We start from the raw sequence: 72,089 nt of genomic DNA, 5'->3' as shown, positions 1-72,089 counted from the left end.
TTCGGTTCGGTTCGTCGAACACCCGTGTGTTCGCCGAACTGTTCGTCGAACTGTTCGTCGAACACCTTCGAACACCGTTAAAACCAATGGCAGGCAAACAAAAACACATAGAAACACATAGAAAACACCTTCAAAGGTGTCCAAAAGCTGACAAACTGCTCAGAAGACACAACTAACACATGGAAAAGTGACAAGTACATATAGTCATGCGAAAAGAAAAGAGGTGGAGGAGTAAAAGGAGGGGGAGACACAGATATAGGCATGTCATGCCCTTCTAAAATCCAAAAAGTGAGAAGCCGAGACGGCCAGTCCGCTCCTGCCCGTGCCACCTCCGTGTCGCCGGGTTTGTGCCAGAGCCGCGGTGAACCCTGACGGCCAGCCCCCCTCTCCCAATACTGGTGCCTGTCCGCTGGTGGGTCGAGAGAGCCCCCCTGTGGTGGAGGCAGCTCTAAGCTTTTTAATTTAAATTGTCCCTCTAATTTGAATGAATACACTTTAAATCCATTTACAAGGATCTATTGGAGGGCAAGTCTCATGCCAGCAGCCGCGTAATTCCAGCTCCAGTAGCGTCCACTAAAGCTGCTGCAGTTAAAAAGCTTTTATAAGGATCGAGCTCGGCTGTCCACCGCAAGGCATCCTAGTGCCAGTCCCAGCCCCTATGCCTTGGGGTGCCTCCTGATGCTCTTCACTAAGTATCCCGTGGTCCCGAAGCATTTCCTTTGAAAAAATTAAGTGTCCAAACTACAGGTGGTGTAGCTTGCTTAACAGCCGGGATAATCCGCTGACTAGCAGACACTGCTACTAGGCACAAAGTATTTCCTGGGCTAGATGCAGTTAAAAATTTGTAAGTAGATACTCTCGTTGGATGCTGAGAAAGCATTCCATAGAGTCTCCTGGCACGCCATATATGATTCTCTTAAAAAGCTTGGGGTAGGGGTCTAGGGGACCCTTTTATAGCCAAAATCACGGACCTGTATCACAATACGTCACCTAGGCTGAAGATAAATGGAACTGTAGCACCGAGGGCTCGGTTGCTACAGACGTATTGCACCTCACCCAGAGTTGTGATATCTCACTCTCAGATAAGGATGGAGTGTGGATCAGGACCCGACACCTGCATGCATTACACCACATTGCCGTGGGGCAGGGCGACCAATATGCCCCTGAGATGGGCACGACAGTCCCTGTCCCTGGCTGGAGTGGGGGGAGGGAACACTGAGGAAGGGGAACCCTGCAGTGCAGGAGCAGGGAGGAAGCAGTTCCTGGGTGCATTGAGAAGGGAGTATAAAAGGTGGGCACCATCTTAGTTCAGTGCAGAGAAGTCTGAGCAGAAGTGGCAGGGAGCAGGGGCTCTGCATGAGCTCTGCTCCGGAGGCGGGCCTAGTAACAGAGGCCCAGGCCTGCAAGAGGGAGAAGGAAGGAAGAGGAGCGGAGAAGGCTCCAGGAACGAGGAATGAAGGGATCCCAGGGGTGCGGACGGGCGAGTCGCCACCGCACGCCCGAATCCACCTGCGTGGAGGGGTCAGGCCAAAGGGGGAGACCGGTCCCCGAACTAGTGGAGGCAGGAAACGACCCTCAGCTAGAAACCGGAGGCTCTGACATTTTATGTGGCGCAGCCCCTTGCTCCACCCGCTAGGAAGGCACCACATAGGGTCAGGGAAACTGGCGCCAAGTTTACCAAGAGGAGGCCCGAGGCAGCCGGACAGAAGTGTTGGTAAGAAAGGCCAGACAAAGGACACACAAAGGGGGTCCTGTGAAGCGCTCCAAAGTTATCTGGGAGTTGTCTGAGCCCCTCACCTGGTGAGCACAGTACGACGTGGGCAGCCGTTACCTGCAGACGTGGTCTGGATAATAAGAACTGTGAGTAAAGGCCCTGAACTGCATCACTGACTCCGTGTCGTTACTGCTGCTGCCCTGCACCATCACCCCCATCCTCCGCATACACTGCCCTGAGGCTAGACTCCTCCCGTGGGGAGTTATGCTACGCTCTGCTGCACCCACAACACCAGCCTTAGCAGTCTGCCCTGTAGCGGCGGTTCACTCTGACCGCAATCCACGGGTGGCGTAGTCGGACATTTAAACATCAAAACCACATAAATAGTTCCGCCACTGGTTTGACCGCCCTGAGCCACGGAACCGGATCGCCGCCACGAAGACTACAACCACCAGCATCCACCAAAAAGGGTCCGGCTCCGGGTGTCCCAAGGCCCAGGGGGTGCGTCAGAACATTTTCATCACCTTTCACAATCACCAATGGGACAAGGCAGGGATGTCCTCTGTCCCCTCTCTTATACATCCTAGTGACGGAGCACCTGCTCTCATCAATTCGCCATAACCCCAATATTAGGTGGATTGAGGTGGGAGGCACCGAGTACAAGTGCTCTCTATTTGCTGATGATGTCCTAGTATATATCACTCAATCACATATATCCATCCCTGCTGTTATGGCTGAAATAGATCACTTTGTTACATGGTAAAAATTTTAAAATCAATGCAGCGAAGTCTGAGGCCCTCGATGTCTTCCTCCCTAAATCCATATAGGATTCCATCCAGTCCAACTTTCCCTTTGCCTGGCCCTCACAGGGTATCAAATACTTAGGAATTCCTATTCATAGAGACCTCTCCCATCTATGTTATCTTAATTTTGGGCCCTTTATTGAACAATTCCATACAGACCACGGTTGGCAAGTTGGAACTGTGAGATTCACTACGTGCACCACTGGTATTTTGTGGAAAAGCACATGTAAGATTCTGCAACAGTCTCTGCTGATACTCCTGCATGCGTGCATCCCTTTCTATGGCAGGAATAATTTCTGCAAATTTACTTTTGTACCGGGGATCTAACAGTGTGGCAACCCAGTAGTCAGGATTATTTCTAATTCTCACAATTCGAGGGTCATGTTGCAGGTAGTGCAGCAAGAAGGCACTCATGTGTGTTGCGCATCCAGGAGCACCAAGTCCCTGTTGTGTTGCTGGCGAGGTAACAATCATGCTTCCTTCCTCTGTCCTCTCCCCCCAACCTCGCACAACAGAAATGTGATCAAGGTCTCCCTCATCTGATGAGTCTTCCATCAGTTCGTCCTCCACTTCTTCCTGGGCTCCTGCACCTTCCTCACTAGTTTGGCTGCTACCATGCGCCCTGGTAAAATCATCTCCCCCACCCTCACATGCCTGCCGCCCTGGTGCTGCCGACCGTCTGGACCTTGCAGATGTTAGCCCTTCCGCATACAACTCCTCCTCCTCTACTTCCTCCACCTCCTCTTGTGCCACCACCTGACTCCGAATTCTGTTTAACATGTGCTCCAGCATGTAAATCACCGGAATAGTCATGCTGATAATGGCATCGTCAGCACTAAACATCTTCGTCGCCATTTCAAAACTGTGCAGAAGGGTGCATAGGTCCCTGATCTGAGACCACTCCTCCAGCGTGATTTGCCCCACCTCTGAATCTCGTTGGCCCAGGCTATACGTCAGAACGTATTGCACCAGGGCTTGTCGGTGCTGCCACAGTCGCTGCAACATGTGCAGAGTTGAATTCCACCGGGTAGGCACATCGCATTTCAGCCGGTGAAGTGGCAGGCCCAACGACTTCTGTAGAGATGTAAGTCGCTGAGCTGCGGGATGCGAACGGCGGAAGTGAGCACACAGCGACCGTGCCCTCTGCAGAAGGCCATCTAGTCTGGGATAGTGGGCTAAAAATTGCTGGACAACCAGGTTCAACACGTGAGCCATGCAAGGCACGTGTGTGACATTGCCCCGGCGATGGGCCGCACCCAGGTTTGCAGCATTGTCGCACACGGCCTTCCCTGGTTTCAGGTCCAGTGGAGACAACCATTCATGAAATTGGTTCTCCAGAGCTGACCACAACTCCTCAGCTGTGTGACTCACATTTCCCAGACATTTCAATGTAAAAACCGCCTGATGACGTTGAGCCCTACTGCTAGCATAGTAAGGAGGTGTGCAGGATCCCTTCTGCGCAGTTAGAAAGCTTGTGGCATGACCAGACAGGCTTTGGGTGCAGGTGGAAGACCGAGAGGAGGTTGAGGAGGCAGAAGCAGTGGAGGAAAAATGACATAAAGAGGATTGACGCACAACTCGTGGGGACGGCAAGACTTGGACAGCAGCCCCTTGTCCTGCTGTCACCATAGTTACCCAGTGCCCAGTCAGCGACATGTAACGCCCCTGTCCATGCCTACTCGTCCAAGTGTCTGTGGTGAAATGCACCCTGTCACACACAGAGTTTCTCAAAGAAGCGGTGATGTTGTGTGCGACATGCTGGTGGAGCGCAGGCACACCTTTCTTTGAGAAGTAGTGCCGACTGGGCATCTGGTACTGGGGCACTGCGACGGACATAAGGTCTCGAAAATCCTCTGTGTCCACCAGGCGGAAAGGCAGCATTTCTGTAGCCAAGAGCTTGCAGATGGTGAAATTCAACCTCTTAGCTTTCTCATGGCTAGGAGGAAATGGTCTTTTACTTGTCCACATCTGAGGGACCGAGGGCTGGCTATTGTGCTTAGACGGGGTTGATAAGGGTGTCCCCGGCAAACTGCCGGTCTGTGAGGAAGATGCAGGCGGACATGTTAGGTTGCCTTGATCCAAAGGTGGTGCTATCGATGTCGGACAGCGCTCAAGACCAGCTGGTGTTACCACCTCCAAAGAAAATGATGACCTGCCAATCACGCTGGCTGTTGCGGGTAAAGAGGTGGCAGGTCTGCGCCCCAAAACAGGTGTGACTGCTGTCCCCCCAGTCACAGAGGATGAAGAGGCCGCGGATGCACAAGATATGGCAGACGGTGGTTGGCCCGGCCGGCTAGACCGCATTGTAGCACACTGAGCTTCCCACTGCAACTTATGCTTCATGTCCATGTGCCGGTTCATGCATGAAGTACTCAAACTATGTATTTTTTGGCCTCTACTTAGCTTTTGCTGACAAATGTTACAGATAACACGAGTTGGGTCATCTTTATCGATCTGAAAAAATGCCCAGGCTATGCAAGGCTTAGCACCCATGCGACCTGAAGAGCCACCACGACTTGTGGTGAGAGGCAGAGTTGTGTTTGAGGATGCAGTTGTTGACGTGCTTCCAGTACTACGTCTCTGTCCAGGAAGGCGCAACCTGACCTCGTCGTCACTAGCATCTTCCTCCACCTCCTCTGCTGACCTCATCTCTTGGCTGACTGTGGGTTGACAGTAAGTGGGATCTCCGACCTCATCATCATCACCCTGTGCGTTATCACACCCGTCGTCCTCAGAGCCAACCTGTTCCTGCCCTGACAAAAAACTAAAGTTGTCGCTCCAATCAGGTATTTGAGTCTTATCATCGTCTTCCTCATTGTCTCCACCAACAGGAGTTACAGTTTGGGAATGAGGGTCTACATTATGGTCAGAACCTTCTGCGTCTGGTCCTGGATCCGACTCATAAAGATTCTGGGCATCAGTGCAGATCATTTCCTCGTCTGGATTCACAGAAGCGCTGGAGTCGACCTCTGATTCCCAGGCTATAGTATGAGTAAACAGCTCTGCAGACTCAACCATCTGTTCTACCTCATACTCAGACGGGCAGCTGGAGATTTGGGAGCTGTGAGGAAGCAAGTGCGATTTGGGTGACACCTTTGAGGACTGGAGTATTTGTGATGTTGAAGTTGATGTGGAGGAGAGCCCACTTAAAGGAGCACTTGATATCCGTTGAAGCACCTGCTGTTTTTGTGCCTCATCTGGAATTTGTAGCGATTGGCGTGGCCGTAAGAAAGGGATCTTATCACATTGTCCGCTAAAAGAAGTAGACATTTTAGTTTGGCTGGAAGATGGTCTTTCTTCTGCACCTACCCCACGGACACAACCTTTTTTCCCCTTCCCAACACGCCTATTCCCCTTTCCACCAGCAGCAGGCCTTTTTCCACTCATTTTGGTGGTTAACTAATTCACAACTCTGGAGTTGTTTGCACAAAAAAACAATGGATGGTAACCGAGCAGAGCTGAGTGGCCAAACTGTGGTATTAGGCCAAAACTATTGGCTGGGTTAGATGCAGAAAAAAATTATTTTTAATTTGCAACCTGATGGAGGTCAGTATAGATGGACTAATAGACCAAGTCCCACACACCGCTAGAAGCCCAAATATTTTTTCAGAGCTAGATGCAGAAATTTTTTTTATTCAATTTGCAACCTGATGGAGGTCAGTATAGATGGACTAATAGACCAAGTCCCACACACTGCTAGAAGCCCAAATATTTTTTCAGAGCTAGATGCAGAAAAAAATTATTTTTAATTTGCAACCTGATGGAGGTCAGTATAGATGGACTAATAGACCAAGTCCCACACACCGCTAGAAGCCCAAATATTTTTTCAGATCTAGATGCAGAAAAAAATTATATTCAATTTGCAACCTGCTGGACGTCAGTATAGAAGGACTAATAGAACAAGTCCCACACACTGCTAGAAGCCCAAATATTTTTTCAGAGCTAAATGAAGAAAAAAATTATTTTTAATTTGCAACCTGATGGAGGTCAGTATAGATGGACTAATAGACCAAGTCCCACACACTGCTAGAAGCCCAAATATATTTTCAGAGCTAGATGCAGAAAAAAATTATTTTTAATTTGCAACCTGATGGAGGTCAGTATAGATGGACTAATAGAACAAGTCCCACACGCTGCTAGAAGCCCAAATATTTTTTCAGAGATAAATGAAGAAAAAAATTATTTTTAATTTGCAACCTGATGGAGGTCAGTATAGATGGACTAATAGACCAATTCCCACACACTGCTAGAAGCTCAAATATTTTTTCAGAGCTAGATGCAGAAAAAAATTATTTTTAATTTGCAACCTGATGGAGGTCAGTATAGATGGACTAATAGACCAAGTCCCACACACCGCTAGAAGCCCAAATATTTTTTCAGAGCTAGATGCAGAAAAAAATTATATTCAATTTGCAACCTGCTGGAGGTCAGTATAGAAGGACTAATAGAACAAGTCCCACACACTGCTAGAAGCCCAAATATTTTTTCAGAGCTAAATGAAGAAAAAAATTATTTTTAATTTGCAACCTGATGGAGGTCAGTATAGATGGACTAATAGACCAAGTCCCACACACTGCTCGAAGCCCAAATATTTTTTCAGAGCTAGATGCAGAAAAAAATTATATTCAGTTTGCAACCTGATGGAGGTCAGTATAGATGGACTAATAGAATGATGCTATGCCCAAAAGATTTTACTTCACTAGGTGCAGTAAAAAAATTGGTATTCTATACACAGGTGGTATATCTTGCAACACAGATAGGCTACTCCACTGACTAACACACTCTGCAATAGGCCAAAAAGGATTAGCTTTGCTAGATTCAGCCAAATGCTGTGAAAAAAACTTGCACAGCACTGGCACAGACCTGCCTGGCAAAAACTGATAGGAACTGATGTAACCTAGTCCTGAAAAGGACTCCAATTACAATTAGTCTTTACTCCCACAATCTATCTATTTAAGAGCACAGACCTGCCTGATAAAAGTCGTAGGAAATGCTGTAACCTAGTCCTTAAAAGGACTGCAATCACAACTATTCCCTACTCCCAAGCTATCTGTATATTTGTGCGAAAATTGGCTTGAAATTAACAAGGTATAGCGCACACAGCAACAGCGGTGCCGTCTAACACGCAGCTGCAGCAGTGAGAAAATGGTGGCGACGGGGAAAATGGCTTGGTCTTATAGGGCAAGGACATGTGACATACACTGCCAATCACACATGCCCTTGCTTGTGTGAAAAAAAGCACTTCGCTCCGTGTGTGCGCTGCTGATAGGCTGACAGATTGCACCTCCCCACTGCAAATGCGGGAAAGAGAAAAAAAAATGGAGATCTTCATTGTTCCTGCAGAGATCCATCCCCTGCCCCTCCCCCCGCCCCGCTGTACACTCAAACTGCGTATTAACATTAATTTTCATCATTACTGAGAAAAAATCCAGTTATGATTTTGGTGCACGAACAGTTATCGAACATAACCTCGAACAGCCGAATTTTTCTCAAATTGTTCGTGTTCGCCGACCGGCTCGAACACCGCCCAAAACAGCTCGAATTTGAGATTGGCGAACAGTTCGAGTAGAACAACGCTCATCTCTAATGGTTAGCCACTGTGCACCCTAAATATATATCATTAGCCACTGTGACCCTTTTACATATATCATAAATAAATATAATTAAGCCATTGTGCACCTTGAATATAAATAATTAGCCAATGTACCCTCCTAAATATATATCATTAGCTACTGTACCCCCTAAAATATAAATCACTAGTCACTGTGCTCTCTAAACATATATAATTAACCCATTGCGTCCCCCTAAATATATGACAGCTTTCTGTACTCCATTAAATATATATCAGCCCCCTTTGCCCCCTAAATATATGCTATTAGCCACATTGCCCCATAACATATATTATTAGCCCTTTGTGCCCCCTAAATACATATCATTAGCCACTCTGCCCCCCTAAATATGTATCATTAGTCACAGTACCCCCCTAAAATATGACATTAGACCACTGAACCTCCATAAATATTTATCCTTAGCTCACTGTGCCCCACTATATATATATATATCTTCTGCCATTATGCACCCGAAATATTTACTATTAGACACTGTGCACCTCTAAAGACATTGATATACTGGGCCCCTAAACTTGTATTATTATTAGCCTTTTTTGACCCTCTAAGTATATAGTAATAGTCCACTGTACCTCCATAAATATTTATCTTTAGCTAACCGTGCCCCCCTAAATATATTTCATTAGCCATTATGCCCCCTAAATATATACCATTAGACACTGTGGCCCCTTACACACATTTCATTAGACACTGTGCACCCTAAATATATATCATTACTCACTGAGCCCCTGTTTAAATATGGATAATTAGTCACTGTGCCACCGAAATTTCTCATTAGCCTTTGTGCCCCAAAATTGATATAATTAGCCACCATTCCCCTCACTGTGCCATCATGTATCCCAACACTTGCATCATACATGATGCAGAGCACAGAGGCAGGGAGCAGCAGGAAACCACTTCTTACAGCTCTACTTATATTGTGTACTAGCTATTGAACCCGTTCTACGCCCAGGTGGCGAGCATTTTTATTGGTATATGGTCTCCCATGCTGGTATGGTCTGCCCCCTCCTGCAATTTATGCTGCCCCCATCCTGGTATTTGTGCTGCCACCATCCTGTCCCCACCATCCTATCCTGGTATGCATGGAACCCCTCACTCCTGTTCTGGTATGCATGGCATCCCTCATCCCTATCCTGGTATGCATGCCACCCCTCATCCCCGTCCTAGAATGAATGCCACCCCTCATCCCCATCCTGGTATGCATGGCACCCCTCATCCCTATCCTGGTATGCATGGAACCCTTCACCCCCAATCCTGGTATGCATGGCACCCCTCACCCTCAATTGTGGTATGCATGGCACCCATCACCCCCAATCCTGGTATGCATGGCACCCCTCACCCCCAATATTGCTATGCATGGAACACCTCATCCCCAATCCTGCTATGCATGGCACCCATCATCCCCAATCCTGGTATGCATGACACCCCTCATCCCCAATCCTGGTATGCATGGCACCCCTCATCCCTAATCCTGGTATGCATGGCATTCCTCATCCCCAATCATGGTATGCATGGCACTCCTCATTCCCTATTCTGGTATGCATGGCACCCCTCATCCCCAATCCTGGTATGCATGGCACTCCTCATCCCCAACCCTGGTATGCATGGCATTCCTCATCCCCAATCATGGTATGCATGGCACTCCTCATTCCCTATTCTGGTATGCATGGCACCCCTCTCCCCAATCCTGGTATGCATGGCACTCCTCATCCCCAATCCTGGTATGCATGACACTCCTCATCCCCAAACCTGGTATGCATGACATTCCTCATCCCCAATCCTGGTATGCAGGGCACCCCTCATTCCCAATCCTGGTAGGCATGGCACCTATCATTTCCAATGCTGGTATGCATGGCACCCCTTATCCTGGTATGCATGGTATCCAGCATCCCTATTCTGGTATGTAGAGTACCCCTCATCCTGGTATATATGGCACCCCTCATCCCAATTCTGGTTTGTATGGCACGCCTCATCCCCCAATCCTGGTATGTATGGCCTCCTCATCCCCCAATCCTGGTATGCATGGCACCCCATCTCTCATCCTGGTATGCATAGTACTCCTCATCCCTATCCTGGTATGCATGGTACCCCTCATCTCTATTCTGGTATGTATGGTACCCCTCATCCCTATCCTGGTATGTATGATACCCCTCATACTGGTATGCATGGCACCCCATCCCTCATTCTGGTATCCATGGTACCCCGCATCCCTATTCTGCTATGTATGGTACCCCTTATCCTGGTATACATGGCACCCCTCATCCCAATTCTGCTATGTATGGCCTCCTCATCCCCCAATTCTGGTATGCATGGCACCCAATCCCTCATCCTGGTATGCATGGCTTCCTCATCCCCAACCCTGGTATGTATGGAACCCTCATCCCTATCCTGGTATGCATGGCACTAGTGTTGAGCGAGTATGTTCTATGAACCCTTTCGCCGAGTATGCTCGGGCCGAGCTCCGAGTATTTATAGCTGCTCGGTGATAAGGTTAAATCGCTCCCATGTGCATGATTTGCGACTGTTTGACAGTTTTATTACATGGGAGGAATGTCTATTTTTTACACATTCCTCCCATGTAATAAAGCGTGGGCCCGTCAACCCCCAATGCTGGTATGCATGGTCCCCTCACCCCCCCAATCCTGGTATGCATGGTCACGTCACCCCCCAATCCTGGTATGCAAGGTCCCCTCACCCCCCAATCATGGTATGCATGGTCCCCTCAACCCCTAATCCTGGTATGCATGGTCCCTTCATCCCCCCAATCCTGGTATGCATGGTCCCCCCCTCATCCCCCAATCCTGGTATGCATGGTCCCCTCACCCCCCAATCCTTGTATGCATGGTACCCCTCATCCCCCAATCCTGGTATGCATGGTACCCCTCATCCCCCAATTCTGGTATGCTTGGTACCCCTCATCCCCCAATCCTGGTATGCATGGCACCCCTCATCCCCCAATCCTGGTATGCTTGGTGCCTCTCACCCCCCCAAACCTGGTATGCATGGCACCCCTCATCCCCCAATCCTGGTACGTATGGTACCCCTCATCCTTCAATCCTGGTATGCATGGCACCCCTCATCCCCCAATCCTGGTATGCATGGTACCCCTCTTCCCCCAATTCTGGTATGCTTGGTACCCCTCATCCCCCAATCCTGGTATGCATGGCACCCCTCATCCCCCAATCCTGGTATGCTTGGTACCTCTCACCCCCCCAAACCTGGTATGCATGGCACCCCTCATCCCCCAATCCTGGTATGTATGGTACCCCTCATCCTTCAATCCTGGTATGCATGGCACCCCTCATCCAACAATCCTGGCATGTGTGGCCCCCTCAACCACCAATCCTGGTATGTATGGTACCCCTCATCCCTTTCACTCTGCACACATGCAAAAAAAACAAACATTTATACTCACTTTCTTCCCTGTGCTCCAGTGCTGCTGTGTCCTGTTGTGCCGGAGGCCAGGGGAGGAGTGGGGCGCCGGAGTACGTGCGTGTCCATACCGTGCTGACCGGCGCCATTTTTCTCAAGACACACTGAAAATGTGCCTTCAGTAAAATGGTGCTGGATAGCACTATGCACATGCTCTGATTCCGACGCCTCACTCCTGCCCTGGTCTCCGGAGAGAAGAGAGGTGCCGCGGCAACGCTCCTCCCGATCAGGTATGTATATAAGTATGGCACCGGAGATCGCGGTATGCGTTCAGTGTCTACGCATACAGCGATCTCCGGTGCCATACACACTCCTCTTACCTCTAACGGCTCCATGCGTTCTTCTGTCTGGAGTCAGACTGTGCAGGGGTGTCGCGCTTGTGCAGTCTATAAAGGCTTTAGACAGAGGGACGCATCTCTGGTTATAATATAGATATTCAACAGCGTCCATGTAAGAATGTGGATACAAAGCCATAGTCATAGCCCTGCCTCACCGCCCCACAGTCAAGAAAAATGGCCACTGATTGTCACTGTCACTGCTCACCTGCCTACGCTACAGTCGTCACTGTGCTGTGTGCACAGAGATGTAGTAGGGGTATAAGCGGCGTCAGTGATGCAACACTAATAAATATTTTGTTTTTAAATTGCAGTACACACTCACACAGGGTGGTATGAGCTAGTGCCCCAGGCGGTCCACTACTTCTGCCTAATCTTATACTGTGTTCCAAATTATTATGCAAATAATATTTTCTCAGATTTTCCCAAATTACCTATAAGATTTGCAGTCATTGTAATTTTCCAGTCAAATAACTATTAGAGTACAATTGAAAGGTTTTTGTACAAACTGCCTATGATAACAGTATATTTAAAAAAAAATAAAAAACTCAAACTGCACACAAAATGCATGTTCCAAATTATTATGCACAGCAGAGTTTTCAACCTTTTCATTTTAATAAAGAACAAAAAAATGGTCATTTTTGAAATTATAAGCATTAGCAGGTTATTACAAACTGAAATCAAACAGTTTTCAACTCAAAACTTTATTCTAGGTGATGTTACATTTGAATAGGACCCCTTGTTCGAAAGGAGCTTCTGAACTCTCTCATCCATTGAATTTGTCAGGTTTTGGATGGTTTCTGCTTTAATTGTTTTGCATGAGGACAGAATAACCTCCCAGAGATGTTGCTTAGATGTGAACTGCCTTCCGCCATCATAGACACTCCTTTTGATGATGCTCCAAAGGTTCTCAATGGGATTGAGGTCAGGGGAGCATGGGCGCCACACCATAAGTTTGTCCCCTTTTATGCCCATAGCAGCCAGAGATGCAGATGTGTTATGTGCAGCATGAGACGGTGCATTATCATGCATGAAAATGATCTTGCTGCGGAATGCACTGTTCTTCTTCTTGAACCATGGAAGAAAGTGCTGTTTGAGAAACTCAACATACATTATGGAGTTCATCTTTACCCCTTCAGGGATCCTAAAAGGGCCGACAATCTCTCTCCCCATGATTCCAGCCCAAAACATTACTCCACCTCCTCCTTGTTAGCGCCGTAGCTGTGTTTGCATGGGGTGTCCATCAACCAGCCATCCTCCACTCCATCCATCTGGACCATCGAGATCATTTCATGCATTTTAATGCCCCGTTTCATGCTGCACATAACACATCTGCATCCCTGGCTGCTATGGGCATAAAAGGGGACAAACTTATGGTGTGGCACCCATGCTCCCCTGACCTCAACCCCATTGAGAACCTCTGGAGCATCATCAAAAGGAGTGTCTGTGATGGCGGGAGGCAGTTCACATCTAAGCAACAGCTCTGGGAGGGTATTCTGTCCTCATGCAAAACAATTAAAGCAGAAACCATCCAAAACCTGACAAATTCAATGAATGAGAGAGTTCAGAAGCTCCTTTCGAACAAGGGGTCCTATGTGCAAATATAACATCACCTAGAATAAAGTTTTGAGTTGAAAACTGTTTGATTTCAGTTTGTAATAACCTGCTAATGCTTATAATTTCAAAAATGACCATTTTTTTGTGCTTTATTAAATTGAAAAGGTTGAAAACTCTGCTGTGCATAATAATTTGGAACATGCATTTTGAGTGCAGTTTGAGTTTTTTATTTTTTTAAAAATATACTGTTATCATAGGCAGTTTGTACAAAAACCTTTCAATTGTACTCTAATAGTTATTTGACTGGAAAATTACAATGACTGCAATTCATATAAGTAATTTGGGAAAATCTGAGAAAATATTATTTGCATAATAATTTGGAACACAGTGTAGTCCTGACCTAATTCTACACCATACAAAGAATACAGCTATCCAATGGAGTTTACAAGACTAGAACAAGAAGACACTTTAAACTCTTAGTATGTTTCCGTTCTTCTTTTTTTGTAGCTAAAGGGAAATGATAATTGCGCTTGTGCTGAATAGGTTAACCAGGAAAGGGAAATGTTTTATTCTGTAGACTGGCTTTGCATTTTATTTTTCATGATGCATTTCTTGGGAAAGTATTTGAGATCTTTTTCCATTTCCAGGCATCCTGATATAAAAATAAAATCCTGGAAGCTTGCCATAATGAATTTCTAAGAATCTATTTTTTATAATGAATCGCTGATGAGTGGGATGACTACAATGAGTTCTACATACTTTTTAAACCATTGTAAAATGCTGTATATGTATCAGTTGCCTGGTGATATTGCTGAAGCAGAGCCAAATTCCCATTTGTGTAGGGCCTGCAAAACCAATGAGTGTAGGCTACAAATTCTAGGATCAGTATTCCAGAGTCAGGAATCATATTGCTGCTCACATATTATCTCTCTTATTATAAATTATTAAATTTAGATGGAGCGACTGCTACTCATCATAAATGGTGAAAAATACAACAAGGGGCAGTGCAGTGAGGAGAAAGAGTATTACAATTATACTCATCCACGGCAAGTATGTGCCCTGTGAGGGACCACAAATTCTTTATGTCTAAGGTTTGGAACTACAGGAATCTTAAGGGTGTGTGCACATGACTTCATTTTCAGGCATATTCCTCCTGAAGCCGTCCTGAAAAAGAACTAAAAAAAGACGCCCATAAAGAATGAACATATTCAATGTAATGTCAAAAAGACAAGCTGTGCATATTGTAAGGAGGCAACTTTCATGTGCGGTAACGAGGCAGTGACCCAGGTTAGTCCAACTTAAATTTCTTTATTTTTGGCAGCTTACAAAAATAACAAACTTTATCCTATGGTTCGCAGCCGGATCATCAGTATCAAATCCATTGCCATGGGCGACTGCACTACCGTATCACTGGTACTCTCTCTGGCACTGACCAGTGTTCAGCCTCACACAGACCTGTCCTACACAAAGCCTCCTGTTCTGATGTGTGCAAACCAAAACTGACACACCCAAACGTTAACTGAAAGTTTAATTGGGAATTGTGGACATGAGCCATTCCCAAGACCCGGAGTGGAGGGAAAGATCCGCCCCACTACCGATCCTATAGATCTCTCCAAAAAAAAAGCCCATTTCAGGTTTTCCTAAATCTGACCTGGTCAAATAGCTTGACCAAGTCCACACTCTCTTTTACTTTGCATTGTGTAATGTAGCACCCTGAGGATTCGGCTGCTACAGGGGTATTGCACCTCAACCCAGAGGTGTGGTATTCCACTCCCGGGTAAGGATGGAGTGTGGAACTGAGCTCGGTAGGCTGCATGCACTACATACATCCCATTTCAGAGGAGCAGGCCGACGGTACTCCCACTTAGAAATGTGCAGGTACAACCGAGCCTGTTCCTGGCTGGAGTGGGAGGGGGGTGGTACATCCCATGTAGTGTAGGGGCAGATAGGGGGAGCAGCCTGGGTAAAGATAGGAGCTCATTGGGTGCTGGTCACCTGAGCTCACACATAGAGGGTGTATATAAGGTGGGCACCAACTAAGATCAGGGTCAGACGCAGAGAGTCAGTCAGCTGCAGAGGACAAGTTCAGACGCAGAAAGTGAGTTGGAGAGGAGAGAGAAGGAAACAGCAGCCCTGGAGAGAGAGAGTGGAGCAGAGAAAGACCCAGAGGGGGAAGACTGAAGGGACCCAAGAACCCAAATTAGAGCACCGGGTGAGGAGTCAGCATCAGGGTACCGGAACCCAAGCTGGTGGGGGCAAAAACAATCCCTAGCCAGAGACCGGAGATCGTGGGCAGCGTTTGCCACGGTCACCCACCACATTCACCCCGAAGGCACACCACATGAAGGGTCAGGGAACCCAGGGCCAAGGGTGTCCCAACAGAAGGCCCGAGGGAGCTGGACCTAGGTGAATCACTGGTGGGGGACGGCTGAAGAAAGGACAGAGGGAGAGCTCAGGGCCACGCTCCGGACTTGTTTGGGGGTTGGCTGGATCCAGGACCTGGTGGACGCAGCACGGCTCAGGTGGTCACTAGCAGCTGGAGTGACCAGTACAACATCTGCAGTAAGTAAACACCCTTAACTGCACAACCCGAGTCTGTCTTCATTGCCGGCTGCACCGCACCATCACAACCCCCATCCTCTGCGCCTGTCCCCTCTGAGGCTATACCCCTCCCGTTGGGGGTTATCCCACCAAGCTGCGCACCCACCATCAGCCTCAGCGGACCCTGCTGCAGCGGCGGCCACAGTGACCGCATTACAACGGGTGGCGTAGTCGACACAAAAGAACTTTAGTAACATCTGTAAAGCTGCCACATAACACTGAGCTTGACGCCCTGGGCACGGGACCGGGTCACAGCCGCTCGGAGACTACAACCCCCCCCCATCTGATCCGGTGCCGGGTATTCCCCTCAAAAAGGAATATGTCCCAGGGGGCGCGTCAACTTTGGCGTAGTCGGCAGGATTACGTGCCCACAACAACCGGGTACTGCGTGCCTGAAGAAAAGTGCAAGTTTACCTCAGAAAGAAGTCTCCCGCCGGTTCCGGAGGGTCCACGCCATCGGACTCCATCACCAGTCGTTTCCCGCCGATTGTCCGCCATTTCCAGCTTGTTCCCGCCATCTGCAGAGTTTCCCGCCACTGGGCGACGCTTCCCGCCAAAACCGCAGATTTCCCGCCTTGGAAGAGCAGCGGACGCCATTATGGGCGTGCCAAAGGAGGGCAAGAGGCCACCTCCCATCGTGGGCCAGGACAGAAAATGGCGCCAAAAGTGGAAACCGCCCCCACCAACAGAGACTGTGATGCTGGAGGTGTCGGTCAGCGTGAAAGAACTACCCATGGAGCTGACAGTCACCGAGTTGCCCCGGGACCGCCCTCTAAGTGGGAGGAGACGAAAGAGAAGAGAAAAGATGGGTGTCGCTTGGAGCAGTCTAGAGCGAGCGCACCCGGAGGCAAGAGGTCTAACGAGGAGTAGCGGAGGAGCTTACCCGGAGATGGAGGGAAAGCAGAACAGCACCGGCCCGCTGGCCAGGAGTCTGCTAGAGACCGAGGAAGGAGGGCAGAGCAGCACCGGCCCGCTGGCCAGGAGCCTGCCGGAAGGAGAGCAGAGCAGCACCGACCCGATGGTCAGGAGCCTGCTAGAGTCTACAACCCCGCTAGGTCTAGCGGAGATATTAGCGCAGCTCCCCCGAGACCGGGAGTGTGCACAAACTGCCCTGGAGGGCCTCGCACGGAGGATGGCCCGGGTACAGCGTGAGATACTGGCGGAGTGGAGCCGGGAGATGGCCCAGCAAGCAGAGACCAGTCAACGGAGCACGCTACCCTGGAAGAGGAAGCAGACCGCCTCTGAGGATGGCGCGGGAGGACCCAAGGCCGGAGACGGCGCCGAGGAGGGAGCCGAACGCATGGAGGCAGGTAAAGGGGACGCCTATACCCCAAGCCGTGACACCGCTCACCTGCCCCAGCTCCCCGTCGCAGAGCCCGAAAGTCCCCCTGCTGTGCCCGTAGCCGCCATGTCACCGCTATGGACTAGGCCCCGACCGGAAGCCGCCGCAGCGACCCCTGTGACGTCACGCGCCTCGACCCGGAGCGTGACAAAGCAGGAAATACCACCAGCCTGGTCGCAAGGCCTAGTACCCCCGGGCGCCGCATCACCAACAGCGCCCCCTACCTCCGCGGAGCCTCCGGCCTGGCCGCAAGGCCAGGTAGCCCAGGGCGCCGCCGTCCTAACGGTGCCCTTCACCTTCCAGGTGCCCCAGGCCTGGCCGCAAGGCCTGGGCAACCCGGGCGCCACCACCACCGCGCCCGCAATACCAAGGGTGCCACACCTGGGGGAGGACTTGTTCAGCCAGCTCACATGGCCGGACGGGCGGCCCTTCATCTGGCCCGAAGGATACCATGAGCTGGAACGGCAGCAGAGACTAAGACCCCTGGATGAACCCCTGATTCCGGCTCCGAAGCCCGTGGCACGGATCTCGCCCCCGCTAGCGGAAGCGCAGTTTGAGTGGGACCCCACTGGAGAAGATCTAATGGGGTTCACTCAGGAAACTAGGGCAGCTGCAGCAGACCGCGCCGAGTGTTGCCGACAGCAGCTCGAGGAGTTCGCGAGGGAGCGGAGAGAGAGGCGGGTCCGGGAACAACAGGCCCAAATAAGGAGCGCCGAGCAAAAGAGCCGGACCAGGAGGGACCCCCGTGCAGCGCACAGTCCCCGTACCACCGGGACTGTAATAAAGTTCAACCAGCAGCACGGGTGGGGCTTCATTCGAGACAACAACACCCACGGCGACGTCTTTGTCACGCGCAGAGACGTGGAGTCCCATCTGCCGGAGGGGCACAGAGGTCGTGACCTCTACATCGGAGATGAGGTCACCTTTACCCGGCACAAGTGTGCCAAAGGACCTTACGCCCTCCACGTACACCGCCTGACGGAGGAGGAGTTGCGGTGCGAGGAGGAGGAGCAAGAGGACCCGGACGGGTCTGAAGTTCAAAGAGCAGGAGGAAGACGCCGTTGAGTGCGGCAGAGCAGGTGCTGTAAATAAGTTACCCAATGGGGGGTATAAAGAAACTGAAACTGTTGCTGCTAAAATAGTCCCCGTTGGGACCAGTGAACTGTTACCCGTTAACCCCTTCATCCTACAGGCTGAGGACTGTGAGCAGCCATTCCCATCCCTCTACCTGGCCGAGGACTGAGAGCGGCCAACTTCCCCTGTATATAGTTGCGCTTCCTAAAGCGCCCCCTACCGGTTTTATAGGAAAACCAGTTTTCCAGTTTTACTAAGAAACTGTCGCACTTTTCCCGGACACACGTTGCACAGTGTCCGGAGGAGGAACCTGAAACAAGAAACGACTACGAGAATGTTTATATAAAAAAGTTTTATATATATAATGTTTTATATGTTTATATGAAAAAAAAAAAAAAATTTTTTGTATGTTTTGGTGTTTTATGTCTTTACAGCCCGAGGACGTGCTGTGGTTTACCAGGGGGGAATGTAGCACCCTGAGGATTCGGCTGCTACAGGGGTATTGCACCTCAACCCAGAGGTGTGGTATTCCACTCCCGGGTAAGGATGGAGTGTGGAACTGAGCTCGGTAGGCTGCATGCACTACATACATCCCATTTCAGAGGAGCAGGCCGACGGTACTCCCACTTAGAAATGTGCAGGTACAACCGAGCCTGTTCCTGGCTGGAGTGGGAGGGGGGTGGTACATCCCATGTAGTGTAGGGGCAGATAGGGGGAGCAGCCTGGGTAAAGATAGGAGCTCATTGGGTGCTGGTCACCTGAGCTCACACATAGAGGGTGTATATAAGGTGGGCACCAACTAAGATCAGGGTCAGACGCAGAGAGTCAGTCAGCTGCAGAGGACAAGTTCAGACGCAGAAAGTGAGTTGGAGAGGAGAGAGAAGGAAACAGCAGCCCTGGAGAGAGAGAGTGGAGCAGAGAAAGACCCAGAGGGGGAAGACTGAAGGGACCCAAGAACCCAAATTAGAGCACCGGGTGAGGAGTCAGCATCAGGGTACCGGAACCCAAGCTGGTGGGGGCAAAAACAATCCCTAGCCAGAGACCGGAGATCGTGGGCAGCGTTTGCCATGGTCACCCACCACATTCACCCCGAAGGCACACCACATGAAGGGTCAGGGAACCCAGGGCCAAGGGTGTCCCAACAGAAGGCCCGAGGGAGCTGGACCTAGGTGAATCACTGGTGGGGGACGGCTGAAGAAAGGACAGAGGGAGAGCTCAGGGCCACGCTCCGGACTTGTTTGGGGGTTGGCTGGATCCAGGACCTGGTGGACGCAGCACGGCTCGGGTGGTCACTAGCAGCTGGAGTGACCAGTACAACATCTGCAGTAAGTAAACACCCTTAACTGCACAACCCGAGTCTGTCTTCATTGCCGGCTGCACCGCACCATCACAACCCCCATCCTCTGCGCCTGTCCCCTCTGAGGCTATACCCCTCCCGTTGGGGGTTATCCCACCAAGCTGCGCACCCACCATCAGCCTCAGCGGACCCTGCTGCAGCGGCGGCCACAGTGACCGCATTACAACGGGTGGCGTAGTCGACACAAAAGAACTTTAGTAACATCTGTAAAGCTGCCACATAACACTGAGCTTGACGCCCTGGGCACGGGACCGGGTCACAGCCGCTCGGAGACTACAACCCCCCCCCATCTGATCCGGTGCCGGGTATTCCCCTCAAAAAGGAATATGTCCCAGGGGGCGCGTCATGTAACATACCTGGTGGTGGGCTTGCATGGTGCACCATCTCTCACCATGCAAGATCGCAAACTTGATCTTCAGTCCAGTCTGCTAGCCTGGCTTCTATTCATGCTGTCTGTTTGTCTCTGTTCTGACTGCTTAGGGCGGCGGCCCGGTTACTTCCTGTTTCTTGCAGCTGCTGTGGGCACACCCCTAATGCGTCCTCAGCCTATTGCTGTCTGTCACTGGATATTTAAACCAGCTTTACCTGGAAGCTGATGCCTGAGCAACGCTATCATTCAGTGTACTCTTTGACTCTGAATGTGCCAGGTCCTGTTCTGTTCTTGTCTGTTTCTGCCACTCTGGGGACTGTATTCCCAGACTGGCTCCTGTATCTCTTTCAGTAGCAGTTCCTGTCTGAACTGTACCCTAGCCTGTTCGTCCCGCCTTCTAGGGGCTGCATACCTAGATCTGTTATCTGTGTTTTCTTGCCTGTCTGCCCGCCTTCCTGGAGGCTGTATTTCCAGGCCAGTCTGAACATGCTCCTAGCCTGTTCGTTCCGCCTTTTCTGGGGGCCGCATACCCAGACACGCTCCTGTATCTTGCTGCAGTGTCAGTTCCTCTCTGAACACTCAGTTCCTGTCTGAACACTCTCCTAGCCTGTTACCTGTCTTTCTCTATGTCCGTACCTTCCTTTTTTCTGCAGAGTCTGAACCTGCACCTAACTCCTACTCGTTGTCGCTGTACTTCCGTTTGTGAGTTTAGAGTCCTCTCGCTACTACATTGCAAGTATCTTGTGTGTATCTGGTTCTGCTTTTCCCTTCCAGTCTGTTCCGTGTGAACAGAGCCCTGTCCCCTCTGCTCTTCCTTTGCTCACCGCTCCGGTGGTTTCTGCCCGCTCTGCCTTGCTCACCGCTCCAGGCGGTCTCGCTCTGCTCTGCCTTTGCTCACTGCTCCAGGCGGTCTCCCTCTGCTCTGCCTTGGCTTGCCGCTCCAGGCGGTCTTGCTCTGCTCTGCCTTTGCTCACCGCTCCAAGCGGTCTCGCTCTGCTCTGCCTTTGCTCACCGCTCCAGGTGGTCTCCCTCCGCTCTGCCTTTTCTCACCGCTCCAGGCGGTCTCGTTCTGCCCTGCCTTTGCTCACTGCTCCAGGCGGTCTCCCTCTGCTCTGCCTTGGCTTGCCGCTCCAGGCGGTCTTGCTCTGCTCTGCCCTTGCTCGCCGCTCCAGGCGGTCTCGCTCTGCTCTGCCTTTGCTCACCGCTCTAGGCGGCCTCACTCTGCCTTTGCTCTCCGCTCCAGGCAGCCTCGCTGTGCCCTGCCTTTGCTCACCGCTCCAAGCGATCTCGCTCTGCTCTGCCTTTTCTCACCGCTCCAGGCGGTCTCGTTCTGCCCTGCCTTTGCTCACCGCTCCAGGCGGTCTCGCTCTGCTCTGCCTTTGCTCACCGCTCCAGGCGGTCTCGCTCTGCTCTGCCTTTGCTCACTGCTCCAGGTGGTCTCCCTCTGCTCTGCCTTGGCTCGCCGCTCCAGGCGGTCTTGCTCTGCTCTGCCTTTGCTCACCGCTCAAAGCGGTCTCGCTCTGCCCTGCCTTTGCTCACCGCTCCAAGCGATCTCGCTCTGCCCTGCCTTTGCTCACCGCTCCGGCGGTCTCGCCCTGCTCTGCTCTTGCTCACCACTCCGGCGGGCTCGCCCTGCTCTGCTCTTGCTCACCGCTCCGGCGGTCTCGCTCTGCTCTGCTTGTCTACCGCATCTGCGGTTCTGTTCCTGAGTCCCAGTCTGTACTGGACCTTATCCAGTCTGTGCTCCAACCTGCTAGTGCCTCCCTGTCGGCACTCCAGCCATGCTTGCCAGTACTCTCTGTCTGCATACCAGTCGTGCTTACCAGTGCCCGCCTGTCTGCATACCTGCCGTGCCTGCCTAAACCCACCAGTCAGTGTGCCAGCCTAACCTGCCTGTTCCTGTATTCTCCGGTGTGGGTCAACAGCCGTGTCCGGGGTCTGACTTGGAGTAGCACCTGGTCCCTCTGCTCGGTTGCTCCCTGGTGCACTGGCGTCGTTAGCCGTCGTGCAACCTTGGTCGGATCGGGTAGATACTTAGTTACGCCCCTCCAGGCACTCTCCGGTTCATGGTCCAGTGGAATCACTAAATCACGCACATGCCAGTCAGCCCGGGCATGTGCATAACACATTGTAACTACAGCTGTGGCTGTAATTACAATGCTCTCCAGTGGGTTCAGTATTTTTCTATGCACTACCTGGGGGACACATAACGACCTTCGATGTGATTCCCCTAACTGCCTCACAATATGTTCCACATTTTTTAACTTCTAAAAGTGACCACTTGATTCTTCAGGCAGCTTCAACTATCTTATATGTAAAATAAATAAAAACAAAAAAAGAGAGGTGATAGCAAAGTCACAAAAGACGTGAAAGAAAGTCCTTCAGGAAAAGCACAGATGGTGTTTCCTGATGTGTCTTCTGCTTCAGAAACAATTTAAGTACATCCGGAGCACATACCCTAAAAGAGTTTTCTGGGCTCAGGAAAAAAGTTTGCAGTCACTTGTGACTGTCAAATGCAGGCGATCTGTGCAGTGTGTCAAATCCCCTGAATTTCCCATGCGAGTGGGCGGTTTTAATAATTGCGATTTTCACAGTTGCAGATTATCTTCCACTTCTCTGAAAGGGATAAATGAAAACTAATGGAATATGGAGAGATGTACAGGAGAATCTAGCCATCTTGTGTCCAGAAGATAATATTAAAAAAATAGCCCAATTTATAATAAAATAAATGATCAACTATACTTTTGCCTTTTTATCCCAATGAAAGTCTTTGTTTTAAAGTGGCTAGCATGTTACCTCTGCAGGTATCAGAGGCCTCAGTAGTCACATGCCATACTACTGGTCGCATGGTTCCCATTGCTATGCACTAATTGCTGTAGTGGTTAGATCCCAGACTGCTGCTGGAGCTTCTGCACTGAATTGCCAAAGGAAAGATAATATAGGGCTATGTACACACTTCCTTGGAATTCAGTATATGTCACAAGCTTTTCCAGATGTGTACTGTAAATTGCTATCACCGACCATTCACCAACAGGAGGACAAAAATGTGTTCTTTTGCCCACTGTCTGGTCAGTATGCACCTGCATAGCATTTGTTAACTGTATAGGTGCAACATACCTGGCGGCGTCCTTGCATAGTGGTCCATCTCCCACTGTGCAAGAGCGCGCACTTGAACTCCAATCAAGAATGTCTCTCTGGCTTCCCTCCATGCTGTCTGTTTGCTTCTGTTTCTGCTGCTTAAGGGCGGCGCCCGATCACTTCCTGCTTTTTGTACCTGCTGCAGGCACACCCCTTGTGTGTCCTCAGCCTATTGCTGTCTGTCACCTGGTATTTAACCCAGCTGCTCCAATGAATCCCTGCCTGAGCATTGTGTTTCATTCATTGTGCTCTTTCACTCTGAATGTGCCAGGTCCCCTTCTGTGTTTGCTTGCCTGCCCTTCCTGGAGGCTGTATTTCCAGGCCTGTCTGAACTCGCTCCTAGCCTGTTCCTCCCGCCTTCTAGGGGCTGCATACCTAGACCCGCTCCTGTCTCTTGCTACTGTGTCTGTTCTTGTCTGTATACTCTTCTAGCCTGTTTCCTGTGTTTCTCTATGTTCGTACCTTTCCTTTTTCTGCAGAGTCTGAATTCGTACCTAACTCCTGCTCGTTGTCACTGTACTTCCGTTTGTGAGTTTGTGGTCCACTCGCTACTTCACTGTAAGTACCCTGTGGGTATCTGGTTCTGCCTTTCCCTTCCTGCCTGTTCCGTGTGTACAGAGCCCTGTCCCCCCTGTTCTGCCTTGCTCACCGCTCCGGCGGTTCTAGCCTGCTCTGCCTTGCTCACCGCTCTGGCGGTTCTAGTCTGCTCTGCTTTGCTCACCGCTCCAGCGGTTCTAGCCTGCTCTGCCTTTGCTGACCGCTCCGGCGGTTCTGGCCTGCTCTGACCCTTTGCTCACTGCTCTGGCAGTCTTGCTCCGCTCTGACCCTTTGCTCACTGCTCCGGCAGTCTTGCTCCGCTCTGACCCTTTGCTCACTGCTCCGGCAGTCTTGCTCCGCTCTGATCCTTTGCTCACTGCTCCTGCAGTCTTGCTCCGCTCTGATCCTTTGCTCACTGCTCCGGCAGTCTTGCTCCGCTCTGACCCTTAGCTCACTGCTTCGGCAGTCTCGCTCCGCTCTGACCCTTTGCTCACTGCTCCGGCAGTCTCGCTCCGCTCTAACCCTTTGCTCACTGCTCCAGCAGTCTCGCTCCGCTCTGACCCTTTGCTCACTGCTCCGGCAGTCTCGCTCCGCTCTGAATCTTTGCTCACTGCTCCGGCAGTCTCGCTCCGCTCTGACCCTTTGCTCACTGCTCCGGCAGTCTCGCTCTGCTCTGACTACTCTTGCTCACGGCTCCAGGCGGCCTCGTCCTGCTCTACTCTTGCTCACCGCTCCAGGCAGCCTCGTCTTGCCCTGCTCTCCCTCACCACTCTGGGCAGCCTTACTCTGCTGTGTTTGTCCGCCACATCTGTGGTTCTGTTCCCGAGTCCCAGTGTGTACTGGGTCCTATCCCGCCTGTGTTCCTACCTGCTAGTGCCTCCCTGTCTGCACTCTAGTCGTGCTTGCCTGTACCCCCCTGCCTGCATACCTGCCTGCCTACATACCAGTCGTGCCTGCCTATACCCACCAGTCTGTGTGCCAGCCTAACCAGTCTGTTCCTGTATTCCTCTGTGTGGGTCAACAGCCATGTCCGGGGTCTGTCCTGGAGTAGCACCTGGTCCCTCTGCTCGGTTCCTCCTTGGTGCACTGGCGTCGTATGCCGTCGTGCGACCCTGGTCGGATCGGGTGAATACCTAGTTACGCCCCTCCAGGCATTCACTCTCCGGCACGGTCCAGTGGAATCACACGCACACGCCGCTCAGCCCGGGCGTGCGCATTACAATAGGAAGGCTATGTGCACACGGTGCGTGTTTGAAGCAGAAATTTCCTGAGTGTTTCTGCATCTCCTTGGCAGAAAAAACGCATGCGTTTTTTGGTGTGGTTTTTTTACGCGTTTTGACACGTGTTTGACGCGTTTTTGATGCGTTTTTTACATGCATTTTTTGAAGCTTTTTTTTAAAGCTTTTTGTACATAAATGAATGCTTTTTGGAGCTAAATAAGGTTATTTGGTGGGGCATTGCTTAAACCTTAGATTACCATCAGAACTTGGGTGAGTATATTGATTAATTTGAATGATTAAAGAAAGTGTTTGTTGTATTTCAAATAAAGTGTTTACTCTGTGTCTGTGTGTTTATTTAACTCTTTACTTTACTTTAATTAGGTTTGGTCATGAAAAGGTCTGATTGACACATGTCATCACCAAGCAAAAGAGCTGGGTGTCAGTTAGTCCCATTCTCCCAATCTTCATTAGCATTTATATTCATGTAATTTATGCGGCTGCTGTGAGCTGGTATTTTTAGCCTGGGAAGGTGCCAAATGCAAACATTTTTCCCTGGCCATAATTAACATCTCATAGCTGGTTCGTTAGCCGCTATGTCCCCACGAATAGCAACAAGCAGCTCTTTGTACGCAGAATATTTTTGTTGCGTCCAAAACGCTGTGTTCTAATAACTTTTGTTGTCAGTACATGTGAATCCACAGCATATAATGACACTTCAATCAGTCAAAATCTGCAGCGGAGACTAGCGTGTCCGCTATGGAAATTGACATGCTGTGAGTGAGTTTGGGTATGTGACCACAGTCATGAGCCGCTGCAGGTTTGACTCTGCGTGTTTATACAGCATCAAACCCCTAGCATCTAGGTGTTACAGCATAGTGGATGGGATCTCTATAAATCCCATGTCCTCTATGCATGCATCAGAGGCTACGAATCACCCGCGGACACTGACATGCAGCGTGTCTTTCAGGACCGCTGCAAGTCAAATTCTCTTGCGGAGTCGCTAGTTGCTAGAAATTTGACCACTAGAATGTATTGAATGTGATAAATCAGCATGGTTCAGTGAACACATGTGAATTTACCTGCATTCAATAGAATTCAACGTTTTGGACGCAGCAAAAATTATGCGTCCAAAGCGCTGCTACGTCAGGATCGTGGGCACAGAGCCTAAAAAAAAATGGCGTGGGCTCCCGCGTCATTTTTATAACCAGCAGAGGGAAAGCCGACCTCTGGGGGCTGATATTAGTAGCCGGGGAAAGGGTCATTAGCTAACAATGTTCTCTGGCTATTAATATCAGCCCACAGCTGTTTGTTTAGCCTTTACTGGCTAGATTACAGGGAGGCCCCAGAAAAAAAGCATGTCTGGTCCCCCTATAAAATCTAACCAGCAAAGGCTAAACTAAACAGCTGCGGGCTGATATTAATAGCCTGGGAAGGGGCCATGTATACTAGCCCCCTCTGCGGCTATTAATATCACCCCTCAGCAGTCCTAGAAATGGTGCATCCATAAGATGTGCCAAATCTAGCGCTTAGCCTCCGCTCTTCTCACTGCCCTGTAGCGGTGGCGAGTGGGGTAATGGGGTTGGGGTTCTTGTCAGCCTTTTATTGGCGGCTGACGTGAATCCCAGGTTAGTAATGGAGGGCGTCTATAAGACACCCCCATTACTAACCGCGTAGTAAAATGGTCGCCGATTTTTCAATAAAAGACACGGCCAGAATAAAGTATTTTAATGAAAGAAAAAGCACACACGGTTCTACAATTTTTTTTATTACCTCCCACGACGATCAGTGTCACTTCTACAGCAGTGACATCAGCCATCACTGATGTCACTGCTGTAGAAGACAGAATTGTATACTGACAGGGGTGTAAAATCAACCCTCTCTGAATGCATGTTGCAGGAGGTCACTGGGGTTGATGGGCTGAAGATCAGCTGATCAGCCCCGGTGAGCTTACGATCAGCTGATGGTCACGTGACCGTTCAGCTGATTGGTCACGTCAGTGATCAGCAGATGTTAAAGGGACCATCAGCTGATCGGTGATGTCAGCGATCATCTGAGCGGTCTCGTGACCATCAGCTGATCGCTGACATCACCGATCAGCTAAGCGGTCACGTGACCATCAGCTGATCGCTGACGTAACCGATCAGCTGATGGCCAAGAGTTCGCTCAGATGATCTGTGATGCCAGCGCAGGTCCTGGAAGAACAGTATACTGCGGGGAGTGAGCCCGCACCCCGCAGTATACCGCCGGCTGCCGGGAGGAGAAGATCGCTGCCGGGGGCCACCGGACAGGTGAGTAAAGAGGTTTATTTTCTAATTTATACTTTTTTTTTCTTTTTTTACAGTGTGTAGTAGCCGGCTTGGCTGGAAAGACTACTGCTCCTCCCATCCACGCCGCTCCCACTGTTATCAGAAGGAGTGGTGGTCGGGATGAGAGGAGCAGTAGTCCTCCCCTCCAACCTGGGTACCACCCGCACCACGTTTCTGCTGCGAATTCGCGGCCATTGACTTTAATTGAAACACAGCAAATCCACTTATACATGCGGGTTTGCTGAGTTTCAATGGACCTCAATGGGTACGAATTAACTGCGGGATCGCGGTAGAAATTGTTTTTTAACGCAATGCGAATCCGGAGCGGAAATTTCCGCATCATGTGCACAGCACATCCAGATTAGCATTGCTATGCATGGCAGACCTATTAACAAGCATTTTCGCAGTGTTTCCACAGCGGGAAAACCGCCGAGAAAATGCATCGTGTGAACTTAACCGAAATTTCAATAACTCAACTTGACTATACAGGGGGCCAAGCTGTGTACCCTTCTTTCAATGCATCCCTATAGTGAATAGATGCCTTAGCATTAGTGTTGATTGAGTACTAAAATGCTCGGGTGCTCGAAGCTCGGGCCTTGCTCGCCGTGATACTCGGGTGCTCGACCAGAGCAACGAGCCCAATGTTAGTCTATGGGAGACCCGAGCATTTTTGCGGTGGCACCCCCGGCAATCTTTTAAAAGACTAACAAGTGCCCAAAACGATAGTGACAGTGCTCAAATGACATGGGGACAGCATGTGGATCGCCCCAGGAAGCATTTCTGACCCCCAGGTCACTGCTGTCAACAACGTGGTCAGAGGTATTAAGCCACTTTTACGGGCTCACAATAAATCGTTCAAAAACGAAACTGAAACTTTTTTCCCGTGAAATATGTTAAGGAATTTCTTTTCCAGGGTAAAGACTTGTGTATAAGGTAAAATAAATAACCAAAAACAAAAATATGCCTCCACACCTTGGGCTATGTTCACAAGTAGCATTTTTTATGCGTTTTTGCACTTTTGTATTGCTTTCAACCGTGACAAATGCATTCACTGAGAAATGTCATTTTAACATTTTACAACCTTATCTGGCCATGTGCTGTGTGACACATGCTTAAAATGCTGAAAAGACATGGGAACAGCATGGGGAAGACCCCTGGAAATATCTCTGACACCCAGGTCACTGTCTAAAAGTGTGCCCATCATAAGTGATCCTTGCCGCATCAGAAGATGCAGACTTGCAACTATCCCCGTGCAAGTTCTAGTCCCAGGGCAGTGTTCAATTGTACCTCCCCCATTCCTTAAAATACAAGCGCAAGTATGCAGCCTGCCACCCACCCACCCCCAGGCTGCAATACTATACTGCTTGCTTGCACTTGAAATTGGGCCTTTTAGGCATGTGGAGGCGGAATCTGGCCACCACGTCATGGCTGCTTTGGCGGCCTGGAATCCATACTCAGTCCACAGCCGCCCGGCGGCCGGGTGTCCATGCTCGGTCCCCAGCCACCCCGCGGCTGGGTGTCCACACACGGTATAGCAACTGGGTCTCCTGTGCGCTGTTGGCCTAAGCAGTCAATGGAAGGCTTTCCAAAAATTATGAGGAACTGCAATGCCCCTTACAAGAGCCATGCAGTACAGCATATTACAAACATAAGTCCCATTATTGGGGAGTGGGTCTCCCATAGGATTTGCTTATGCCTTCCAAGCAAAAGCTTCCAAAAATTAGGACAGAGCAACTTGCAATGCCCCTTACAAGAGCCATGCAGTACAGCATATTACAAACATAAGTCCCATTATTGGGGAGTGGGTCTCCCATAGGATTTGCTTATGCCTTCCAAGCAAAAGCTTCCAAAAATTAGGATGGAGCAGCTTGCAATGCCCCTTACAAGAATCATGCAGTACAGCATATTACAAACATAAGTCCCATTATTGGGGAGTGGGTCTCCCATAGGATTTGCTTATGCCTTCCAAGCAAAAGCTTCCAAAAATTAGGACGGAGCAACTTGCAATGCCCCTTACAAGAGCCATGCAGTACAGCATATTACAAACATAAGTCCCATTATTGGGGAGTGGGTCTCCCATAGGATTTGCTTATGCCTTCCAAGCAAAAGCTGACAAAAAATAGGACGGAGCAACTTGCAATGCCCCTTACAAGAGCCATGCAGTACAGCATATTACAAACATAAGTCCCATTATTGGGGAGTGGGTCTCCCATAGGATTTGCTTATGCCTTCCAAGCAAAAGCTTCCAAAAATTAGGATGGAGCAACTTGCAATGCCCCTTTCAAGAGCCATGCAGTACAGCATATTACAAACATAAGTCCCATTATTGGGGAGTGGGTCTTTCATATGATTTGCTTATGCCTTCCAAGCAAAAGCTTCCAAAAATTAGGACGGAGCAACTTGCAATGCCCCTTACAAGAGCCATGCAGTACAGCATATTACAAACATAAGTCCCATTATTAGGGAGTGGGTTTCCCATAGGATTTGCTTCTGCCTTCCAAGCAAAAGCTTCCAAAAATTAGGACGGAGCAACTTGCAATGCCCCTTACAAGAGCCATGCAGTACAGCATATTACAAACATAAGTCCCATTATTGGGGAGTGGGTCTCCCATAGGATTTGCTTATGCCTTCCAAGCAAAAGCTTCCAAAAATTAGGACAGAGCAACTTGCAATGCCCCTTACAAGAGCCATGCAGTACAGCATATTACAAACATAAGTCGCATTATTGGGGAGTGGGTCTCCCATAGGATTTGCTTATGCCTTCCAAGCAAAAGCTTCCAAAAATTAGGATGGAGCAGCTTGCAATGCCCCTTACAAGAGCCATGCAGTACAGCATATTACAAACATAAGTCCCATTATTGGGGAGTGGGTCTCCCATAGGATTTGCTTATGCCTTCCAAGCAAAAGCTGACAAAAAATAGGACGGAGCAACTTGCAATGCCCCTTACAAGAGCCATGCAGTACAGCATATTACAAACATTATTCCCATTATTGGGGAGTGGGTCTCCCATAGGATTTGCTTATGCCTTCCAAGCAAAAGCTTCCAAAAATTAGGATGGAGCAACTTGCAATGCCCCTTTCAAGAGCCATGCAGTACAGCATATTACAAACATAAGTCCCATTATTGGGGAGTGGGTCTTTCATATGATTTGCTTATGCCTTCCAAGCAAAAGCTTCCAAAAATTAGGACGGAGCAACTTGCAATGCCCCTTACAAGAGCCATGCAGTACAGCATATTACAAACATAAGTCCCATTATTGGGGAGTGGGTCTCCCATAGGATTTGCTTCTGCCTTCCAAGCAAAAGCTTCCAAAAATTAGGACGGAGCAACTTGCAATGCCCCTTACAAGAGCCATGGTCCTAATGGTCCTAATGGTCCAAGAATGATTTGCACATGAGCAGTTAGTTCATTACTTCTAAGGTTTCTAAGTACCTGCCCAAACTACTGTTCCAAAAGGAAAGTATTTAATTCATACCAGCTGTGAAACATTATATCTCTGCTCTTTTATTGTTCAATGTGGTCAACATGTCATTTGGCAGCCATTTTATTACAAGAAGAAAAAAATAAATATTTTTTAAAAGTTAGAGTTAAATATTTAGAACAAAAAACAAAGACCACATATAGTATAACAATGCTAATATAATGAGGATGTAACATAGGGCCAAGTATGACACCCTATAAAATGGTGGTTGCCTAAATGATGAGCCTATTGCAGTCAGTGCTGTCTTTTGTAATAACCACTCTGTAACTATTGTTGTTGCTACAAAATGCGCCTGAGCAGTCAATTAGCCCCAAGGGTTGAAACTTAAAAGTCAGTTATAACTAGACACATGGATACAAGCAGCTTTTAAAGAGAATGTGTCATAAAAAATGTTTTTCAACAATTAAAGAAATGTAAAGTATTAATGTTTTAATTAAAAAACATATATACATTTTTAATGGTATAAAATATGATTTTTTTTTTTCAAAAGTCTTGATATTTTCTATTTTTAAACACCAGGTGCAGCAGCTGCTGAAATTTGCCAGTGAAACCTAGGGTACTGTTACTTTGTATTACGACTGCAGTAAATGTGGTCTGGACCTGATCACATGTGTGTGATGTCTCTACTAAAGATGAGCGAACTTTTTCGGAAAACGATTGCCAATCTCAAACTTGGCACGAACATTGCACATTCGGATTTGAGTTCGGATCCTCGAGCATTTTCCTCAAAATTGGCAAAATTCGGCAAAAGTTCAGTACATGATCGAGTTTCCACTAATGCTTTTACTAGGACTTTGGTTAGGATAGTGGTGCTCTATGATGAGTGAGGGAGACATGTTTGATGAAGGGAGGGGCTGGGGAGAGGTCAGAGGAGCTGCAGACTGTTATTTTTTTAATTTTTTTAACTTAATGTGTGGAGATTCCGGGAGCCAATCAGGACGCAGAAACCATCCACAACGTCCAGACACAAGGGCTTGTGTCATTGGCTGCCGAAGTCACATGTCTCCCTTCATATAAAAAATGGACATGTTGTATTTGGCTCCATTTTGTCATTGTAACAGCGCAAAGAGGCTGGTCCTGCTGCTGCTGCAAGTAGTCAGAGTTTTAGGCGGTTTATTTTCAGCTAGTTAAGATAAATGGGATCCTCTGTGAAATCGACATTCCAGCATATAAATCCTTTGTGCTAATTGTGTGGTCCAGATACCACTCCACAATTCAGAATCTAAATCCATTCTGCTAATAGTGTGGTCCAGACACCAGTCCACATTTAAGCATCTAAATCTTTTGTGCTAATGGTGTGGTCCAGACACCAGGCCACATTTTAGCATACAAATCTTTTTTGCTAATAGTGTGGTCCAGACACCAGTCCACATTTCAGAATATCAATATTTTGTGCTAATTGTGTCATCCAGGCACAAGTCCACATTTCAGCCTATAAATCTTTTGTGCTCATTCTCTGGTCCAGCCACACTATCTCAGCAAATAAATACTGATTGTTAATTTAGTGACAGGTGACTGACGGGTGTGGGTCTAGAGTCTCATCCTATCCAAAGACAACTGACAACTTCTGTTACTGGATGGGCTGACCGACTCCCTTTTTTTGGCAGCCACAAAGCGGTATGCCTTGTAGATGATGGCCAGAAAGAGCATGTGCTCCAGTGGATGGCAAGCACTGCATCAAGTGGCCTCTCCTCCTCTTCCTCCACCTTAACATCACACACAGTACAGTCCTCAGAGGTGGCACCCCAATTACCCTTGTTTCCCCCTGCGTCACAACTCTCCAACCGCCCAACTGACTTTTGGGAACCACAGAAGGCTAGTCTGCAGAGCTGTGTACATGTTCTATTCCATGGGCATCAGAAGACTTCTCCAAAGATTCACAGACTAAAGAGGAATAAAACATCTGCAACGATGCCCAAATTTTTTTTCAGTTGGATCCGGGGCTAGAGCAGAATCCAGACCCTCATCACAAGATGTTAACACAGAGGGGTGGAGGTAATCCTGATGAGAATTGGATACTTGAGGTGCACGCAGACTGTACTGTTCTGTCAGGACTAGAGATGAGCGTTGTTCGACTCGAACTGTTCGCCAATCTCAAATTCGAGCTGTTTTGGGCGGTGTTCGAGCCGTTCGGCGAACACGAACGATTTGAGAAAAATTCGGCTGTTCGAGGTTATGTTCGATAACTGTTCGTGCACCAAAATCATAACTGGATTTTTTCTCAGTAATGATGAAAATTAATGTTAATACGCAGTTTGAGTGTACAGCGGGGTGGGGGGAAGGGCAGGGGATGGATCTCTGCAGGAATAATGAAGATCTCCATTTTTTTTTCTCTTTCCCGCATTTACAGTGGGGAGGTGCAATCTGTCAGCCTATCAGCAGCGCACACACGGAGCGAAGTGCTTTATTTCATGCAAGCAAGGGCATGTGTCATTGGCAGTGTATGTCACATGTCCTTGCCCTATAAGACCAAGCCATTTTCCCCGTCGCCACCATTTTCTCACTGCTGCAGCTGCGTGTTAGACGGCACCGCTGTTGCTGTGTGCGCTATACCTTGTTATAATCCTTTTTGGCCTATTGCAGAGTGTGTTAGTCAGTGGAGTAGCCTATCTGTGTTGCAAGATATACCACCTGTGTATAGAATACCAATTTTTTTACTGCACCTAGTAAAGTAAAATCTTTTGGGCATAGCATCATTCTATTAGTCCATCTATACTGACCTCAATCAGGTTGCAAATTGAATATAATTTTTTTCTGCATCTAGCTCTGAAAAAATATTTGGCCTTCTAGCAGTGTGTGGGACTTTCTCTATTAGTCCATCTATACTGACCTCCATCAGGTTGCAAATTAAAAATAATTTTTTGTCTGCATCTAGCTCTGAAAAAATATTTGGCCTTCTAGCAGTGTGTGGGACTTTCTCTATTAGTCCATCTATACTGACCTCCATCAGGTTGCAAATTCAAAATAATTTTTTGTCTGCATCTAGCTCTGAAAAAATATTTGGCCTTCTAGCAGTGTGTGGGACTTTCTCTATTAGTCCATCTATACTGACCTCCATCAGGCTGCAAATTAAAAATAATTTTTATCTGCATCTACCTCTGAAAAAATATTTGGCCTTCTAGCTGTGTGTGGGACTTGTTCTATTAGTCCATCTATACTGACCTCCATCAGGTTGCAAACTGAATATAATTTTTTTCTGCATCTAGCTCTGAAAAAATATTTGGCCTTCTAGCAGTGTGTGGGACTTTCTCTATTAGTCCATCTATACTGACCTCCATCAGGTTGCAAATTAAAAATAATTTATATCTGCATCTAGCTCTGAAAAAATATTTGGGCTTCTAGCAGTGTGTGGGACTTTCTCTATTAGTCCATCTATACTGACCTCCATCAGGTTGCAAATTAAAAATAATTTTTTGTCTGCATCTACCGTATATTCCGGCGTATAAGACGACTTTTGAAGACTGAAAAATCTTCTGTCTAGTCTGGGGTCGTCTTATACGCCGGTAATGTTTTTGAACTTTCAGAAATTGACATGCGGGGATACTCTGGGGGTGTTAATAAGCTGCCGTGGCCATATCCCTGCCATGTGGGAGTTAATATAAGGTGGAGGGAGTTAAAATACGGCGGCGGTAGGTCCAGACAGTCAGCGCTTCTGTGCTGAAACTGACACATCGCTGCGCTGTGTCTTCTCAGGCCTGGGACACAGCGCAGCGTATTCCCAGCAGCGGAGACAGACAGAACCTAGCGAACTTTTCTGACACATCGCAGTGTCTTCCCAGCTCCGGACACAGCGCAGGGCTTCTGTGCCGACAGCTTTCACTTGTCACAGAAGCGCTGCACTGTGTCCGGAGCTGGGAAGTTTTAAACAATCACACAGCCCCATACTGCTTCCCCGCAGCCTCCCACCCCGATCCTCCGCTCCCCTCGCCACCTCCCATCCCGATCGTAAGTTAGGACCGGGCGGGGAGCGCAGCACAAAGGAGCGGGGAGCGAAGGACCCGGGCGGGGAAGCCGGCAGTGAAAAGACTTCACCGCCGGCTTTCCCGTTCTGTGCTGCGCTTTCCCGCCGGTTATTTCAAATTAACAGCTGAGGTATCAGCTGATGCCGATCAGCTGTTCATTTGAAGTCGCCGCGGTGCCCTCAGAGGGTTCATGTGAGTTCATGCTTGACTGCATTGCATGAACTCACATGAACTTTCCCACGGTCTCACAGGTCAGCCTCACCTCCCAGACCCGTCATGATTGGTGTGTGCGGGTGTCTGTGCGTGTGTCTGCGAGTGTGTGTTTGGTGTCTGTGCGATGTCTGCGGGTGTGTGCGGTGTCTGTGAGATGTCTGCGAGTGTGTGCGGGTGTGCGCGGTGTCTGTGCGATGTGTCTGTGCGATGTCTGCGAGTGTGTGCGGGTGTGCGCGGTGTCTGTGCGATGTCTGGGGGTGTGTGCGGTGTCTGTGCGATGTGTGCGGTGTCTGTGCGATGTGTGCGGGTGTGTGCGTGCAGGCAGACATAGGCCGATGTGACACTACTACTCCCATCGGCCTATGTCTGTCCCCCGTCCACTCCTGCCAGCAGGATCAGCTCGATGGGAGCAGTAGTTCCCATCAGCCTGATCCTGCTATATAAATTGCCCTACTGTGTCCCCAATAAATGTTAAATACATGTCATTGGTGGCCAGTGGTTACCTACAATAAATTAGTTCATACATTACCTGTCCCCGCCGATCGCCACCTAAAATAAAGTAAAAAATAAAAAACTACACCTATACTCACCTAGACACCTAATTCCCCGAAGCCATCGATCTCCTGTAATAAAATATAAAATAATAAACCACAACCTTATCCTTACCCCTCCGTAGTAGTCCACAAGTGTCCCACGAAGATCTCCAGTTCAGAGCAGCCACATAGAATGTGACCGCTCTGAACCGCTGCCGCCGCTAGAATGACGGGGCCGTAAAGCAGCCCCGTCATTGCATAAGCGGGTTCGCCGGAGTTCAGGCAGCACTGCTCCGGTTAGCTGCTTTACGGCCCTGCTGTATCGTGAGAAATTCCCACGGTACAGCAGTGCCGTAAAGGAGGTCTCCGGAGCTGCGCTGACTGAATGCACTCCGGTGACCTCAGTCAGTGGCTCCCGCTGCCGGGAGCGGACGTGTTCCCGGCAGCGTGAGCTTACAGCAGCCATGCACAGCTGTCACCATCTCCAGATGTGACAGCTGTGCATGGGAGATCAGCGCAGGAACGTGGACAGGTAACTATTTTTTTTTTAGTAAACTAAGAATTAAATAAAATGGTGTGGTTTATTTCAAATAAATTATTTTTTTCTTGGTGTAGTGTGTTTTTTCTTTTTAACACTTTGTAGGTTAGTAATGGGGGTGTCTTATAGACGCCCATCATTACTAACCTGGGCTTCATGGCAGCTGGCGCTGACATGAACCCCAGCCCTATTACCCCCTGCCACCGCACCAGGGCAGCGTGGAAGAGCGAGGCTAAGTGCCAGAATTGCCGCATCCTATGGATGCGCCATTTCTGGGGCGGCTGACGGCTGGTGTTTCTAGCCTGGGAGGGGGCCAATATTCATGGCACCCTTCCTGGGCTATTAATATCAGCCCCCAGCTGTCTGCCTAGCCTTTGCTAGCTATTAAAATAGGGGGGACCCCACGTCATTTTTTTGGGGGGGTCCCCCATTTTAATAGATAGTAAAGGCTAGGTATTCAGCTGGGGGCTGATATTAGCAGCCTGGGAAGCTCCGTGGGTATTACCCCCTTCCCAGGCTTCAAACATCTGCCCCAGCTGTCTGCTTAACCTCCGCTAGAGACTAAAATTAAGGGGAACCCCACGCCAATTTTTTTTTAAATAAATCCTTTATTTTAACACTAAATGACAAGTACAGTAATCAACACTGTCACTGTACTTCATATATATGTGACTGACATGTTTCTATCTATCTAATCTATGTATGATTCTCTATTCCTTCTATTCTAAATTGTCGGGTACAGATGCTGAATTGCCCGCCGGCTTTTTTAAAGAGACGGTGCATGAAAACACTATTATTTTTTTAAATAAATCCTTTACACTAAATGACAAGTACAGTAAGCAACAATGTCACTGTACTTCATATATATGTGACTGACATATTTCTATCTATCTAATCTATGTGTGAAGCTCTATTCTTTCTGTTGTAAATTGTCGGGTACCGGTGTATGCCGCTGATGAAAATGGATGATAGTAATGTTGTTGGTGTATGCCTTATGTTTATGAGTGACAGTTTTCCTGCTATATACCTGCATGTCATAAGAATTTAAATTAAAAAAGGACCATGTTAAATTCAAATCTGTTTTTTTTTAATTTTTACCGGTGTTTGGTATGCGTTGGAAAAGGGGTAGTCTTATACGGTGAATATATCCTAAACTCTATATTTTAACAGGAAAGTAGGGGGGTCATCTTATACACCAGGTCGTCTTATACGCCGGAATATACGGTAGCTCTGAAAAAATATTTGGCCTTCTAGCAGTGTGTGGGACTTTCTCTATTAGTCCATCTATACTGACCTCCATCAGGTTGCAAATTAAAAATAATTTATATCTGCATCTATAACTGAAAAAATATTTGGCCTTCTAGCAGTGTGTGGGACTTTCTCTATTAGTCCATCTATACTGACCTCCATCAGGTTGCAAATTAAAAATAATTTTTTGTCTGCATCTAGCTCTGAAAAAATATTTGGCCTTCTAGAAGTGTGTGGGACTTTCTCTATTAGTCCATCTATACTGACCTCCATCAGGTTGCAAACTGAATATATTTTTTTTCTGCATCTACCTCTGAAAAAATATTGGGCTTCTAGCTGTGTGTGGGACTTGTTCTATTAATCCATCTATACAGACCTCCATCAGGTTGCAAACTGAATATAATTTTTTTCTGCATCTACCTCTGAAAAAATATTTGGGCTTCTAGCTGTGTGTGTGACTTGTTCTATTAATCCATCTATACAGACCTCCATCAGGTTGCAAACTGAATATAATTTTTTTCTGCATCTACCTCTGAAAAAATATTTGGGCTTCTAGCTGTGTGTGGGACTTGTTCTATTAGTCCATCTATACTGACCTCCATCAGGTTGCAAACTGAATATAATTTTTTTCTGCATCTAGCTCTGAAAAAATATTTGGCCTTCTAGCGGTGTGTGGGACTTTCTCTATTAGTCCATCTATACTGACCTCCATCAGGTTGCAAATTAAAAATAATTTTTATCTGCATCTAGCTCTGAAAAAATATTTGGCCTTCTAGCAGTGTGTGGGACTTTCTCTATTAGTCCATCTATACTGACCTCCATCAGGTTGCAAATTAAAAATAATTTTTTGTCTGCATCTAGCTCTGAAAAAATATTTGGCCTTCTAGCAGTGTGTGGGACTTTCTCTATTAGTCCATCTATACTGACCTTCATCAGGTTGCAAATTAAAAATAATTTATATCTGCATCTAGCTCTGAAAAAATATTTGGCCTTCTAGCAATGTGTGGGACTTTCTCTATTAGTCCATCTATACTGACCTCCATCAGGTTGCAAATTAAAAATATTTTTTTGTCTGCATCTAGCTCTGAAAAAATATTTGGCCTTCTAGCAGTGTGTGGGACTTTATCTAATAGTCCATCTATACTGACCTCCATCAGGTTGCAAACTGAATATATTTTTTTTCTGCATCTACCTCTGAAAAAATATTGGGCTTCTAGCTGTGTGTGGGACTTGTTCTATTAATCCATCTATACAGACCTCCATCAGGTTGCAAACTGAATAAAAATTTTTTCTGCATCTACCTCTGAAAAAATATTGGGCTTCTAGCTGTGTGTGGGACTTGTTATATTAATCCATCTATACAGACCTCCATCAGGTTGCAAACTGAATATAATTTTTTTCTGCATCTACCTCTGAAAAAATATTTGGGCTTCTAGCTGCGTGTGGGACTTGTTCTATTAGTCCATCTATACTGACTTCCATCAGGTTGCAAACTGAATATAATTTTTTTCTGCATCTAGCTCTGAAAAAATATTTGGCCTTCTAGCAGTGTGTGGGACTTTCTCTATTAGTCCATCTATACTGACCTCCATCAGGTTGCAAATTAAAAATAATTTTTATCTGCATCTAGCTCTGAAAAAATATTTGGCCTTCTAGCAGTGTGTGGGACTTTCTCTATTAGTCCATCTATACTGACCTCCATCAGGTTGCAAATTCAAAATAATTTTTTGTCTGCATCTAGCTCTGAAAAAATATTTGGCCTTCTAGCAGTGTGTGGGACTTTCTCTATTAGTCCATCTATACTGACCTCCATCAGGCTGCAAATTAAAAATAATTTTTATCTGCATCTACCTCTGAAAAAATATTTGGCCTTCTAGCTGTGTGTGGGACTTGTTCTATTAGTCCATCTATACTGACCTCCATCAGGTTGCAAACTGAATATATTTTTTTTCTGCATCTACCTCTGAAAAAATATTTGGGCTTCTAGCTGTGTGTAGGACTTGTTCTATTAGTCCATCTATACTGACCTCCATCAGGTTGCAAACTGAATACAATTTTTTTCTGCATCTACCTCTGAAAAAATATTTGGGCTTCTAGCTGTGTGTGGGACTTGTTCTATTAGTCCATCTATACTGACCTCCATCAGGTTGCAAATTGAATATCATTTTTTTCTGCATCTAACCCAGCCAATAGTTTTGGCCTAATACCACAGTTTGGCCACTCAGCTCTGCTCGGTTCCCATCCATTGTTTTTTTGTGCAAACAACTCCAGAGTTGTGAATTAGTTAACCACCAAAATGAGTGGAAAAAGGCCTGCTGCTGGTGGAAAGGGGAATAGGCGTGTTGGGAAGGGGAAAAAAGGTTGTGTCCGTGGGGTAGGTGTTAAAGCAACAGTAACATCTGCAGAAGAAAGACCATCGTCCAGCCAAACTAAAATGTCTACTTCTTTTAGTGGACAATATGATAAGATCCCTTTCTTACGGCCACGCCAATCGCTACAAATTCCAGATGAGGCACAAAAACAGCAGGTGCTTCAACGGATATCAAGTGCTCCTTTAAGTGGGCTCTCCTCCACATCAACTTCAACATCACAAATACTCCAGTCCTCAAAGGTGTCACCCCAATCGCACTTGCTTCCTCACAGCTCCCAAATCTCCAGCTGCCCGTCTGAGTATGAGGTAGAACAGATGGTTGAGTCTGCAGAGCTGTTTACTCATACTATAACCTGGGAATCAGAGGTCGACTCCAGCGCTTCTGTGAATCCAGACAAGGAAATGATCTGCACTGATGCCCAGAATCTTTATGAGTCGGATCCAGGACCAGACGCAGAAGGTTCTGACCATAATGTAGACCCTCATTCCCAAACTGTAACTCCTGTTGGTGGAGACAATGAGGAAGACGATGATGAGACTCAAATACCTGATTGGAGCGACAACTTTAGTTTTTTGTCAGGGCAGGAACAGGTTGGCTCTGAGGACGACGGGTGTGATAACGCACAGGGTGATGATGATGAGGTTGGAGATCCCACTTACTGTCAACCCACAGTCAGCCAAGAGATGAGGTCAGCAGAGGAGGTGGAGGAAGATGCTAGTGACGACGAGGTCAGGTTGCGCCTTCCTGGACAGAGACGTAGTACTGGAAGCACGTCAACAACTGCATCCTCAAACACAACTCTGCCTCTCACCACAAGTCGTTTTGGCTCTTCAGGTCGCATGGGTCCTAAGCCTTGCATAGCCTGGGCATTTTTTCAGATCGATAAAGATGACCCAACTCGTGTTATCTGTAACATTTGTCAGCAAAAGCTAAGTAGAGGCCAAAAAATACATAGTTTGAGTACTTCATACATGAACCGGCACATGGACATGAAGCATAAGTTGCAGTGGGAAGCTCAGTGTGCTACAATGCGGCCTAGCCGGCCGGGCCAACCACCGTCTGCCATATCTTGTGCATCCGTGGCATCTTCATCCTCTGTGACTGGGGGGACAGCAGTCACACCTGTTTTGGGGCGCAGACCTGCCACCTCTTTACCCGCAACAGCCAGCGTGATTGGCAGGTCATCATTTTCTTTATAGGTGGTAACACCAGCTGGTGTTGAGCGCTGTCCGACATCGATAGCACCACCTTTGGATCAAGGCAACCTAACATGTCCGCCTGCATCTTCCTCACAGACCGGCAGTTTGCCGGGGACACCCTTATCAACCCCGTCTAAGCACAATAGCCAGCCCTCGGTCCCTCAGATGTGGACAAGTAAAAGACCATTTCCTCCTAGCCATGAGAAAGCTAAGAGGTTGAATTTCACCATCTGCAAGCTCTTGGCTACAGAAATGCTGCCTTTCCGCCTGGTGGACACAGAGGATTTTCGAGACCTTATGTCCGTCGCAGTGCCCCAGTACCAGATGCCCAGTCGGCACTACTTCTCAAAGAAAGGTGTGCCTGCGCTCCACCAGCATGTCGCACACAACATCACCGCTTCTTTGAGAAACTCTGTGTGTGACAGGGTACATTTCACCACAGACACTTGGACGAGTAGGCATGGACAGGGGCGTTTCATGTCGCTGACTGGGCACTGGGTAACTATGGTGACAGCAGGACAAGGGGCTGCTGTCCAAGTCTTGCCGTCCCCACGAGTTGTGCGTCAATCCTCTTTATGTCAAAGTTCCTCCACTGCTTCTGCCTCCTCAACCTCCTCTCGGTCTTCCACCTGCACCCAAAGCCTGTCTGGTCATGCCACAAGCTTTCTAACTGCGCAGAAGGGATCCTGCACACCTCCTTACTATGCTGGCAGTAGGGCTCAACGTCATCAGGCAGTTTTTACTTTGAAATGTCTGGGAAATGTGAGTCACACAGCTGAGGAGTTGTGGTCAGCTCTGGAGAACCAATTTCATGAATGGTTGTCTTCACTGGACCTGAAACCAGGGAAGGCCGTGTGCGACAATGCTGCAAACCTGGGTGCGGCCCTTCGACGGGGCAATGTCACACACGTGCCTTGTATGGCTCACGTGTTGAACCTGGTTGTCCAGCAATTATTAGCCCACTATCCCAGACTAGATGGCCTTCAGCAGAGGGCATGGTCGCTGTGTGCTCACTTCCGCCGTTCGCATCCCGCAGCTCAGCGACTTACATCTCTTCAGAAGTCGTTGGGCCTGCCACTTCACCGGCTAAAATGCGATGTGCCTACCCGGTGGAATTCAACTCTGCACATGTTGCAGCGACTGTGGCAGCACCGACAAGCCCTGGTGCAATACGTTCTGACGTATAGCCTGGGCCAACGAGATCCAGAGGTGGGGCAAATCACGCTGGAGGAGTGGTCTCAGATCAGGGACCTATGCACCCTTCTGCACAGTTTTGAAATGGTGACGAAGATGTTTAGTGCTGACGATGCCATTATCAGCATGACTATTCCGGTGATTTACATGCTGGAGCACATGTTAAACAGAATTCGGAGTCAGGTGGTGGCACAAGAGGAGGTGGAGGAAGTAGAGGAGGAGGAGTTGTATGCGGAAGGGCTAACATCTGCAACATCCAGACGGTCGGCAGCACCAAGGCGGCAGGCATGTGAGGGTGGGGGAGATGGTTTTACCAGGGCGCATGGTAGCAGCCAAACTAGTGAGGAAGGTGCAGGAGCCCAGGAAGAAGTGGAGGACGAACTGATGGAAGACTCATCAGATGAGGGAGACCTTGATCACATTTTTGTTGTGCGAGGTTGGAGGGAGAGGACAGAGGAAGGAAGCATGATTGTTTCCTCGCCACCAACACAACAGGGACTTGGTGCTCCTGGATGAGCAACACACATGAGTGCACTACCTGCAACATGACCCTCGAATTGTGAGAATTAGAAATAATCCTGACTACTGGGTTGCCACACTGTTAGATCCCCGGTACAAAAGTAAATTTGCAGAAATTATTCCTGCCATAGAAAGGGATGCACGCATGCAGGAGTATCAGCAGAGACTGTTGCAGAATCTTACATGTGCTTTTCCACAAAACACCAGTGGTGCACGTAGTGAATCTCACAGTTCCAACTTGCCAACCGTGGGACCGTCAAGTGTTCAGCACTCAAACCATAACAGAACCACAGTATCTGCTGGTAACATCAATTTTCCGGAATCATTTCACCACTTTTTTAGCCCATCCTTTGCAAGGCCACAGGAGACAAGAAGTCGGACACATAGTCAACGCCTAGAGACGATGGTACAGGAGTATCTCCAAGTAAACATTGAAGCCATGACTGTGTCACTGGACCCTTGCTCTTTTTGGGCTTCCAATCTGGATAAATGGCCGGAGCTAGCCACTTACGCCTTGGAGATCTTGTCATGCCCCGCAGCCAGCGTTCTGTCTGAACGTGTGTTCAGCGCTGCTGGTGGTGTGCTGACAGATAAGCGCACGCGGCTCTCCACTGATAATGTAGACAGACTCACGTTCATAAACATGAACAAATCATGGATCCGAAACGACTTTTCTACCCCTGTGTCATCCTGGGGAGAGTAAAAGCTTGATGATTGGTTAAAATCACCCTACCAACCGTTTTAAGCTTTCAAATTACTAATCATGTTTATCTGTATCTTGGCTGGAAAATAATTTGGGCTTTGTAGCAGTGTGCAGCACTGATTCTATAAGGCCATCTATAATAAGCTCCACCAGATTTAAAATTACTAATCATGTTTATCTGTATCTTGACTGGAAAATAATTTGGGCTTTGTAGCAGTGTGCAGCACTGATCCTATTAGGCCATCTATACTAAGCTCCACCAGATTTAAAATTAATAATAATTTTTAGCTGCATCTAGCCCGGAAAATAATTTTGGAGCTCCGAGATGCGCAAGACACATAAGTGCCTTCTTGCTGCACTACCTGCAACATGACCCTCATATTGTCAGAATTCGAAGTAATCATGACTACTGGGTTGCCACACTCTTAGATCCCCCAAACTTTTCGATCAACCTTTTCATTGTAATAAAGACCAAAAAAATGGTCATTTTTGAAATTATAAGCATTAGCAGGTTATTAGAAACTGAAATCAAACAGTTTTCAACTCAAAACTTTATTATAGGTGATGTTACATTTGCACATAGGACCCCTTCTTTGAAAGGAGCTTCTGAACTCTCTCGTCCATTGAATTTGTCAGGTTTTGGATGGTTTCTGCTTCAATTGTTTTGCATGAGGACAGAATACCCTCCCAGAGCTGTTGCTTAGATGTGAACTGCCTCCCGCCATCATAGACACTCCTTTTGATGATGCTCCAGAGGTTCTGAATGGGGTAGAGGTCAGGGGAGCATGGGGGTCACACCATAAGTTTGTCCCCTTTTATGCCCATATCAGCCAGAGATGCAGATGTTTTATGTGCAGCATGAGATGGTGCATTATCATGCAAAAAAATGATCTTGCTGTGAAATACACGGTTCTTGTTCTTGAACTATGGCAGGAAGTGCTGTTTGAGAAAATCCACATACATTATGGAGTTCATCTTTAGCGCCTTCAGTGATCCTAAAGGGGCCGACAATCTCTCTCCCCATGATTCCAGCCCAAAATATTACTCCACCTCCTCCTTGTTGGCGCTGTAGCCGTGTTTGCGTGGGGTGTCCATCAACCAGCCATCCTCCACTCCATCCATCTGGACCATCGAGCGCTGCACGGCACTCATCCGTTAACAAAACAGTTTTGAAATCAGTCTTCATGTAATGTTTGGCCCACTGGAGCCGTTTCTGCTTGTGTGAAGTGGATAGAAGAGGTCGACAGGATGGCGTATGCACAGCTGCAAACCTCTGAAGGACCCTGCATCTTGTTGTTCGGGGGACGTTGGAGGCACCAGCAGCTTCAAAAACTTGTCTGCTGCTATGACAAGGCTTTTTTGCCGCTGCACTTTTAACCTCACGTAATTGCCTGTAGGAAAGAGTCCTCAATTTGCCCTTATCAGCACGCACACGTGTGTACTGTGAATCAGCTACATACTTCTTGATTGCCAAGACACTTCATCCTGATCATCGCACAATGTTGATTGTAGTCATGCCTTGACCTAAACACTCCACAATTTGATGCTTCTCAGCAGCCGACACATCCTTTTTCTTTCCCATTTTGGCAGAAAATGTAGGCTGCTTAATAATGTGAGACAGCCTTCTTAAGTAGTCTTGCCTTTCATTGGACACACCTGCCAAACTAATTAGCACAGGTGTCTGCAATTGCTTACAGTGATATAAAGAGCCCTGACACACATCACCATCAATGAGTTTAACTGACAAACAAACAAATTCTTCCCTTATTACTCCTAAACACTTTTTGCATAATAATTTGGAACACAGTGTACATGTGCTTTTCCACAAAACACCAGTGGTTCACGTAGTGAATCTTACAGTTCTAACTTGCCAACCGTGGTCTGTATGGAGTTGTTCAATAAAGGGCCCAAAATTAAGATAACATAGATGGGAGAGGTCTCTATGAATAGGAATTCCTAAGTATTTGATACCCTGTGAGGGCCAGGCAAAGGGTAAGTTGGACTGGATGGAATCCTATATGGATTTGGGGAGGGAGACATCGAGGGCCTCAGACTTCGCTGCATTGATTTTGAAATTTGACCATGTAACAAAGTGATCTATTTCAGCCATAACAGCATGGATGGATATATGTGATTGAGTGATATATACTAGGACATCATCAGCAAATAGAGAGCACTTGTGCTCGGTGCCTCCCACCTCAATCCACCTAATATTGGGGTTATGGCGAATTGATGAGAGCAGGTGCTTCGTCACTAGGATGTATAAGAGAGGGGACAGAGGACATCCCTGCCTTGTGCCATTGGTGATTGTGAAAGGTGATGAAAATGTTCTGACGCACCCCCTGGGCCTTGGGACACCCGGAGCCGGACCCTTTTTAGTTGATGCTGGTGGTTGTATTCTTCATGGCGGCGACCCGGTTCCGTGGCTCAGGGTGGTCAAACCAGTGGCGGAACTATTTATGTGGTTTTGATGTTTAAATGTCCGACTACGCCACCCGTGGATTGCGGTCAGAGTGAACCGCCGCTGCAGGGCAGACTGCTGAGGCTGGTGTTGTGGGTGCAGCAGAGCGTAGCATAACTCCCCACGGGAGGAGTATAGCCTCAGGGCAGTGTATGCGGAGGATGGGGGTGATGGTGCAGGGCAGCAGCAGTAACGACACGGAGTCAGTGATGCAGTCCAGGGCCTTTACTCACAGTTCTTATTATCCAGACCACGTCTGCAGGTAACGGCTGCCCACGTCGTACTGTGCTCACCAGGTGAGGGGCTCAAACAACTCCCAGATAACTTTGGAGCGCTTCACAGGACCCCCTTTGTGTGTCCTTTGTCTGGCCTTTCTTACCAACGCTTCTGTCCGGCTGCCTCGGGCCTCCTCTTGGTAAGCTTGGCACCAGTTTCCCTGACCCTATGTGGTGCCTTCCTAGCGGGTGTAGCGAGGGGCTGCGCCACATAAAATGTCACAGCCTCCGGTTTCTAGCTGAGGGTCGTTTCCCGTCTCCACTAGTTTCAGGGACCGGTCTCCCCCTTTGGCCTAACCCCTCTACGCAGGTGGATTCGGGCGTGCGGTGGCGACTCGCCCGTCCGCAACCCTGGGATCCCTTCGTTCCTCGTTCCTGGAGCCTTCTCCGCTCCTCTTCCTTCCTTCTCCCTCTTCCAGGCCTGGGCCTGTGTTACTAGGCCCGCCTCCGGAGCAGAGCCCATGCAGAGCCCCTGCTCCCTGTCACTTCTGCTCAGACTTCTCTGCACTGAACTAATATGGTGCCCACCTTTTATACTCCCTTATCAATGCACCCAGGAACTGCTTCCTCCCTGCTCCTTCCCTACAGGGTTCACCTTCCTCAGTGTTCCCTCCCCCCACTCCAGCCAGGGTCAGTGACTGTCGTGCCCATCTCAGGGGCATATTGGTCGCCCTGCCCCACGGCAATGTGGTGTAATGCATGCAGGTGTCGGGGTCCTGATCCACACTCCATCCTTACCTGAGAGTGAGATATCACACCTCTGGGTGAGGTGCAATACCTCTGTAGCAACCGAGCCCTCAGGGTGCTACAGTTCCATTTATCTTCAGCCTAGGTGACGTATTGTGATACAGGGCCATGATTTTGACTATAAAAGGGTCCCCTAGACCCCTACCCCAAGCTTTTTAAGAGAATCATATATGGCGTGCCAGGAGACTCTATGGAATGCTTTCTCAGCATCCAACGAGAGTATCTAATTACAAATTTGTAACTGCATCTAGCCCAGGAAATACTTTGTGCCTAGTAGCAGTGTCTGCTAGTCAGCGGATTATCCCGGCTGTTAAGCAAGCTACACCACCTGTAGTTTGGACACTTAATTTTTTCAAAGGAAATGCTTCGGGACCACGGGATACTCAGTGAAGAGCATCAGGAAGCACCCCAAGGCATAGGGGCTGGGACTGGCAGTAGGATGCCTTGCGGTGGACAGCCGAGCTCGATCCTTATAAAAGCTTTTTAACTGCAGCAGCTTTAGTGGACGCTACTGGAGCTGGAATTACGCGGCTGCTGGCATGAGACCTGCCCTCCAATAGATCCTTGTAAATGGATTTAAAGTGTATTCATTCAAATTAGAGAGACAATTTAAATTAAAAAGCTTAGAGCTGCCTCCACCACAGGGGGGCTCGCTCGACCCACCAGCGGACAGGCACCAGTATTGGGAGAGGGGGGCTGGCCGTCAGGGTTCACCGCGGCTCTGGCACAAACCCGGCGACACGGAGGTGGCACGAGCAGGAGCGGACTGAACGTGTCGGCTTCTCACTTTTTGGATTTTAGAAGGGCATGACATGCCTATATCTGTGTCTCCCCCTCCTTTTACTCCTCCACCTCTTTTCTTTTCGCATGACTATATGTACTTGTCACTTTTCCATGTGTTAGTTGTGTCTTCTGAGCAGTTTGTCAGCTTTTGGACACCTTTGAAGGTGTTTTCTATGTGTTTCTATGTGTTTTTGTTTGCCTGCCATTGGTTTTAACGGTGTTCGAAGGTGTTCGACGAACAGTTCGACGAACAGTTCGGCGAACACACGGGTGTTTGACGAACCGAACCGAACTCGAACACTACAGGGGTGGCTCAACACTAGTCAGGACAGGAAGAGGAGGAGGGTGACTCTCAGGGCAGGGAATAGGAGAACAGAGAGGATGACAATGAGGTTATAGATTCCAAATGGTGTGAACCTAGAGGCACGCAGCTGAGTAGCTCAGCAGAGAAGGTGGAGGAGGAGAAAGACGAGGAGGCTACGTTGCGGCTTCCCTCACATACATGGAGTGAAGCAACCCCGACAAGCACTGCATCCTCAGTCACAACTCTGGCTGTGACCAGCAGCAGTTGCAGCTTGGGCATTTTTGAGACCGCAAAAGATGACCCAACTCACGTTATCTAACAACTTATTTAAAAACGACTCAGTAGAGGCAAAAATTACAATAATTTGACTACTACATGCATGAATCGGCACATGCGCGATCAACATGCGTTACTCTGGGAATCTCATTGTGCTAAAATGCGAACTAGTGGTCCTCGCCAACCACTGGCCGCCCCTTCAACCGCATCTTCTCCTTCTTCCTCCTCCGTCACTGTGGCAAGTGTTCTCACACAAGTCTCCAGCAGCAGAAACTCCACTTGTTTACCTGCTACAGTCGGGGTGTATGAGAGCCAGTCAGCTGTTACAGAAGTGGACATGCCTGTTGGTTTGTTTCACCGAGCACACCACATGCTTCTCAATCCACTATAACATCTCTGCCTGCACCTCACTCACAGTCTAGCAGTTTGTCATGTATACCATACTCCCCCCTCTCTCAGCACAGCAGCTAACCCTCAGTCCCGCAGTTGTGGTCATGTAAAAGATTGCTTCCTCATACACATGCCAAAGTTAAGAGCTTGAACATCACCATCTCCAATCTATTGGCCACGGAAATGGTGCCTTTCCACTTTGTGCATACAGATGGTTTCCGAAAGCTGATGGCCATCGCAGTCCCCCAGTACCAGTTACCTAGTCACCATTACGTCTCTAAGAAAGCTGTGCCTCTGGTACACCAGCATGCTGCAGACAATATCACCCATTCCTTGAAAAAATCTATGTCTGACAGGGTGCATTTCACCACTGACATCTGGATAAGCAAGCATGGCTGGGTGACTCTGGTGGCTGTGGGGGCAGACGGGGAAGGGGCTTCTCTACAAGTCTTGGAATCCCCAAGGCTTGCAGGACAAACCTCTGTATCTAACACTTCCTCCACTGCTTCTACCTCCTCTAGGGCCTCCACCTGCACCCTCAACCTCTACCTTAATGAGACACGCATTCCAACAGGGCAGAGCTAATCCCCCCCACCTCTGTACTGCGAAGCCAGGGCTCACCGCAATGATGCAGTGTTTAAATTATTAAGCCTTGGAAATTGCAGTCACACAGCTCAAGTGTTGTGGATAGTTCTCCAGGCCGAGTTAGAGCAATGTCTGTCTCCACTGAACCTGGAGCCAGGGAAGGCCGTGTGCGATAATGGTGCGAACCTGATGGCGGCCTTATGCCGGGGCAACTTCACACATGCACCTTGCATGGCTCACGTCCTCAACCTGGTGATGCAGCAATTTCTCCACCACTATCCTGGCCTGGATGTGCTGCTGCAGAAAGCACAGTCTCTGTGTGCTCACTTCTGTCGTTCACACCCTGTGGGTCATCGACACTGGCTAACAGGTTGAAATACAATGCGCCGACATGGTGGAATTCCATTCTACACATGTTGCAGCGACTGCGCCAAGCCCTGGTGTAGTATGTAATTTTGCATAGCCTGGGCCAATGCAGTATGGACGTGGTGCAAATCACGCTTGCGGACTGGGCACAAATTAAGGACCTCTGCACCCTTCTGCACAGTTTCAAAACGGCTACTAAGATGGTTAGCACTGACGATGCCGTCATTAGCATCACTATTCCGGTCATCAACATGCTGGAGCACACTTTGAATATTTGTAACATGCTTGTACACAATCTTAAGAGTCGTTTTCCCCAAGACAACAGTGAGGCACACAGTTTGCACTGCAGTTCTATACTTCCAACCCCGGGAACGTTGAGTCGTCAATGCAAAAACACTATCAGCGGCAGCAGCAGTGCAAGTGATAGAAGCAATTTCTGTCAGTCGTTTCACACATTTTTTAGACCAGCCCGTGCACCAGTACAACAGAGTACAAGTCTGACACATTGAATGACTGGAGAGGATGGTGCATGAGTATATCAAGCTCAATATCAATGCCAGCACGGGGGGTTTGGGCCCTTTTGAATTTTGGTCTTCAAAAATGGAAGAGTGGCCTAAGCTCGCCTGCCACACCTTGGAGGTTTTGTCATGCCCGGCAGCCAGCGCTCTCTCAGAACATGTCTTTAGCGCTGCTGGTGGTGTCCTGATGGATATGTGCATCTGGCTGTTCCCTGAAAGTGTAGAACACCTACTGTAACTTTCAATAAGATGAACAGGTCATGGATCTCCAATGACTTTTGCACCTCTAATCGCAGACTGGGCAGACTAGGTGATGGTGTAGTGTTTAGTGTGCTGCATTGATCTCGCGTTATTGCAGTCTGTGACACCTTTGTCATAGCTTCTGTGCCTGCTGCTGCTACTGCTGCTTATGTTACTAACAATTTTATGAAATGTGAAGACTCCAAGTTGGGTCTTCATCTGGTAAGTTGCCTGTAGTGGAAGGCGTGTCAAAGCCCCATTATACTATTTGTATTCTGGGGAAATTGATGCCACTTTAGTGGTGTGTGGCAATCATTTTTTGAAATGTGGAGACTCCAAGTTGGGTCTCCACCCGGTGAATTGCGTGTAGTGTAAGAGGTGTCAGAGCCCCATTATTCTATTTCCACTCTGGGGAAATTAATGCCCCTTTAATGGTGTGTGGCAATAATGTTTTGAAATGAGGAGACTCCAAGTTGGGTCTCCATCTGCTGGGTTGCCTGTAGTGGAAAGGGTGTCAGTGCTCCATTATACTATTTCTACTCTCATGAAATTGATGCACTTTAGTGGTGTCTACCCCTAATTTTTGGAAATGTTTGGACTCCAAGTTGGGTCTTCTTCATGTCTGTTGCCTATCGCAGTAGGGATCCCAGACCAGCAGCCCTGCACTTACTACATGTGTTACTATCCTTAAATTTTTCCAACATTAGTAATCTATGAAACTGATATTTGTGCCACCTGAGTGTAGCTGTGCAGAAAACATTTTGAGCTGTTGCATGAGGTATCAGGGCTCCCAGCACAGCAGGTCTACACTGGTCCCTCACCCACTTCGACTTCATTTAAGGTTAAATTCAAAACTGGAAATGTTGGTCCAGACCATGATACCTCATGCATGGCCCATGACTGACTGCTGCTGTGCCATTATAACATTTCTACAGTTGGTCAATTGATGCCACTTTTCCTGGTATCTGCCCCTAATTTTTGGAAAAGTTGGGTCTCCTTCATGTGTGTTGCCTGAATTTGGAAGGGCTCTCAGAGCAGCAGGCCTGCACATGTCACTCATCCACCTGTTACTGATAAATGTTTAAGCTGGAAATGCTGCTCCAAGGCCTGTCCCATGCCCTCACACAGGCATCCATGCTGCGCAATTATACTATTTGTACTCTGGGTCAATTGATGCCACTTTTTCTGGTGTCTGCCCCTAATATGAGCTGTTTATGCATTTGGTTTTGCCTCCCATTGAATTCAATGGGGTTTGGATATGTTCGACGATCTGTTCGGCAAACATTGGGATGTTCGCCAATCTGAACCAAACCTTGAAAGGTTCGCTCATCTCTAGTCACTAATCTCCTTCTGGGTGTTTGCAAAAGGATAAGGGAGAATGACATTAAGGATCACAGTGTGGAACCATTTTGTTGATGACTGCAAAGTGATACTAAGATATGGACACTGTTACCGAGGCGTCTTTTCTGTTAATTGGTGCTGCTTGCCACATCATGTGCTGCCATTAGATACACGGCTTGTATCACAAGCTGGGATTGGATACACGGTGTGTATCACACTTTGGAATTGTATGTATTATGCATTTGGATTGGATACACAAAGTGTAATATGCACTTGGATTGGCTACACAAAGTGTATTATGCACTTGGATTGGATACATGATGTGTACCATGCGCTGGGATTGGATACACAGTGTGTATCACACTTTGGAATTGAATGCACGGAGGGTATCATGCACTTGGATTGGATACACAAAGTTTATTACGCACTTGGATTGGATACACGGTGTATATCATGAGCTGGGATTGGATACACGCTGTGTATCACACATTGGAAATGGATGCGCGGCGTGTATCATGCATTAGGATTGGATACACAGAGTGTATTATGCAGTGGGATTGGATATACGGAATATATTATGTACTTGGATTGGATGTGCGGCTTGTATCACATGCTGGAATTGTATATGTGGTGTGTATGATGCACTAGGATTGGATACACAGAGGTGTATTATGCACTAAGATCGGATACACGGTGTGTATCACACATTGAAATTGGATGCGTGGCGTGTAGTGATGGGCGAGCACTAAAATGCTCGGGTGCTCGATGCACGGGTCGAGCACATTGGAATACTCGGGTGCTCGACCCGAGCAACGAGCTGAATGTAAATCTATGGGAAACTCGAGCATTTTTCAGGCGGCTCCCCCCAGCAGTCTGCAGAGGGCCTAAAAATTGCCCAAATCGATGGGAACAGTGTTCAAATGACATGGGGACAGCATGGGGAAGACCCCTGGAAGCATTTCTGACTCCCAGGTCACTTATGTCAACAACGTTGTCAGAGTATTACGCCACTTTTACAGACTCACAATAAAACATACAAAAATTAAACCAAAATGGATTTTCCTGGGAAATATGTTAAGGAACATCCTTTCCAGGGTAATGACTTGTATATAAGGCAAAATAAATAGCCAAAAACAAAAATACTCCTCCACACCTTGGACTATGTTCACACTTAGCGTTTTTGAGGCGTTTTTGCACTTTTTGCATTGCTTTCAACCGTGACAAATGCATTCACTAGGAAATGTCATTTTAACATTTTACAACCTTATGTGGCCATGTGGTGTGTGAGATATCATCAGACACATCGTGTTTCATTTATGAAGGAGGGACTCTTAAAGTCATGAAACCTATTTTTATAGGACCATCAGGCGGCCTTTACTATTCTTAAAGGGCCAGCAGTCGGCTCTCACTATTCTTAGAGAGCCATCAGCCGGCTATGTTGTTTTGTTCCCATTACTAAAGAGTGGGTCTCCTATACTGTTATTGTGTATGCAGTGAGTAGCAGGGCTGCCCAAAATTTAGACACACCCCAATACCACTGTGAAAATTTGGACGCACCCCAATACCCCTTTGAAGAGACTTAGAGGAGGGCCTCCTGAAAACAATGTTCCCACTATTAGGAAGTGGGTCTCCCATTGTGTTTGCCTATGCAGTGAAAGCAAGGGTTGCCAAAAAATTGGAGGCACTCCAATGCCCCTTGGAAGAGACGTGGAGGTCAGAAGGCCTCCTGGAAACAATGTTCTCTCGATTAGGAAGTGGGTCTCCCATTGTGTTTGCCTATGCAGTGAATGCAAGGGTTGCCAAAAATGTGGAGGCACTCCAATGCCCCTTGGAAGAGACGTAGAGGGCCTCATGAAAAAAGGTTCCCATTATTAGGAAGTGGGTCTCCCATAATGTTGGCCTATGCAGTGAATGCAAGGGCTGCCAAAAATTGGGAGGCATTCCAATGCCCCTTGGAAGAGACGTGGAGGAGGGCCTCATAAAAAATGTTCCCATTAGAAAGGAGAAGGTCTCCTATACTTGTAATGCCCTTGTAAAATAATTTTTGACGGGCATCATAAACACCCTTTAAAAAAATTATGTGGGTGTTGCATCATGGACCACGGTCACCCTGGTGATTTAGTGGTGGAGGATGAGGAGAATGAGGAGGACAAGAACAAATAGCCAAAATCAGGAATCGTATAGATATGTGTGGGTGTGAAGAGGTGCATGGGAATACACCTCCCAAAAAAAGACACTGGATTTGAGTTTATGTTCCCCTGCTATCATTCGGTGGTATTGAGAAGTCTGGCCCAATCCAGCCCTTGTTTATTTTTATAAGAGTCAGCCTGTCAGCATTTTCAGTTGATAGGCAGATACGCTTATCAGTTATAATTCCACCAGCGGCACTAAAAACCGGCTCAGATAAAACGCTAGCGGTAGGACAGGCCAGGACATCCAAGGCGTAGAGAGCCAATTCATTCCACGTATCCAGCTTGGATGCCCAATAATTATAAAGCACAGAGGAATCACGGAGGACGTTGGTACAGTCAGCAAGGTACTCCCTCAGCATCTTCCCAAACTTTTCACTCTTGTGAGAGTACAGCGCGCCTCAGGCCAGTGCGATGGGAGGGGCTGAGAAAATTCTCTCAGAACTTTGACAGTGTTCCCTTGCCTCTGCTGGATTGAAGTTGTGTCTCTCTTGCCTGTACTCCTTAGTTGTCCAACAAACTGTGACCTCTGCCGCCAGTGTTTTCAGATGGGAATTTTTTTAATAGTTCTGCAACAAGGGCCTTCTGGTACTGCCCCATTTTTGTAGACCTGTCCACCTCAAGAATAAGAGAGTGATAGTTCTCCTTGTAGCGGGGTTCTAGAAGTGTCACCAACCAGGAATGACTGTCGCCCAAAATTTTGAGAATGCGAGAGTCATGGGAAAGGCAGCGTAACATAAACTCAGTCATGCATGCCAGACTGCTAAGAGGCAAGACTTCCTTGTCCTCACGAAGAGGACGACTAACCGTGCTCTCCTCCTCCCCCTCCTCTCTGTCCTCAGGCCATCCACACTGAACAGACGGTATGACAGTTGTGCAGGTATTACTGTGTATAGCGCTTGAAAATAGCTCCTATTCTTCCTCCTTCTCCTGTTCTTCCTCATTGTCACCCAATTCACGTTGGGATGAGATGAGGATGGGCTGTGTGTAATCACCCTGTATGGCTCCTTGCTCCACCTCATTGTGCTCCGCCTGCAATGCATCCTCTTTGATTGTGAGCAGAGAGCGTTTCAGAAGACAGAGAAGCGGGATGGTGACTCTAATTATGGCGTCATCGCCGCTCACCATCTTGGTGTAGTCCTCAAAGTTTTGGAGGATGGTACATATGTCTGACATCCATGTCCACTCCCGAGGTTTTATGTGTGGAGTCTGAACTGAATACCGACGGCCTTGTTGATGCTTGTACTCAACAACTGCCCTCTTCTGCTCAAAAATCCTTCCCAACATCTGCAGTGTAGAGTTCCAACGCGTGGGGACATCACACACCAGTCTGTGAGCTGGACACTGCAAATGCTGCTGAAACATGGCAAGGGTGGCGAAAGCTGTAGGTGACTTTCTAAAATAGGCACACAGGCGGCGTACTTTAACAAGCAGATCCGGCAGCTCCGGGTAGGATTTGAGAAACCGCTGAACCACGAGGTTAAGCACATAGGCCAGGCATTGTACATGTGTGAGCTCGCCTCGCCTCAGAGCCACCACCAGGTTCCGGCCATTGTCACACACGACCATGCCTGGCAGTACATTCAGTGGTGTGAGCTACAGATCTACCTGCTCTTTCAGAGCTGTCCACAGCTCTTCAGCATTGTGCGGTTTGTCACCTAAGCATATTAGCTTCAGCACAGCCTGTAGCCGCTTGGCCAAGGCAGTGATGCAGTCCTTCCAGCTTGTGACTGATGTGGTCATTTCGGAGATGGAGGCTGAAGAGGAAGAGAAGGCTGAGGAGAATGAGGTGCAGGAGCTGTAGACTGTTGGGGCAACCCTGATTGACCTAGGGCTCGCAATCCTTGGCGTTGGGAGAACGTGTTCCGTCCCAAGGTCCAACTGGGTCCCGGCTTCCACTATCTTAACCCAGTGTGCTGTCAGCGAGATGTACCCTCCTTGCCCACAAACATTTGTCCATGTGTCCAGGGTTTGGTGGACTTTCCCGGTAACTGAGTTGTTGAGGGCATGGCTGTTTTGGGACACATTCTTGTGTAATGCGGGGACGGCACACCCGGAGAAATAGTGGCGGCTGGGGACCGAGTACCGAGGGATGGCTGCCGCCATCAGGTTGTGGAATGCTTCTGTCTCTATGAGCCTAAAAGGCAACATTTCAAGCGCAAGCAGTCGTGAAATGTGTGAATTTAGTAGTGTAGCCTGTGGGGCATTGGCTGCATATTTGCGCTTGCGTTCCAAGGACTGGGGTATGGACAACTGAATGCTGCACTTGGACAAGGATGTGGATGTGCTTCCTGATGCTGCTACTCGAGAGTGTGCAACGACAGGTGCAGGGCAGGAGGCATCTTCGCATGCACCATGGACAGGGGATTGGCTTTCATGCACAACAGTGGAAGAAGCAGTGGAAGGTCCACAGACACTGTTCCTGGACCCTGGGGTTTGGTCCACAAAGTAGGGTGCTTTGCTGCCATGTGCCTGATCATGCTGGTGGTGGTCAGGCTGTTAGTTTTGCCACCCCTGCTGATGCTGTCCTGGCAGGTGGTGCAAATGGCGTTTTTGGGGTTATCGGCAGAGTCTTTAAAAAACAACCAGACTCGGGAAGACCTAACAGTTGTACTGGCAACTTCCTTCATGTTGGTGTTATGGGGAACGGTTGCTTGCCTTCTGTCTGCGACCACCACACTGCTTCTTCCTGCATGTTGGGGTGCTCTGCCTCCCTCCCCCTGTGTGCTGCTGTCCTTGCTCTGCATGTCCTCCTGCCAGGTTGAGTCAATTACTATATCATCCACGACCTCGTCTTCCACTTCCACACCCTGGTCCTCCTCCTGACTTTCTGGCGATTGTGTCTCATCATCGTCCAACTCTTGTGACACTTTCCCACCGTTGCCTTTGTGTGACCATGGCTGCTCAAATATTTGAGCATTGCTACATGCGATCTCCTTGTGCCCCGCTTCAAATGGACCGGGCGAGAGTCCCAAATCTATAAATGAAAAAGTGAACAGCTCTTTGGAGTGTCCAAGTGTGGGATCAGTTGTCTCTGGGCACTCGGCATGGTGGGAGGAAGGAAGAACAGGGTGAGGAATATGCAGCCCAGACTCACGGCTACTGAGACTTGACCGTGTGGAAGACAGGGTGGTGGTGGCAAAGTGACTAGAAGCATTATCCACTATCCAACCAACAACCTTTTGACACTGCTCTGGGTTCAATAGTGGTGTTGTTATGTTCTGCTACCAGAGCTAAGGAAAGAGAGGAGATCTGTCCCTACAATAGAACTCAGCTGAATCCCTACGATGTAACAGGGAACCTGATCCTGCGATCAGACCTGCTAAAGTCCTAAGCTAGTCTGTACGGAGACCTATAGATGTGGGGAAGGAATCCCTACAAGTACTAAGGACTGGGAGGAAAAATGGGACACCTCCTAACAGAAATAGTAGCAGACAGACGAACAAACAAAATATAAAGAACACAGAGGTCCGTAGACCAAGCAAACGAACAGAGTAGATACAGAGCACAGGCTAGCTAGAAAGTAGTTATACAATGAAGTCCAGCAAAGCCAGAAGGGCGGAGCAGGATTAAATAGGCCAACAAGGTCATGTGACCAGCAAAGGAAAAAACCTAAGAGCAAGGTTCTAACAGTACCCCCCCTTCTAAGAGGATCCTCCGGATCCCCTAGGACCAGGCTTATCAGGAAATCTCCTGTGAAACGCTCTGATAAGTCTGGACACGGAAACATCATCCGACCTCACCCAAGAGTTATCCTCGGGTCCGAAACCTTTCCAGGCCACAAGATACTGCAAACTACCTCTATACCGTCTAGAGTTAAGGATGCGAGAAATTTCATATTCCCCGTCCTCCACCACCGGAGGAACAGAGGCAGAGGCATCACAATCCGATACAACCGCTTTTTTCAACAGAGAGACATGAAATACCGGATTAATTCTCCAGGAGGTAGGAACCTCCAACCTAACAGCAGATTGGTTGACAACCTGAAGCACCTTAAAGGGCCCTACAAACTTGGGACCCAATTTCTTAGAAGGAATCCTCAACCGCAGATTCCTAGAGGACAACCAAACCATGTCACCAACAGCGAACAAAACCTCCTGTCGTTTCCTATCAAAGTAGTCTTTATATTTTCTGTTGGCCTCCTGAAGATTACCACGCACATCCGTCCAAACTCTCTCTAAATCACCGGAAAAATTCTCCTCCTCAGGCACGGCAGATCCCAACTTGGAGAACGACCCAAACGACGGATGTCTCCCAGAACAACAAAAAAAAGGCGAACAACCAGCAGAAGAAGATGTATGGTTGTTAAGAGCAAATTCAGCAAGTGGCAGAAACTCAGACCACCCCTCTTGATTGTCTGCCACAAAACAACGCAAGAACTGCTCAACATCCTGGTTTTTCCTTTCTGTCTGGCCATTAGATTCAGGATGATATCCGGACGAGAACGACAAATGAACTCCCAACCTGTCACAAAAGGCACGCCAAAAACGAGCCACGAACTGAGGACCCCTATCAGAAACAATGTCAGTAGGAACGCCATGAAGTCTGACAATTTCCTTGACAAAGGCCTTAGCGAGAGTTTTAGCGCAGGGCAGTTTGACGAAGGGAACCAAGTGACACATCTTGCTAAAACGGTCCACGACCACCCAGATGACAGTAAAACCCTCAGAGGGGGGAAGGTCAGTTATAAAGTCCATAGCCAAATGTGTCCAAGGAGCACTGGGAACCTCCAAAGGACAAAGCAACCCCGCAGCAGGAGTATGTGAGGACTTAGATCTAGCACATATAGTACATTGACGCACCCACTTAATGACTTCCTTCTGCCATCCAGGCCACCAAAAACTGCGACCCACCAGTCTCATGGTCTCAGAGATTCCGGGATGACCTGCCAACCGAGATTCGTGACACTCAACAAACAAATCTCTCCTAAAGGTCCCAGGCACAAACAACCTCCCATGAGGAGTGTTAGATGGGGCATTCTCCTGTGCTTTAAGAATCTCATCTTCCAAAACGGAGTCCAAAGCAGCTATCACAACACCTTCTTGTAAAATGTTCTCCTCTTTCTCAGCACCGACTATGGGAGAAAAACTGCGAGACAAGGCATCCGCCTTAACATTCTTAGTACCAGGGATGTAAGTAACGGAGAAATTAAACCGCGAGAAAAACAGTGCCCACCTAGCCTGACGGGCATTCAGGCGCTTGGCAGCATCAAGATATATCAGATTTTTATGATCCGTAAGAACCTGAACGGGAAATTCCGCACCTTCCAAGAAGTGGCGCCAGTGTTCAAATGCGAGTTTAATAGCTAATAATTCCCGATTACCAATATCGTAATTCAGTTCAGACTCCGAAAATTTTTTTGAAAAAAAGGCACAGGGATGTAATCCATCCCCGTTATCCTGAGACAATACTGCGCCAACCCCCACAGAGGAAGCATCAACCTCAACCAAAAACGGCTTAGTCACATCAGGCTGCATAAGGATGGGAGCAGAGGTGAACCTCTTCTTGAGATACACAAAAGCTTCAATAGCCTCAGAAGACCACTGAACCGCATTAGCACCTTTCCTGGTGAGATCGGTCAGAGGTTTGACAATACTAGAAATTTTTTTTATGAATTTGCTGTAATAATTGGCGAAACCTAAAAACCTCTGTATCGATTTCAAACCAATAGGCCTAGGCCATTCCTGTACAGCTTGAACTTTAACCGGGTCCATCTCAAAACCTTCGCTGGAGATAATGTAACCCAAAAAACTAATTCTCTGTACAGCGAACTCACATTTCTCCAGCTTAGCAAAAAGCGAATTGTCCATTAATAACTGTAATACCTCACGTACGCTCCGCCAATGAGACTCCAGATCCGGCGAATAAATCAAAATGTCATCCAAATACACAACCACATTTTTGCCGATCAAAGGTCTAAGGATGTCATTAATAAGATTCTGAAAAAATGCAGGAGCATTAGTAAGACCAAAAGGCATAACCAGATTCTCAAAATGACCCACAGGAGTGTTAAAAGCAGTCTTCCATTCGTCACCCTCCTTCATGCGCAACAGATTGTATGCCCCCTTAAGGTCAATTTTAGAGAACCACTTGGCCCCCATTAACTGGTTAAACAGATCAGGAATCAATGGCAGTGGGTAAGGATTGCGTACAGTAATTTTGTTAATCTCACGAAAATCCAGACAAGGACGTAAACCGCCGTCCTTTTTTTTTACAAAAAAAAATCCAACCGCCACAGGAGACTTAGAGGGCCTAATGTGACCGGCGGCCAAACTTGTCTGTATGTATTCCTCCAAAGCCTTCCTCTCAGGAATAGTAAGGTTAAATAAACGACTTTTAGGAAGAGTCGCTCCAGGGACAAATTCAATAGAACAATCATAGTCTCTATGGGGAGGCAAAACCTGCGATTCCTTCTCAGAAAAAACTCTCCAAAAATCCTGAATAGGATCAGGCAATTCTCCCCTATCCAAAGCTGCAATACGCCCGTTACAACACTTGTCATAACATTTATGGCTCCAGGATTTAATTTCACTGGTAGACCAATCCAGTACAGGATTGTGAAATTTTAACCAGGGCAATCCCAATATTACTGGAGAAGGCAAGTTATTCAAAACTACCAAATCCAATTTCTCATGGTGAACACCATTAATAGTGAGAGGAAATTCACAGACCTTGAGAGTAATATTCTTCAAAGGGGAACCATCCACAGAAACCACAGCAATGGGGGATGATAAAGGTTCGGGTTTTAAATTGAGTCTTTCCAAGAATCCCCCATCAATTACATTCAGAGTAGACCCACAATCAACAAACACCCGAAATTCCATTAATTTTTCCTGAGCAATCGTGGAAGCAGCTAAAAATATACCCTTGGAATTTAAACAGGCAATACGGGCATGACTGACCATTTTTTTTTCTTTCTTCATACGAAGCTCACAGCCTTTAATCAAATGACCAGATTTTCCGCAATAGAAACACAAGCCTTCAGAAAATCTACGGTCTTTTTCTTGAGAGCGAGGTGCCACCGATCCAATCTCCATTGGTTCACCACTGTTAGTACACACATTCTCATAACCAGAAACTGACATAGGCGAGGATTTGCTCTCATTAACCCTTGCACGCAGTCTCCTATCCACCCGTATAGCTAATTGCATAGCCTGTTGCAAATCTTCAGGTGTAGGATAAGCAATTAGCAGGTCTTTAACCCTTTCATTGAGCCCAGCAAGAAATAGACTTTTCAGAGCAGAATCGTTCCACCCTGTTTGAGTAGACCAACGACGGAAATGAGTACAATATTTTTCCACATTACCTGATCCCTGTCTCAAACGTCTTAACTCAGTCTCAGCTGATGCGACACGGTCAGGATCATCATATAATAGCCCCAAAGCAGAAAAAAAACTATCCACTGATCTGAAGCATGTATCACTAGGTTGCAAAAAAAAGGCCCACTCCTGAGGCTCTTTGCGCAAAAGTGACATTATGAACCCTATGCGCTGGGATTCATCCCCAGAGGACTTGGGTCTCAACTGAAAATACAATAAGCAAGCATTTTTAAATGAAAAAAATTCTCGGTGTTCACCAAAAAATAAATCCGGCAAACATACCTTAGGCTCCAAGAAATGTGCTCCAGGACAGTTACTCACGTGCTGACGGAGCTCGGCCACCTCCAGAGAGAGTCCCTGCAGGCGATGAGCCAAATCCTGAACCGACACCATGATGGAACAGAAAAATCTTTCCTTAGAGAATTTGCAGGCTGGACTTACTGTTATGTTCTGCTACCAGAGCTAAGGAAAGAGAGGAGATCTGTCCCTACAATAGAACTCAGCTGAATCCCTACGATGTAACAGGGAACCTGATCCTGCGATCAGACCTGCTAAAGTCCTAAGCTAGTCTGTACGGAGACCTATAGATGTGGGGAAGGAATCCCTACAAGTACTAAGGACTGGGAGGAAAAATTGGACACCTCCTAACAGAAATAGTAGCAGACAGACAAACAAACAAAATATAAAGAACACAGAGGTCCGTAGACCAAGGAAACGAACAGAGTAGATACAGAGCACAGGCTAGCTAGAAAGTAGTTATACAATGAAGTCCAGCAAAGCCAGAAGGGCGGAGCAGGATTAAATAGGCCAACAAGGTCATGTGACCAGCAAAGGAAAAAACCTAAGAGCAAGGTTCTAACAGGTGTGCTGTGGTCCCCTAGGAATTGGGACAGGAAGGTCGGGCGAGAAGATGTGGGTGTTTGTTGTGGCACAATTTCAGCTTGCCCACGGCCTCGGCTTTGGCCTCTGCAGGCACCATCAGCATCACCATCACATCCAGTTCCCCGTCCCTTGCCACGTGCCTTGCCCATTTTAAATGGAGGACAATATGTTCCACGCTCACTACAAATGGCTGAATTTGGAGTGAAGTTATATGTGACGGAGAAACCACAGTTTTAAATACCTGGCCTGTAGGTAACTATTTTGAACAGCAAACCGGTGTCAGAAACTTTGCTGACACACTGAAAAAAAATTAGAATGGAGGCCAAAAATGGCAGTATTTTCAGCGCAATTATATGTGATCCATGTGACGGACAAACCACAGTTTTAAATAGCTGGATTTTTAGCGCTGTAATATGGAAAGGACCTGGCTGTATTCTGCAGTGCCAAAAGCAAATGGCGCAGAAAAATGGTGTTCTCTGGATTGCTTTTAAAACAAATAATGATGTTTAAGATCCCAAAAAAATTATTCCTGGCCCCTGAGACCTGGGCCTTTGTCTTGAAATGTCTAACAGCAGCAGAAGACAGAACTGGAATGGAGCCTCTTGTGCTATATGCACTTCAGTCTGCTATATACACTGTCTGCCTGCCTATATACACTGTCTGCCTGATATCTCTGCTGATGGATTAGTCCTCAGAAGGACTGTTTGTTGAAATGGATATGTGTAATGTACTTGTTTTCTCCCTACACTACCTAATACACAACCAAATCTCTCCCTAGCTCAGCAGAACTTCTCCCTACACTACCTGATTGCGGAGTAGACTGACGAGCACTGCGGCACCAGGTCTGATATAGACCTGATGACGCTGTGCAGCCAGCCAATCACTGTAATGCCACAACCAACATGGCTCCGGCATTACAGTGAGTGGCAGGCAATCCCTGCATGTTGATTGGCACTCTAAAGAGCGTCAAACATGCAGGGAGGGGACTCAAGCATCCGCCCAAGCATCTTGCAAGTACTCGGCGAGCTCTGAGCATCTGGAGTACTGAGATGCTTGTGCAAGTACCGAGTACTTGCGAGTATGCTCGCTCATCACTAGCAGAGTGTATCATGCACTTGAATTGGCTACACGGAGGGTATTATGCACTTGGATTGGATACACGGCATTTATCATGCACTCGGAATGGATGTACGGTGTTTATTATGCACTAGGATTAGATACACGGTGTGTATCATACATTGGAATTGGGTGCGTGGCGTGTATCATGCACTAGGATAAAATACACGGAGTGTATTATGCGCTGTGATTGGATATGCGGCATGTATCACATGCTGGAATTGGATATGTGGCATACCTCATGTACTAGGATTGGATACATGGTGTGTATCACACATTGGAAGTGGATGTACTGAGATGCTCGGGCGAGTACTGAGTACTTGCGAGTATGCTCGCTCATCACTAGCGGCGTGTATCATGCACTAGGATTGGATTCACTGAGTGTATCATGCACTGGTATTGGATATGTGGCATTTATCATGCACTAGGATTGGATACGCAGAATGTATTATGCACTGGGATTGGATATGCAGCCTGTATCATGCACTAGGATTGAATACACGGAGTGTATTATGCACTGGGATCGGATACACGGTGTGTATCACACGTTGGAATTGGATGCGTGGCATGCAACATGCACTAAGATTGGATACACTGAGTGTATTCTGCACTGGGATTGGATACACAACGTGTATCATGCACTAGGATTGGATTCACTGAGTATATTCTGCACTGGGATTGGATACACGACGTGTATCATGCACTAGGATTAGATACACGGACTGTATTATGCACTGGGCTTGGATATGTGGCATGTATCATGCACTAGGATTGGAAATGCGGAATGTATTATTCACTGGAATTGGATATGTGGCTTGTATCATGCACTAGGATTGGATACACGGAGTGTACACGGATACACGGAGTGTATTATGCACTGGGATCGGATACACGATGTGTATCACACGTTGGAATTGGATCCAAAAACATTGGAACCAAAAACAAAAATGCTCCTACACACCTTGGGCTATGTTCTCGTTTTTGATGCTCTTTTCCACTTTTGCATTGCTTTCAACTGTGAAAAATACATTCACCAGTAAATGTCATTTTAACAATGTACTACCTTATCTGGCCATGTGGTGTGTGAGACATGATCAGACACATCCTGTTTTATTTATGAAGGAGGGACTCTGAAAGTCACAAAGCTTACTTTTGTAGGGCCATCAGGCGGCCATTAGTATTGTTAAAGGGCCAGCAGTCGGCCCTCACTATTGTTAAAGGGCCATCTGCTGGCTATACTTTGTTGTTCCCATTATTAAGGAGCAGGTCTCCTATACTGTTATAGCGAATGCAATGACCTCAAGGTCTGCCCAACATTTGTAAAAATCCCAATACCCCTTTGAAGAGACATAGAGGGACTGATTTAAAAAAAATATTTCCCATTATTAAGGAGCGGGTCTCCTATAGTGTTATAGCATATGCAGTAACTCTAAGATCTGTCCAAAATTTGGAAAAACCCCAATACACCTTTGAAGACATATAGAGGGCCTGATTTAAAAAAAAATCACATTATTAAGGAGCGGGTCTCATATACTGTTATTGCGTATGCAGTGACTGAAAGGGCTGTCCAAATTTTGTTCAATTGTTTTTATTGGTATTTTAAAACATTTTAAAGGGAGAAACATACATTATAAGCCTAAAGGGTGAGGGGAGAGAAAAAGGGAAATGGAGGAGGTAGGAAAGTTAACAAGGTTTTTATAGGGGGGAATGGAAGAAAGGGAAGGAAATGGTAATCCCCATTAAAATGGGGGAAAAGAGTAGCAACTTTACAAAAAGATGTCTTTGAATTTTACATGTAACTTACACTTATTAAAATTATAGCTTAGTCCTTATTATGAATTAAATGCTGAAAAAGAAAGACAGATTTTTTTTAGTAAGACACATATGGTACATTTAAAGTAGCTAAATTATATATGTGGACACTTGCTGGGATCGAGATGTACCCCATCGACCCGGGGGGGGGGGAGTTAATTCAGTCAGAATGAAGTATGAATATAACTTTGCGGACCTAATGCATTCTTGAAGAAGGAAGATGAAGAAAAAAAGAAAGATTATGATCTTTTTGTAATCTGGTTCTTGAAGATAGATTGTAATCCAATGGTAATAGTTCAAGCTGGAAAATTGTATTATAATCCAGATGAAATCCAAGGCAGAGACCCAAATTGACCCATATTGTAATTCAATTTACTGTGAATTGTAATCTAAGTGGTTATAATGTCATAATCCGAAGATATTAGCTAAAATGTATTCTTTGATGACTTGAGTAAATTATTGAGAAAGTCACTAGAATTTTTTTTCCCGGATGGTGTTAATTAGCATTAGAATTAGACTTGTTGGCGATATTTTGCAGTTTTAATGTTCTTAGGAGATTTATTTAGTCCTTCTTCTGGAGCAGAAATGAAATGAGTCTTGCTTCCTAAATTGATCTGCAAAGTTGCTGATTCGAACCAACGGTAGCTTATTCCCACGCAAAGTAGTTATTTTGTAGTTTGTTGGAGAGATTTCCTGGCTTGTACAGTGGCTCTTGATAGATCTTTAAATAAAGAGGTCGACAGTTTTTTGAGTTCCTTGTCAGTGCTAATAGGTCATTTCTTGTTTGAATGGAGATGAAGGTGACTATAACGTCTCTTGGAATGTCAGGAGAGATATAATGAGGCTTTGAGATCCTATAGGCCTTGGTGACTGTCTTATCATTGGGTATGTTTGAAATTAGTTGAACTACGATTTTGGTGATATAGCTATCTAATTGAATCGATTGGACTGATTCAGTAATGCCTCTTATTTTCAAATTGTTCCTTCTAGAAATGTCTTCAAAATTGGACATCCGAGATTTAAAAGATGAGACCTCTTTGTAAAGAATTTATTGAGTTCACCATCTCCACATGATTTTTTGTTGTGTCTTTTAAGATATTCTCCACCTTATCAATTCTTACTTTCGTTTTTGTAATTTCAGAGGATGTAAGTAAATTATGTGAATCGGGACGTTTTTGAAGAGATACCTTGATCTCTATTATTATATCCTTAATGAATGTCTCTGATTGAGTTGCTTTAACCCCTTTACAACCCAAGGTGGTTTGCACGTTAATGACCAGGCCAATTTTTACAATTCTGACCACTGTCACTTTATGAGGTAATTACTCTGGAACGCTTCAATGGATCCCCCTGATTCTGAGATTGTTTTTTTGTGACATATTGTACTTCATGATTGTGGCAAAATTTCTTCGATATCACTTGCGTTTATTTGTGAAAAAAATGGAAACTTGGCGGAGCACATCTTCTATACTTTATCTATATATATAATCGTCTTATCCCGTCTGTCTGTCTTTCTGTCTGTCTGTCTGTCTGCCTGCCTGTCCTGGAAATCCCGCGTCGCTCATTGGTCCGGCAGCAGCCAATCAGCGCCGCGGAATTTCTGAAAAAAGATGGCGGCCTTTAGCGGCTCGTCTGCGGGACGGAGCTCAGCGGCGATGCAGCCGGGAGATGACCGGCGCGAGGCGCTCATCTCCCGACCGCCGGCGACGCTGACCTCCATGCAGCTAGGGTGTCAAGGGAGGAACGGGGAGCAGCGCTGCGGGTCAGGATACTTCTGCTGCGAGCGCTCGCTCATGTCGCAGGTACTCGCAGTGGAAGTAGCCGTACAGGCAGCGGCACTGACATCCATGCGGCTAGGGTGTCAAGGGAGGACCGGGGAGCGGCGCTGCGGGGCGGGATACTTCTGCTGCGAACGCCCCTTCATGTCCCGGGTTCTCGCAGCGGAAGAAGCCGCACAGGCAGCGGCGCTCCCCGGTCCTCACCAATACGATTCCGCTCCCCGGTCCTCACCAATACGATTCGATGATTGGTCGCGATCTCTCGCCGCGACCAATCAGTGATCTTGGCCCAAAAGTTAACCACCGCTGTGCTGATTGGTCGCGGCCGCTGCCCGCGACCAATAAACGATTTGGGCGCCGCATTTAAATAGCGCCCGCGACCAATTACCAATCTTGCAGACACATTTAAACACCGCTGTGCTCATTGGTCGCGGACGCTATTTAAATGTGGCGCCCAAATTGGTGATTGGTTGCGGGCAGCATCGGCGACCAATCAGCACAGCGGTGTTTAAATGTCTCTGCAAGATCGGTGATTGGTCGCGGCCGCTATTTAAATGTGGTGCAAATCGGTGATTGGTCGCGATCTTCGGCCGCGACCAATCACTGATCTTGCCGCAAAAGTTAAACACCGCTGTGCTGATTGGTCGCGGACGCTGCACGCGACCAATCACCGATTTGGGCGCCACATTTAAACACTGCTGTGCTGATTGGTCGCGGGCGCTGCACGCGACCAATCACCGATTTGGGCGCCACATTTAAACACTGCTGTGCTGATTGGTCGCGGACGCTGCCCGCCACCAATCACCGATTTGGGCGCCACATTTAAACACTGCAGTGATGATTGGTCGCGGACGTTGCCCGCGACCAATCACCGATTTGGAGGCCACATTTAAACACTGCTGTGCTGATTGGTCGCGGACGCTGCCCGCCACCAATCACCGATTTGGGCGCCACATTTAAACACTGCAGTGATGATTGGTCACGGACGCTGCCCGCGACCAATCACCGATTTGGGTGCCACATTTAAATAGCGCCCGCGACGAATCATCGATCTTGCAGACACATTTAAACACCGCTGTGCTGATTGGTCGCGGACGCTATTTAAATGTGGCGTCCAAATCGGTGATTGGTCGCGGGCAGCGTCGGCAAGCAATCAGCACAGCGGTGTTTAAATGTCTCTGCAAGATCGGTGATTGGTCGCGGACGCTATTTAAATGTGGCACACAAATCGGTGATTGGTCGCGATCTTCGGCCGCGACCAATCACTGATCTTGCCGCAAAAGTTAAACACCGCTGTGCTGATTGGTCGCGGACGCTGCCCGCGACCAATCACCGATTTGGGCGCCACATTTAAATAGTGGATGCGACCAATCACCGATCATGCAGTCACATTTAAACACCGCTGTGCTGATTGGTCGTGGACGCTATTTAAATGTGGCGCCCAAATCGGTGATTGGTCGCGGGCAGCGTCCGCGACCAATCAGCACAGCGGTGTTTAAATGTTGCGTCAAGATCGGTGATTGGTCGCGGCCGATATTTAAATGTGGCGCCCAAATCGGTGATTGGTCGCGGGCAGTGCCCGCGACAAATCAGCGATTTTGAACACAAATGTCCGGACCTTAGTAACACCATGCAGCTACTGTCGGGAGATCAGCGGCTAGGGTGTCAAGGGAGGACCGGGGAGCGGTGCTGCGGGTCGGGATACTTCTGCTGTGAGCAGTCGCTCATGTACCGGCTTCTCGCAGCGGTAGTAGCCACACAGGCAGCGGCGCTCCCCGGTCCTCACCAATACGATTCGCTGATTGGTCGCAGTCTCCGCACCCGACCAATCAGTGATCTTGGCGCAAAATTTAAACACCGCTGTGCTGATTGGTTGCGGCTGCCAGCCGTGACCAATCAGCGAGATTGGCGCCAAATTTAAACAACGCTCTGCTGATTGGTCGCGGCTACCAGCCGTGACCAATCAGCGAGATTGGCGCCAAATTTAAACAGCGCTCTGCTGATTGGTCGCGGTTGCCAGCCGCGACCAATCAGCGAGATTGGAGCCAAATTTAAACAACGCTCTGCTGATTGGTCGCGGCTGCCGGCCGCGACCAATCAGCATTATTGGTGCCAAATTTAAACCCCGCTCTGCTGATTGGTCGCGGTCGCCGGCCGTGACCAATCAGCAGTATTGGCGCCAAATTTAAACACTGCTCTGCTGATTAGTCGCGGTCGCCGGCCGAGACCAATCAGCAGTATTGGCGCCAAATTTAAACACCGCTCTGCTGATTGGTCGTGGTCGCCGGCCGCGACCAATCAACAGTATTGGCGCCAAATTTAAACCTCGCTCTGCTGATTAGTTGCAACCACCAGCTGTGACCAATCAGCGATATTGACGACAAATTTACACACCGCTTCGCAGGTCCATTCATTTGTTTCTGTGCTGCAGCTAATGGTATGAAGACAGGACTTGTGGCCTTCAGCTGCTTCCCAGCCAGCTTAGAAAAAGTTTGTTTCTTCATTAATCCAGGCAATTTCCTCCCATATTGTTGCTCTGCCATAATTCTGGGAATCTTCAGAAAATTAGGTGCTAAAATAATCCAAAAAATAATGCTTGATGTTGCTTATTTTGAAGGCTGTTCAGGAGCTCAGCAGAAACACAGCAGCTCCTGGCCCTCAGCAAACCACGCCCCACTGCCCATATTTTGAAGGAACCCCAGTACTTATTTGAAGACACATAGAGGAGAGCCTCAGTGAAAAAAAATGTTCCCATTATTAAGGAGCGGTTCTGCTATACAGTTATTGCGTATGCAGTGACTGAAAGGACTGCCTACATTTTTGAAAAACTCCAATACCAATTTGAAGACATATAGAGGAGGACCTCAGTTAAAAAATGTTTCCCATTGTAAAGGAGCAGTTTTGCTATACAGTTATTGCGCATGTAGTGACTGAAAGGGCTGCAAAAATTTTGGAAAAACCCCAATACCAATTTAAAGACACATAGAGTAGGGCCTCAGTTTAAAAAAATGTTCCCATTATAAAGGAGTGGGTCTTCTATACTGTTATTAAGCATGCAGCGACTGCAAGGGCTGCCAAAAATTTGAACGCACTCCAATACCCCTTTGAAGAGACATAGAGGAGAGCCTCAGTAAAAAAAATGTTCCCATTATAAAGGAGCAGGTCTCCTATACTGTTATTGCTTATGCAGTGACTGCAAGGGCTGCCAAAAATTAGGACGCACTCCAATATACCTTTGAAGAGACATAGAGGAGGGCCTCAGTAAAAAATATTTTCCCATTATAAAGGAGTGGGTCTCCTATACTGGTAATGCCAAGGCAGTAACTGCAAGGGCTGGCCAAAAATTGGACACACTCCAATACCCCTTTGAAGAGACGTAGAGGAGGTCCTCATTAAAAAAATTCTTACCATTGTTAAGGAATGGATCTCTTATACTGGTAATGCCCATGCAGTAAGTGCATGGGCTGAAAACACTTACCCCTGGGGGGGTATACAAGAACAGAACATAATGTATAACATACAGAATGTTAGAGGTAGGCATCTAAAAAAATTTCCTATGGGCATCATAAATACCATTACAAAAAAATTATGTGACTGTTGCATCACGGTCACCCTGGTGATATGGTGGTGGAGGATGAGGAGAAGGAGAGGGCAACAGGAAAAAGCTGCGTATACCTATGTGTGGGTGTGAAGAGGTGCATGGGAATACACCTCCCAAAAAAACACTGGATTTGACTTTATGTTCTGCTGCTATTATCCGGTGGTGTTGAGAAGTCTAGCCCAATCCAGCCCTTGTTCATTTTAATAATGAGTGAACCTGTCAGCATTTCTAGTTGACAGGCAGGTGCGCCTATCATTTATAATGCCCCCAGCGGCACTAAAAACCCACTTTGACAAAACGCTAGCGGCAGGACAGGCTAGGACCTCCAAGAAGTACACTGTGTTCCAAATTATTATGCAAATAATATTTTCTCAGAATTTCCCAAATTACCTATATGAATTGCAGTCATTGTAATTTTCCAGTCAAATAACTATTAGAGTACAATTGAAAGGTTTTTGTACAAACTGCCTATGATAACAGAATATTTTTTAAAAAATAAAAAACTCAAACTGCACTCAAAATGCATGTTCCAAATTATTATGCAAAGCAGAGTTTTCAACCTTTTCATTTTAATAAAGAACAAAAAAATTGTCATTTTTGAAATTATAAGCATTAGCAGGTTATTACAAACTGAAATCAAACAGTTTTCAACTCAAAACTTTATTCTAGGTGATGTTACATTTGCACATAGGACCCCGTGTTCGAAAGGAGCTTCTGAACTCTGTCGTCCATTGAATTTGTCAGGTTTTGGATGGTTTCTGCTTCAATTGTTTTGCATGAGGACAGAATACCCTCCCAGAGCTGTTGCTTAGATGTGAACTGCTTCCCGCCATCATAGACACTCCTTTTGATGATGCTCCAGAGGTTCTCAAGGGGGTGGAGGTCAGGGAAGCATGGGGACCACACCATAAGTTTGTCCCCTTTTATGCCCATAGCAGCCAGAGATGCAGATGTGTTATGTGCAGCATGAGACGGGGCATTATCATGCATGAAAATGATCTTGCTGCGGAATACACGGTTCTTCTTCTTGAACCATGGAAGGAAGTGCTGTTTGAGAAACTCAGCATACATTATGGAATTCATCTTTACCCTTTCAGGGATCCTAAAAGGGCCAACAATCTCTCTCCCCATGATTCCAGCCCAAAACATTACTCCACCTCCTCCTTGTTAGCGCCGTAGCCATGTTTGCATGGGGTGTCCATCAACCAGCCATCCTCCACTCCATCCATCTGGACCATCGAGATCATTTCATGCATGATAATGCCCCGTCTCATGCTGCACATAACACATCTGCATCTCTGGCTGATATGGGCATAAAAGGGGACAAACTTATGGTGTGGCACCCATGCTCCCCTGACCTCAACCCCATTGAGAACCTCTGGAGCATCATCAAAAGGAGTGTCTATGATGGCGGGAGGCAGTTCACATCTAAGCAACAGCTCTGGGAGGGTATTCTGTCCTCATGCAAAACAATTAAAGCAGAAACCATCCAAAACCTGACAAATTCAATGGACGAGAGAGTTCAGAAGCTCCTTTCGAACAAGGGGTTCTATGTGCAAATGTAACATCACCTAGAATAAAGTTTTGAGTTGAAAACTGTTTGATTTCAGTTTGTAATAACCTGCTAATGCTTATAATTTCAAAAATGACCATTTTCTTGTTCTTTATTAAAATGAAAAGGTTGAAAACTCTGCTGTGCATAATAATTTGGAACATGCATTTTGAGTGCA

Source organism: Phyllobates terribilis, unplaced genomic scaffold (genome assembly GCF_046119375.1).
Source record: "Phyllobates terribilis strain yellow unplaced genomic scaffold, ASM4611937v1 Scaffold_10__3_contigs__length_209671492, whole genome shotgun sequence".
In the NCBI taxonomy this organism is placed as follows: Eukaryota; Metazoa; Chordata; class Amphibia; order Anura; family Dendrobatidae; genus Phyllobates; species Phyllobates terribilis.
The sequence above is the reverse complement of the archived record's forward strand: the minus strand, read 5'-3'. Positions refer to the sequence as shown.